General features: G+C 44.7%; 3 protein-coding genes across 4 annotated transcripts; 2 read left to right on the top strand and 1 right to left on the bottom strand.

Moving 5' to 3' along the window:
* The first annotated feature begins 18,259 nt into the window (after positions 1 to 18,259).
* Positions 18,260 to 37,793, top strand: KEL (Kell metallo-endopeptidase (Kell blood group)). The gene is given in 19 exon segments (XM_087434540.1): positions 18,260 to 18,283; positions 18,589 to 18,722; positions 18,952 to 19,005; positions 19,007 to 19,209; positions 20,890 to 21,014; positions 21,334 to 21,480; positions 25,063 to 25,122; positions 25,217 to 25,405; positions 25,649 to 25,797; positions 26,972 to 27,101; positions 33,254 to 33,364; positions 34,523 to 34,621; positions 34,869 to 34,946; positions 35,389 to 35,489; positions 35,668 to 35,778; positions 35,920 to 35,987; positions 36,209 to 36,378; positions 36,736 to 36,831; positions 37,547 to 37,793. Coding segments are annotated over 19 exon segments (2,211 nt in total). The 3' UTR covers positions 37,709 to 37,793.
* Positions 37,794 to 38,427: 634 nt separating this feature from the next.
* Positions 38,428 to 39,341, bottom strand: SOFU1 (sperm-oocyte fusion factor 1). Its single transcript, XM_004430809.3, has 2 exons — positions 39,188 to 39,341; positions 38,428 to 38,606 (listed from the first exon to the last, which is right to left on the bottom strand). The coding sequence occupies exons 1-2, from the start codon at positions 39,339 to 39,341 to the stop codon at positions 38,428 to 38,430; spliced, it is 333 nt and encodes a 110-aa protein (XP_004430866.1).
* A 3,375-nt stretch (positions 39,342 to 42,716) lies between these two features.
* Positions 42,717 to 65,367, top strand: TRPV5 (transient receptor potential cation channel subfamily V member 5). 2 transcript variants are annotated; one of them, XM_004430676.3, is made up of 15 exons: positions 42,717 to 42,943; positions 45,209 to 45,306; positions 45,475 to 45,597; positions 46,073 to 46,210; positions 46,475 to 46,573; positions 46,691 to 46,866; positions 47,258 to 47,404; positions 49,349 to 49,561; positions 57,791 to 57,877; positions 57,976 to 58,052; positions 58,322 to 58,487; positions 58,691 to 58,757; positions 60,774 to 61,042; positions 63,925 to 64,031; positions 65,020 to 65,367. In XM_004430676.3, exons 1-15 carry the CDS (start codon positions 42,816 to 42,818, stop codon positions 65,318 to 65,320), a joined length of 2,196 nt encoding a protein of 731 aa, XP_004430733.1. In that variant the 5' UTR covers positions 42,717 to 42,815; the 3' UTR covers positions 65,321 to 65,367. The 2 variants fall into 2 exon arrangements, with proteins under 2 accessions (XP_004430733.1, XP_087288119.1); XM_087431993.1 differs by having other exon boundaries at positions 46,073 to 46,245; positions 46,414 to 46,573.
* Positions 65,368 to 70,846: the final 5,479 nt, after the last annotated feature.

Raw genomic sequence — 70,846 nt, 5'->3', positions numbered from 1 at the left:
CTTAAATGCCCACTAAAAAGGGACTGATTTAACAAGTATATTTGTTCAATGGAACACTATGAAGTCATTAAATAGAATGAGGGAATACTACACATACTGATGTATAAAATTGAGTCCTTTAAAATAAATAAAAAAGGTAGTTGCAGGACATTCATGTAAAGCATTATATATTTTGTTTAAAAAAATGCTGTGTGTGTATGTGTGTGTGTATGCATGCACTTGTGTGTGAGGATGTGAATGGGGAAAGAGTTAGAAAAATATACACCAAGCTGTTATATCAGTTGATTGGGGATTTGGGGGATGGGCATCAGGACAGAAATTTTCATATTTTACTGTACACATAGCTGTATTACTTGATTTTTTTTGAAAAATGTTTTTTAAATGTTTAAACAGAAGAATATTGTTGTTAACCCCGAAAAGTCCAATAGATGGGATAGACTAGGAAAACAAACCCAAACTATAATTGGACTAAAATAAAGTAATAAAAATGACTGAACTTGAGATTGATGTACAATAATCTCTCTTGGGTTTAAAGGAAATTCCTAAATAATTGGTTTCAAATCAGTAAAATTTATTATAATGAATAAGGATTGTTTTGTCTGCCTAAAACTCCTCCCTCCTTTCTCTGGGGCAGCACCCCTTGCCCTTGGGAAAGAAATACTTCTTTCCCTTTTGCAAACATTTGCCTTAAAGAATATGCATTTTTTTTCGAAATCTATGCCCCTGACCACAAGTGATAGGCCGAAAGGCAAGCATCTAACCCAAACTGAGCCAACCATATAAACACCACCACGTCACCCCAGTTATAATCAACAATGTAGGTACCTAGCTGACCCAGGTAAGACCAATCACAGCTCTTTCTTGGCATTTTTCAAGCCAGACTTGGAGGAGAAGGAGAGTCACTCCTTCTTTGATGGCGAGAATTAAGGAAAGTACATCTCTGGAGCTGTAACCACCCACACAGAGGAGGCCAGGTTGCAGAAGATAATGGAGCCAATATTAGGAAGAAGCTGTGGTGAGAGATGGAGAGCAAAATAGCCCAAGTATGAGCACTGCCCTGCTCCCCTTCTGTGGTTACATGAGAAAACAATTCTCCTATGTGACTAGTTTAGCTCAGGTCGAGTTTCAGTCCTTCATAACCAGAAGTATGCTGGCTAATAATAGAAAAAAAAGGTGAGCAGGCTAACACATTTATTTGCCTCCACGTTCATTTCAATGACAGTTAATGATGATAAGTGAATCTAAAAAGGAACTGATAATATTCAAAAGATTACAGATTAGAATGACTACAACTTTCAGAACCTAAATTATAAAATCCTGTAATAGGGCAATATTTGTAAGTTCTTAAAGAAAACCTATGCCCCCAAAGACCATTTTTCTGTTTGAGTGATCAATCATTTGGGGAAAAAAAGTGGAATGATTTTTGAATGGTTGAAAGGCCAGAGAGAGATTTTCTGGTCACATATCTCATCTCTAAATAACCAAAAAGTTATTTTCAGCAGTTTACTGTGTGGGAAAATCATGTTGAAAAGATTTAATTGAAAACTCTAGCAGCTGCTAGGTGGTGCCATGATCAATAAAATGCTGGATTCAAAACCCTATATGAGATTAAAAAAAGAGAATGAATGAAACACACATTGAAACATGGAGCAACTAGTGCAAAATTTCACATCAGAGAAAGGAGTCCAAAGTTTCTATTTTCTGTATTTAATATAAACAGAAATAGTTTGTTAGTTAACCTTGTAGAATTTAGTTTAATAAAGCTATCTTCAACGCATTTTAGAAGATAGTACATGTAAATGCAGTTTATGTATCAAAAGGCATAATTGCTAAGGCAAAACAGAATAACAAGCATAGAAAGGATAAAAATAATTCAGTAGAGTGGATTTCAGAAACTGCTATTTCTCAAAAGGATAAAATTCACCTCTCAAAAAAAAAATCTTATTCTACATTTAAAAGCAAAGCCAGGGCCGGCCCGGTGGCGCCAGTGGTTAAGTGTGTGCGCTCCGCTGCGGCGGCCCGGAGTTCACTAGTTTGGATCCCAGGCGTGCACCGACGCACTGCTTGGCAAGCCATGCTGTGGTGGCATCCCATATAAAGTGAAGGAAGACGGGGACGGATGTTAGCCCATGGCCAGTCTTCCTCAGCAAAAAAAGAGGAGGATTGGCAGATGTTAGCATAGGGCTGATCTCCTCACAAAATAAATAAATAAATAAGTAAAAGCAAAGCCAATTTATAAAGTTTAAAAATAGAAGATGAGCTAAGATGCTACTAAACTAAAGGGAAAGTATAAATGATATTCAATATAATAGAAATCAGTGCATAAATTATTAATCATAGTAGTCGCTATATAAGATAAGGAAAAGGCACGATAAAAAAAGAACACTAACAATTTTACATTCAGTTAAACAATGTAGCATTAAAACATATTAGTGAAACTTGTTTCAAATGGAGGAGAGTGTGGCAGCCATCAGAATGCTCCTTGCAGACCTCCTTGCCCTTGCAGACATTGAAGAGAGCTCCAGCTGCTGGGCTGTGAAACCCACCACAGTGCCACCTGCAGGCTGCTCCCATGGGATCTAAGGCACACCCATTCCTGGAGACAAGGGCATTCCTCTGACTGAAACTTCACCTTGAGGATTCCTCAGTGATTTCCCAAGCCTCCTTAGACTGTGTGGCAGTCTAAAATGCTTCCACCCACCTTCTCTCTCTCTTTCCTTCACTCTGGATCAGACTTGCATTGTGCTTGATGACTCTCCCAGCCTTCTCTGCCTTCCTCCACATATTCTCTCGCAGACATTTCCCTAGAAAACACTTGCACAGTTAATCTGGTCTTGGCGTCTGGTTCTTTGATAACCCAGATTAACCCAGAGACAGTGACAAAATAATGCATATATCGTAAGAGCTACACAGTACTGGAGTGTGCGCTACCTCAGCAAGTCCCAATAGCAGGCATGCTAGAGCCTTAACATTTCAGACACAGCACGAGAAGGAAGTCGGAATTAGACTTAACAATGTGATGACTTCCCAAGGTGGGTAGAACCCAAGGGCAAACATGGATTTCTTTTTGGTGGAATTCAGAACTTTGAGAGGATCCCAAATAGTAGAGGGCCTCAAATTCAGGGAGCATTAGCACCAGGCAGTTACTGGGATGCATAATTTTGGTTGGCTCATCTATTCATCTAGTGCAGAGGACTCAGGGAGTAGAACCAAGCTTCCCAGGGAAGAGCGATGGTTGAGGTGGAGCTGAGATCCAGTCCTAGGGGAGATTACAACCAGAAATGGACACAGAAGTTCTATGACATCAGTCAATGTAGAGATCCTAGTAGCAAAGCAATGACCCAGGAGGCTCCTCCTGCCACCACAAATAATCTGTTAGGAGCACCAGCATTCATCACAAACTCCTCAGACTCATAGGACTAAGACCCATAATATGATTCTTATTGGTCAGGATTACCTCAAAAAGAGTGGTGCTTCTTAGGGGTGGGAAAGGCAGAGATTGACAACATCAACAAATAAAACAAATTTACGAAAATATCAAAGACTTGGACAGTCCAATTATTCAGGCAATTCTAACAAATTGTTGTAAAATTAGATGAGAAAAATGGAAAGCTGTCACCAAAAAAAAAAAAAAAATCATAAATAGGCCTTAGAGGTATTTTTAAAATACCAACCACCAACCTCCTAATAGCAGGAATTCTGCCCAATGCATTCTCTAACCGTAACACATTTGAAGAAGAAATGAATAATGAAAATACTAACAAACTGCTTAATTTCTTGGGATATTAAAAAATACTATTTATAAGTAAAAGTTGGCTTAGGAAAGAAATTAAGAAGGTGATAAAAATCTATTTTAAAGTAATAATAAACACAGCTCTGCATATCAAAATGTGTTGGGATATGGCCAAAACAGTGTTTAGAAGAAAATGTACTCATTTAAAGGTCTTATTTATTTATTTTTTTTGTGAGGAAGATCAGCCCTGAGTTAACATCCATGCTAATCCTCCTCTTTTTTTGCTGAGGAAGACTGGCCCTGAGCTAACATTTATTGCCAATCCTCCTCCTGTTTTTCCCTTTTTTTCCCCAAAGCCCCAGTAGATGGTTGTATGTGGTAGTTGCACATCCTTCTAGTTGCTGTATGTGGGACGCCGCCTCAGCATGGCCAGACAAGTGGTGCGTCAGTGCGCACCCGGGATCCGAACCCAGGCCGCCAGTAGCGGAGCTCATGCACTTAACCACTAAGCCACGGGGCCGGCCCCCCATTTAAAGGTCTTTAATAAGAAGAAATTTTAAAAAAGAGATATTAATGGAAAAACTATTATACTGTAAAATTCTAGAATAGAACCAAGTATTAATCTAAAGCCAAATAGGAAAATGATATAAAAGCATAAATTAATAACATGGAAAATATAAGTAGTATAAATCATACACAAAATTAAGAGCTAGTTATTTGAAGAGAAGAAGAAAATTGATAAACCTCTGAGGAATGTAATTAAAAAGACAGAACAATTCTAGTGCATAAAGGTATCTGTATGGATACCCATCTATCTCCCATCATATTTCTTAGATTTCTGTGACATCTACCAATTAAAAAACATCAATGTACACACACACATACACATACACACAGATGAAAAATCCTAACATTCCCCAAATTAACCTCCTTTGCTGGCTTCTTCTCTTTCTAGCCATCAAATGTTGGAGTGGCCCATGCTCTGACCTCTTGGATTCATTCCTAGCTGATCTCCTCTGGTCCCCTGACTTTAAAGATAATCTGCTTAAATTCAAACATCCAATTTGTTATCTCTAGCCTTGACCTTTCCCTTGAGCTCTAGACATTTACATTTAACTTCCTATTCAACATCTCTACTTCAATGTCTAATAAGCCTTCTTTAATTTAAACACCTAAAACAGAGCTCTCTACATACACCTACCCACAGCACATTCCTCACTCAATTTTCTTTCCCTTGGGAAATGGCACCACATTCATCCAGCTATTCAGGTATCAAACTTAGGCATTGTGCTTGATACGTCTCTCTCTCATCTCGTGTCACATGGAATCCATCAGCTACTCCTATTGGCATTATCTTTGAATATATCTACATTTCAGCTGCTTCTTACTGCCTCCATTACTATCACTTTAATCCATACCTTCATCATCTCTTGCCTGGATTTTGCAATGATTCTAATAGCTTCCTGACAAGCTTTGCTGCTCCTATTCAACACCACCTCCCTCAGGAGACCAGGTGATCCTTTAAAATCTGTCCAATGACTTCCCAGCAAACATAAAGGAAAGCTCAAAGTCTTTCCTCAGATCACTTGGCTGACTTCTTCACTCCTTTTGCTCAAATGCCAGATTACATTATCAAAAATGGTACTTCATTACCACTGCCCTCCATCTCTCTCCACCCCCTTATCCTGCTTTATTTTTCCTCATAGCAGTTATCACTACCTACAATTGCAGTATTTATTTGTGTACTTGTTTATTGTCTGCTTATCTCTCCCTCTGGGTGTCAGAACACTGCATACGCACTTGCCCTGCTTGATCTCTATTACTTTAAAAAATCTACTCAGAAATAGCAATTCCCAAAAATACCTAGGCAAGAAGGTGGAGTGAGGTCTGGAGAAGGTAGTGCATTGTCTGAGGCTGTGGGAGGCTCCCATATGTCACGGTCAGAGGCAGGTACAATGAGCACAGTAGTTTCAATTCATGCTAGGGATTAGAGTTTTCACACAAAGCTGAGAAGTTATGACATCAGTAGAGAAGAGCTGTACTAAGACTACCTGCTAGAAATATAGACAAGGCCTAGAAGTGCCACCTGCCATCTATAAATATGAGAATGGGAATTGAAGTTCACTTTTCATGGACTATCTTTCCAGTTCTGGAGTGGAGCTAGATGCATTCTCTATTTTTCTAAGTGAATCTCAAGGTAAAAACAAAGTATGCCAGCTCCAATCCACCTCTAGTCACAGGGGAGAATTTTAAATCAAAGAAAGGCTTAAAGAGTTATTTTCTGCATTCTCACTACTCCAGGCACAGTTTGTATGGAAGTGTTGGGAGAGAAGTTGGGGGATTGTCTCGATAGTCTGTGAACTCTCAAGGAAATTGGCTGTACTCTGCTCAGTCAGTGGAGGGAGGAACAGCACTTTTTTTTTTTTTTTTGTAAGGAAGATCAGCCCTGAGCTAACATCCATGCTAATCCTCCTCTTTTTGCTGAGGAAGACTGGCCCTGAGCTAACATCTATTGCCAATCCTCCTCTTTTTCTCCCCCTTTTCTCCCCAAAGCCCCAGTAGATAGTTGTATGTCATAGTTGCACATGCTTCTAGTTGCTGTATGTGGGACGCCGCCTCAGCATGGCCGGACAAGTAGTGCGTCAGTGCGCATCCGGGATCCGAACCCCGGGCCGCCATTAGCGGAGAGTGCGCACTTAACCACTAAGCCATGGGGCCGGCCCCAGGAACAGCACTTTTAAGTGGGTTTCAGTAGGATCAGGAGTTGTAGCCTGGACAGGGTTGCACGTCCTGTAACTTCAGACGCTCATAGACAGACAGCCTCTGGATCATCTCTTTTTTGGAGAACTATAGTGTGGTTCTGACCCTTATTGAGAGTGGTTGGGCATTCCAGGCTCAAGTAACCCACCAGACTTTTAAATATAGATGCTACAAATCCAATAACACTCTTATGTTTCAAACATAGCATTGGCACCAAAACTCAAACTGCTGTAATAAAATCAAGTTACATCCGCCAGTTCTATATTTATGGACCACATACTTTAGCAAATGTAGAGGACAATCTGGAAAGCAAAGTAAGAAAATTTCATTTCAAAATAGGATTTGCTTGGGAGACTCCAGTACCCAAAAGAGAATTGTCCTGGAGGCCCCCTATAAAGACAGCCACACAGGTAGATCCAGAGCAGGGATAGAGGCAAAAGACACATTTTCTTGTTGTCAATGATAAATCTGGAAATCTTGTCTCATTCAACTAAGAAGTGAAGACAACCTGGGACTGAACTTATGAGACTCTAGTATTAGAAACTCAACTGGTGGGGTGAGGACGTAGTTTCTCTCTCCATTTTAATTCCATGTTCTGAATATAAGCTCTGTTTCCACATGGGCTTCCAGCATCTCTGGGGCTAAATGCTTTCTCCACACTAGTCAGGCCTGGGTGGGGGTAGGGGGAAGAGACCGTCTCTTCTCCTAACAAACATGGGTCTTGGGCTTCTTTAAAACTGAACCAGCATAGATCATGAGCCCACTCTTGAATCAATCACTGTGGTCAGGAGGATGCCAGGCACTGATTGATAATATCTGAGCTAATCATGTTGGCGGGGCGGCGGGGTTGTGTGTGTGTTAAATCACTCTGATTGCCTTAGGTCAAATAGGTCCCACCCCAAGTGTGGTGGTGGAGTGCAATCTACCTAAACTGTGTTTACAGTGAGATATGACCGGATGGATATTGCGGGGCTCATTGGTGTTATTACTGCATCCTGGATTTCAAGTGATTTTTATTTTCTTTCTTACGCTTTTGTGATTTTCAAGTTTTCTGTAATGAACCTGTATTTTGTAATAAAAAAAGAAAATGGAATACAAAATAAAATAAAATTATAAAGAGGATGTATAGCACTGGAGAAAATGTTAAAACTAATTAAGTAATGTTAGGCACAGTTAATAAAATCAAAAAAGTAAGTGAAATGTATGACTTTTCTATAAAAATGCAATATATCAATTTTGAATCAAGACATCGAGAATAATAAGAACTGAAGAAGAAAATGGGTAAATTATCAAAGAAGCACACTCCCTTCCTCTACCTACCCTAATCACCAGAATCTGAAAATTTTCAAAAAGTAAATAATCTCTTTTTTGCAAAACATGGCATTATACCTGTAGTGGACATTTGTCATGTTTATGGCCGACTAATATCTTTTGAACACCTTCTCATGTTTGGGGGAATTTCCCGAATTATAAATGCCTCTTCTCCAGGGTAGAAGCCAGACCATGCTCTCCCAGACTCTCCTGCAGTCAGACACAGGCTATGATCTAGGTTTCAGTAATCAGAGACACCTGCACCAGACGTCAATTGCAGAGTGAAAAATGAGAGAAAGAGTACGTAGTATGGATCAATTTTGGACAAATGCAGTGCCAGACTTTCTGCTGTCTGTCCCCCAGCATCACTGACGGGAGCCACAGGTTCGGAAGGCGCAGAGATTTCCCATGTAGTCCGTACTCCTCGACATGTAGACCCTCCCCCATTTTCAATATCCCCTACCAGAGTGGTACATTTGTTACAATAGCTGAACCTATACTAATACATCATAATCACCCAAAATCTGTAGTTTACATGAGGGTTCACTCTTGTTGTTGTACATTCTATGGGTTTGGACAAAAGTCTAATGACACGTATCCATTATTATAGTATCATACAGAGTAGTTTCACTGCCCTATAATTCCTCTGTGCTCTACCTATTAATCCTCACCCTTCTCCCCCTCAAACCCTGGCAACCACTGGTCTTTTTCAGATTGGCTTCTTTCATTTAGCAATATGTATTTAAGGTTCCTCTATGTCTTTTCATATCGTGATAGTGCATTTCTTCTTGGACCTGGATAATATTCCATTGTCTGCATGTACCACAGTTTATTTATTCATTCTTCTACTGAAAGATATCTTGGTTGCTTTCAAGTTTGGGCACTTATGAATAAAGATGTTATAAATATCTGTGTGCAGGTTTCTATGTGGCCATATGTTTTCAATTCCTTTGGGCAAATACCAAGGAACATGATTGCTGGATCATATGGTAAGAGTATGTTTAGTTTTGTAAGAAACTGCCAAACTGTCTTCCAAGCTGGCTGCACCATTTTGCATTCCCACCAACAATGAATGAGAGTTCCCGTTGCTCCCCATCTCATCAGCATTTTGTGTTGTCAATGTTCTGGATATTGGCCATTCTAATAGGTATGTGGTGGTATTGCATTGTTATTTTAATTTGCATTGCCCTAATGACATATGATGTGGAACATCTTTTCATACACTTATTCGCCATCTGTATATCTTCTTTGGTGAGACATCTGTTAAGATCTTTGGGCCATTTTTTAATTGGATTTTTTGTTTTCTTTTTGTTCAGTTTCAAGAGTTCTTTGTATATTTTTGGATAACAGTCCTTTATCAGATGGATCTTTTGCAAATACTTTCTCCCAGTCTGTGACTTCCCATTCTCTTGGTATTGTCTTTCACAGAGCAGAAGTTTTTAATTTTAATGAAGTTCAACTTATCAAGTATTTCTTTCATGGATCATGTTTTTAGTGTTTTATCTAAAAAGTCATCACCATACCCAAAGTCATCTAGGCTTTCTCCTATGTTATCTTCTAGGAGTTCTATAGTTTTGAGTTTTATATTTAATTCTGTGATCCATTTGGGGTTAACTTTTGTGAAGAGTGTAAGGTCTGCGTCTAGATTCATTTTTTTGCATATGGATATCCCATTGTTCCAGCAGCCTTTGTTGAAAAGACTCTCTTTGCTCCATTGTATTGCCTTTACTCCTTTGTCAAAGACCAATTGACTATATTTATGTGGGTCTGTTTCTGGGCTCTTTATTCTATTCCACTGATTTATTTGTCTATTCTTTTGCCAGTACCACACTGTCTTGTTTACTATAGCTTTATAGTAAGTCAAGTAAGGAACTTGAAGTTGAGTAGTGTCAGTCCTCTAACTTTGTTCTTCTTCAATATTGCGTTGGCTTTCCTGGGTCTTTTGCCTCTCCATATAAACTTTAAAATCAGCTTGTCAATATCCAAAAAAAACTTGCTGGGATTTTGATTGGAATTGCATTGAATCCATAGATCAGTTGGAAAAACTGACATCCTGACAATATTGAGTGTTCCTATCCTTGAATATGGAATAGTTTTCCATTTATTTAGCTCTTTGATTTTGTTCATCAGAGCTTTGTAGTGTTCCTTATATAGATCTTATACATATTTTGTTAGATTTATACCCAGTATTTCATTTTGAGAGTGTTAATGTAAATGTCATTGTGTTTTTAATTCCAAATTCTACTGTTCATTGACAGAATACTGTTTTGATTACTATAGCTTTGTAATATATTTTGAAATCAGAAAGTATGATGCCTCCAGTTTAGTTCTTCTTTCTCAAGATTGCTTAGGCTATTCTGGGTCTTTTCTAGTTCCATATGAATTTTAAGATTGTTTTTCCTATTTCTGTAAAAAATGTCATTGGAATTTTGATAGAGACTGTATTGAATCTGTAGATTGCAGACTATCACGAGAGTAGCAATGTCTATTCCAAGGATGCTGTTACTAGATCACAAAAAACATTGAATTCTCAAGATACTGATGAGTTATACACAAGAGAAGATAGAGGTTTTTTCCCCAGCTTTGAGTCACCCTTGATCATCTGGGCCTTGAAGCAGTAGTTCATGTGCCCAGAACCTTACAAATGAGCCAAATACTCTTACAGTCATTTGTCTGTTTGCAGATCAATTACCTAACCTCTTCTGCCTTGCTCTGTATCACAAGAAACTAAGTTTCCCCAGGCCCCTTCCTCTCTGACTTCTTAGAAGATTCAGCTAGGGGGAAGAGGATGTAAGTAGAAACGAAACCAGGGTGTTTCTCCTTCTCTCTGTCTGCCTCAGGTGGCACTTCTAGTGGCAACTGTTTCTCCTCTGTGGCTCCAGCTTTCGCTGAACAGCTCTTTCTCCTAAGGTTCCAACTTGCTGAGCAGGTCCAATATGATTCCATCTTCAGCAGCTCCAAGGCTCTGTTAACACCCTCCTCCCCTTTGTCTCTTTAGCCCTAAGGGTTGTAGTAGCTTCTTGCTGCTGATAATTTTAGGGTTGTCTCGTTGTCCCTCCACCCATAAAGCTTCTTAATTCTTCCATTATCTGTGTATCCAATTACATGCATTAAATTTTCTCTGTTAGAGATACCCAGAGCGGTTTCTATCTTCCTGGGAGGACTCTAACTGTTAAAGACTCTCATATAAATAATACCAAGTTGAACAATTTGAATGAGGACATCCAGGTCTCTGGGTGAACCAGCAAGCATTATAGGAACAACATAGTAGTATGAGATCTACTTCCTCTTTTCACATCATATTAGTTGTTAGATATAGTGTTGCCATATGACACAAGCTGTAGAAAATCATTTACATTCTAGTTCATGTAATTGGCAATCCTTAGAGTTGTGCAGTTCACAACATGGTCGTCTGTATCTAACGACCTTGTGTGGGTAGACTTTGTCCAAATCTCATTAGGATAGTGGTAACTGTTCACTAGTAAGACTAGAGTCAACTCTGAGAAATAGAAAAAACTACAGTAGCCTAAGAAAACAGTAATTTTCTTACAGAAAAAAAGTCTGTAGGGATACAGTTCAGGGCTGGTGGGGCCACTCATCTCCACGAAGTCCACAGCCACCCAAACACTGGATTTCTTCCAGCTCATCAGTCTGCCATCCCTTGAGTATGAACCTCACCCTTATCTTCCATGAAACATATAGCATATGCCTTCCAGGCAGCAGAATGGAGGAAGGGACCAGGGGAAAAAAAAAAAAAAAAAAAAGGAGAGGCAATGGGAAAATGCCAAATATCACCTAAGAAAGATTCCAGATAGCTACTACATGACACTTCTGCTTACATCCCTTTGGCCAGAGCTTTCAGGAGTGGGGGAATGGGCTTAGGTTGTTCCTTCTGTGGTCTATGGTTATCTTTAAGGAGGAGAGAGAAGCAGTTCCCATACATTGATTCTGATGCTCTGATCTTAAACCTAAAGAAACTTCTAAGGCCCCCAGAGAAGAAAGAAACTGAGACTAAATCAGAAACCTAGAATCATAGGCTTTGAGTACTAGAATTTACAGATATCAAAAATTAGGTAAAAGTCATACTGCTGGTTATAAGCAATGTTGGATACAAAATAGGTTTCTGATTCCTAGTTCTGTGATCTCTTCATCACATGTTGCCTCACAGGAAGGACTGTTCTTCTCCCTGTGGCATGTGAAACATAGCTGCAAATTCTTTGCAATTCCTCTCCTCAAGTGCGGAAGTTCATTTTCCTATTCTTCTATATTTTTATATTTTCTGTACTTATATATATAAAATACACATTATATATCTATACAATATTTTCCAGATGAGGCTCTGTGTGTGTATATATGTTTAAATAGAAGTAAGGGAATTAAAGAACTGAATTTTGGGAGGAAAAATAGGAAGGAAAGAAGGAGTGAAGGGAATACCTTCCCAGGTTGGAGATATGACTGTGATTCTCAATTTCAAATCAGAATAAGCTTCTCCTGTTGCATGACAACACAATCAATTAGTAGCTAATAAATGCTCTTGGTAGTAGATGCTCTAACTTAAGAATTGGGGCATGAGGCCAGGCAAAGGTGTGAATCCCCGGACTCCAAAGAGACCAGACTTAGCTGATAGCTATCTATGCAAATTTCTCCACAATTCTCTAATATTAGATATCTTCTTCCTGAGCCTAGTTTCCTTGCCAACCCTGATAGCTTCATTCTCTATCTAGCTCTTGAACTCATCACATATTTTTGATGACTTAGTATCTAAACTCAGCCTTGATTTTTGAGTTTTTCTATTCATGGTGCCCAAAGGATATCCGCCTTCTGTAATCCTCATTTCTGGTCCAGCTGAGGTATTAGCCAGGTAGTGTTGGAGATTGAGAATAAAGGTCTGTGGGTATGGAGCTGTATTATAGGACCTTACTTAATCTGAAGGGAGTTGAAGATACAAGGCAAGAGTTTAAGCCAAAATCCTTAGAACATATATACGAGCCTAAATCTGTGTAAGCAAGCTCAGGCATCAACTCTGAAGGATAAGTGCTAGGCCTAAAAAAGTGTCCCGAGCCAAGAGTCAGAAGCAGAACCAAAAAGAAATTAAGTGGTCAAGGTCAATATTAAAATGATTAGGGTTTGGGAAATTTTTTCTGCAAAAGTAGGGTTGCATTGCGACCATTTGCATGAGTGGAAATGCTGGTTTAAAGGTTCACAGATGAGGGAATGCCACATTGCCACGTGGCCTGAGGTGCCCGCTATTATTGTGATATAAGTATTTGTGGGCACTCCTCATGTAGAAGGCTGACCCAGTTGAGTTCTTGCCATTTTTCTTGTTTTTTTCTGGGAAATATTTGCCCTGAGCTAACATCTGTTGCCAATCTTCCTCTCTCTCTTTCTTGTTTTTTCTTCCCACAGCCTGAGTACATAGTTGTATATTCTAGTTGTGAGTCCTTCTAGTTCTTCTATGTGAGCCACTGCCACAGCATGGCAACTGACATACAAGTGGTGTGGTTCTGCGCCCAGGAACCGAACTCAGGCTGCCGAACTTTAACCACTAGGCCATCAGGATTGGCCGCCTGCCATTTTTTTTCTGCGTAGGTTTCTGCTGGTCTCACATTGGGTGCCAATATTTCTGCTGCCACATAGGTGGACCAAACTCCTGGCTAGAAAGTATGTGAGGTTTTCGATAAACTGGGTGTTATGGTTTGGATTTATTACTTAACAAATATTCACTACCCATCCCTTCCCACTGTGAGCAAAACACTTCTCCTGGTCCATTGATATTTTGACTTACTTCAGCCAATGGAATATTAGTAAACATGATGAAAACTGAGTCTTAAAATTACTTGCAAGGTTTGGCTTGAATCTTGTACTCTGGGGATCCTTTATGAGAAAACATGACTTGCTTAGTCTCTGCCTCTTCAACCTGGGTCCCTGAACAAACGCACTTGTGGCAGACCTACATGAACCTACGTTCTAGATTCAAGTTCATCCAAATGCAGCCTGAAGCACAAATGAACACAGCCTATATCAGTTGAACAGCAGTCAACACACAGATCTTTGAACATGAGAATACGTGCTTGTTTTTGTAACCATTGAATTTTGAGCAGTTTGTTACAAAGCATTATTATGGCAGTAGTTGACTAAGACAGTGGGTTTAGCAAGACCTTTTGCAAATTGTTTTTGAGGACACATACATTGAATTGACATCTGTGTCAATTACAGTTTTCTGTGCCCAGAGTATTGCCCTGGACACTTGTTGGATTGAGAAGAAAGGAGTGGCATGGAAAAAATACCAAGAAAAATAAAGGATAGTAATCCTCCTTTTGAGACATGTCGACATGTGCACATTCAAACTTCAGTCTCTGGGACATTACCTTCAAGCTTTTACTATGTTCAAGTACCAATCCAAGTATTAGCTGTTTAATATATTTTTGATTGACTTAGTAATTTGGTTAAACAGGGATTATGTATTCTAGTCTTGTTCTAGTCTTATATCTATATAAGAAAAAGTTTATATGGAAATAAAAATATTAAAATAGTCCATCTACTTGTCACTTAAATTGTTTCAAAAACCGTAAATTCTTCTTTCCCAAAGGTGATCTCCAACTCTAAACATGGCTTCCTTTGAAAAAGCAATTAGAACATCCCCAGTGACCTGTTTATCTCTCCTCTTGTCAAACTCCCCAGCGTTGCCTGGGACATCAAGGCTTACTCTGGTTCATTCCGAATGGGGTCTACTGCTCTTTAAAAGGTAGCTTCTCAGTTGTTGTCACTGAAATTAGGTGATCTTAGAAATGAATTGCCAACGATGTACACACCTGAGATGCCACTATATGTAGACCAATGTCCCATCATTGATTTTGATACATTAACTACTGTAGATGGTAGGTGATTATGGATAGAAAACAAAGGCCACAGCCTTCAAAAGGTGGAATTAGATGTTTGAGTGTTTGGAGACCACCAGCCCCCAAGGCAGTAGAGTAGTGAAGGATAGCTTAAAGAGTTTAGACAAAAGACGATTCTGACTAGGAAGAGACTTCTAAAAACAGAATATTAATGACTGAGAGGCCCAGTGGTTAAGGCTTTGGTTCAATTCCCAGCTTTGATAATTGTTGACTTTATAACTTTGGGCAAGTTTATTGTATTTCCATGTATCTCAGTTTTCTCATCTGTAAAATGGGGAAAATAATAGCTCTTATCTCCCTCATAGAGTTACCTTGAAGACTGCAAGGAAAAATATATATAAACAAAGCATTTATTGTAAACCCGGTACATAGGAAGTGCTCAGTAAAAAGCAGATACTATCATTATTATTATTATTTTGATATTCTTATGGTATCACACAAAACATCCTGGAATTAGACTAGCCTAGACAGAACAATTAAAGCAACCAGAAGGCAGCGTCTGCAAAGATAAATGTGTGCCCGCTCCAGGAGCCTGTGGTTGTTAACTGGAGCTCTCTTTGCTGCTTGGAGCTGAATGAGGACTGCTGCACTGGAGGTGTGTGGTGTGACTGGGCGTGGCAGTGGTGATGACTCACTGCAAAGTAGGACATGGGAGATAAGGGGAGTCACACTCCTGAGGCAGCTCCCAGAACAGAGGTTGCTCTGCCTGGAGGAGGCAGCAGAGTAGGGAGGGGTGGACTGGCAGCCGTGTTGCCATATCTCCATGGTTGGCTCAACTTCTCTGGTAAGGAGAGAACATAAGCTCAGGTCACTGCGGCTGTTTACGGGGCTAATGTCACACAGCACACTTGTGCCTCAACTTGTTCTTATCTGGTCTGAATTGTCCCTATTATCATTTTTCTAGAGAAACATCAGTCCAGAGGATTTGATTAGTAGAAAAGGAGTGGGGAGGGGACTAGGTGTGAAGGAAGCTAGAAATTCATGAGTAGAATATGGGACTTTCTGGAAGGAGAAGTAGAAGAGGAGGCATAATCAATTTCTATCCAAACAGGCCCTGAATGTCTAAAATCCTGAATCATTATTTTGCTCTCAAGATGATCCCTATTCCACCCCTTAACCAAAATTCCACTTTTTTCTATCACTGGCATCACTATTATCCTGGTCATCCAGAAATGAATCCTAAAGCTCATCTGTGACTCTGTTGTACCCCTCTCCCCATTCCATCACTTTCCATGACTTTATTTTCTTCCATAAAATTTTTCTTTCCATGTGTTTCCCTCCCTCTGCCATCACTTTGGCCAGGCCCTCACTTCATCATTCCTGTACCCTTAAACTAGCCACTGTGTCTCTTGTCTTTTATCTAATCAATCCAGATCCCCGGGACTACATCAGTCTTTTAAAAAAAAAAATTTTTTTTTTGAAGATTAGCCCTGAGCTAACATCTGTTGCCAATCTTCTTCTTTTTCTTTTTTTCTCCCCAAAGCCCCAGTACATAGTTGTATATCCTAATTTTAGGTCCTTCTAGCTCTTCTATGTGGGACGCCGCCACAGCATAGCCCGATGAACAGTGCGTAGGTCCGCGCCCAGGATCTGAACCGGCGAACCCCGGGCTGCCGAAGCGGAACGCACAAACTTAACCACTACGCCACCAGGCTGGCCCCCACACCAGCGTTTTGTAGATACTATTTTCATCATATCAAACCCTTCCTCAAAAGCCTCAGTTCCTTCTTTCCTAATGTGTGAAGTCCTGACTTTTCTTCATGACTTTCATGATACTCTACAATATGGCCCCCATTGACATAGTAGCTTTATTCCACTTCTTCAACCATGGAGCTGTGCTCACATTCATCCCAACAAATGCACCATAACATGGTGCTGATGTGATCAAGAAATATTGCCAATGTATCATTAGCGTGACTATCCTAATAAATCCCATCTTGCTGGGGATGGGGAAACAAGGAACAGAGGTGAAATATCTTCTATCAGAAATGTGTTCCCTGGGGCCGGCCCCGTGGCTTAGCGGTTAAGTGCGTGCTCTCCGCTGCCGGCGGCCCGGGTTCGGATCCCGGGTGCGCACCGAGGCACCACTCCTCCAGCCATGCTGAGGCCGCATCCCACATACAGCAACTAGAAGGATGTGCAGCTATGACAGACAACTATGTACTGGGGCTTTGGGGGAAAAATAAATAAATAAAATCTTTAAAAAAAAAAAAAAAAAAAAACTCTTCAAAAAAAAAAAAAAGAAATGTGTTCCCTGAGACCTGAGGTAAGAGCTCAGTATGACGTGGGAAATAAAGTTTCTGGCTTGGAATGCAATTCATTCCTACATTTTATGAAGCACCTTAGGTGGATGTGAAAGGAAAAGGGACGCCATCCCTGATACTAAATAGTTTGCAATCAATAGGGAGATGAAGACACCAGCCGCCTGTGTAATAGAATACAGAATGAAAGAAAGAGAGGCTCAGTAATGCCTCATGCCTTTGTAGAAGGTATGAGACACTTTAAGGTAGGCAAAGGCAAGTAGTATTCTCATTTCCCAAATGACAAAACTTGCTCACCTGCCTGAGAGTTTAAGTGGATTTTTTAGTGTCATAGTGCTGATAATTAGCAGATTAGCATCTCCTAGTTTGTGGTCTTTTTCATGCACAGTTCTGTCTGCATCCGTCAGGGCTATGACATACCCAGAGAAATGATCGAGCATGCTGGGAGTTGGGGAATGGCCACGGAGCTGTGACACATCCTGGGTAAGGTGGCATTTGACCTAAGAAATGAAGGATCCAAGAGGTTTCAATCATAGAAAAAAGGAGAGAAAAAAGAATGTTCCAGAAATAAAAAAACCTCCATGAGCAAAGGCACAGAGCAGGGCAAGAGGAGCCACCCAAAGGCAAGATTGCTTGGGGAATGAAGACTCCCTCCCTCCCCTGAGAAGTGGAGATAAAGGAGGAGGGGAGGCCTGGTTGTCTCCTGACTGATAAACAGGCTCCACCCAGAAGCTAATAGCATGTGTATGGGGACAGGGGGGTCAAGTGGCAGAAGCACCCCTTCCCTAGGAAGAAGGAACTGGGGTGGGGGTAGAAAGGAGGCCGTTTCCTGATTCCCAGTCCTCAGACTCAGCACCTAGAGCAGAACCAGGAAGGATTCTGGGAGCCAGAGAGGACAGACAAAAGGCAAGTCCCCTGGAGAAAACCATCACTTTTTGGAATCAGATGCCTAGGGTTGGGGGTGGGGGTGACTGCTGTGTGCGAATGAATGCCCTGCCCCCCACCAGAAAGGAGGGAATGTGAGGCTTCAAGAGCAGAAATGGGAAAGAAGAGGGAGATGATGGGAGAGGGAGGGAGGTAGTGATACATTCAAGGGAGAGGTTCATTCTGAAGCCCGTCTGGGAACATGCCCTGGGATGAAAATATGTGTGTGTGGGGAGGGCGGGCAGGGGGAGGTGTCAAAATGACCTGATACAACTTTTTAATGGCCACCCCAGCTCCTGAACCAGCTTCTCTCTCCTCCCTCTTCACTCAGTTTAGGGGGGTGGAGAGGGGGACCAAGCCCAGCGTATGGAATGGGGACTCTCTGGAGCCAGGAGGTATGTGACCCCCTCGACCTGCGCGGGGCAGATTTATGACATCCTTTCCAGCTCTAACGTCCCACAAGCTCTCACCCCCTCACAGCCTGCTTGATCTTTACCCAAGACAGGTGATAGCCCCTGTTTTCTCATCTCCCAGGGGTCCAAAGAGGGCTGGGTTTAGAGAGAACCAAGAGAGTTATTTTTGTCCAAAGGAGCTCTAGCCCTAACTTATTCATTCTTTCTTCTCTCCCCTTCCCTTTTCCCCACCCCTCTCTCACGATCCCCTTCCTGTTGTGTTTTTTGCTTCCTGGTTTCCCTCACAGAGACCTCCAGAAGAGGGGCTGCCCACTGAAAGGAGCCCACTATGGACCATGGCCAGGCGGGTGCCGGTGGCTGTCCTGCTTCTCGGTCTGCTCCTTGGTTCTTCTGTGCTTTTTGTCTACGTTTTTGGGAGCTGTGGCCCTGGTAAGCAAGATCCTGGAATCCCCCAACCCTGTCAGCCTTCCCTCGGTCCTGGGTCCCATTTGTCTGTCCCTCATCCTGAGGCTCCATGCCCACTGACTTATTCACCACTCCTCCTGACCCTCCTGTTCCCCCACCCTCCTTCCCTACTCCTTCCTCCCTGAATTCCACTCCTGGCCACCAGTCAGATCATTTCCTTCTCATCAGGGTCTCTCTCCATTTTCCTCACCTCGTGTTCCTTTGCCTAGCCCCTTGGGGGTGCCCTTGTCTCTCTCTCTTTCCCAGCTCTGAGCTTTTCCCCACAGGTCCTTGTGAGATGCCTGTGTGTTGGAATCTCCTGGCTCGTTACATGGCCTCTGGGAACACCAGTGTGGCCCCCTGCACCGATTTCTTCAGCTTTGCCTGTGGAAAGGCCAAAGGGATCAATAATTCTTTTCAGGCTCTTGCAGAGGAGAACAAGAGCCGACTTCGGAGAATACTGGGTAAGGAACACAAGGCAGCAGTTTGTGTAAGTGGGTGACTCTGAGCCTAGAACTATCATGACTGTCCCAACCCTGTGTGGTTGCGGAACAACTGGTTTGCACCATCCTCAATGGGCTCTCAGGGAACTGCCTCGGTTTGCTGCTCTATCACCATACCTTTCACCCCTGGGCACTGCCTCTCATCCATTTCTTCTGGTCCCTCTCTTCATCTTTTCTTTACCTAACCCCTGTCCTCTTTCCTTTCACATTTATCCATAATTAGTCCATTCTTTCCAAGTTCTCATTTTTGCCAAGCTCCATCTTCTTTGTTATCTTTTCTAAATCTTCAATTTCTAGCCTATGCCTGATATCCTCCACCACTAGCACCTGTTGCACTTCAGTTCTTCTCTCCATCACACTCATTCTCTAGCCTTCAAATCCTTGCCTTCTAATGTCCCCTTGTCAGTGTTATCCTCTCCCTCCCATTACTTCCAGCTCTCCTCTCTCACCATTATCTCCTGTTCTCCACTGAAACCTTGGACCATGGCATGTAAGTAGAACTGGAAGGAGTGGTATAATGGGGATGGATGATTGGAGATGATGGTGGAAGGAAAGAAGTGGATTAGTAGGGTTAGAAGTGATAGAAGGGGCTTTATCTGGTTGTGTGTAAGGGAAAGAATATAGATAAGCACGAAACTACGCTGGAAGAAGAGGAGGGCCAAGTTAAAAACCCAAGTTAAAGAAGATTCCTGTAGATTGTGGCTGTGGGGAAGAGAAACGAACTGAGAAGAAAGCTATGAGGGAGGAACTGAGGTCATCTAGGGGAGTGGAAGGGGGTCCCAGAAAGTTGGTGAATGGCGGTGAGTATTTGGGAATAAGAACATATACGATGCGTGTGCATTTCCAGTGTAAGGGAACCCAGAGAACATGTCGACAGTATTAGTGGGAATTTGAGAGAAATAAATGTATCCCTCTACTCTCCTTCTGGTGATGGAGAAAGAGTAGAAGTGGGCTTTCCCTTGGTGGAGGGCCATGCTTTCAGTTAAGGCACAGAGATGAAAAGAAAGAATACGTTTAGGACAAGTTCTACTGCCCACAATAGAATGAAGAGACATCAGGGGAACTAAGGGAGAGGTGTTCAATCTTAGAGGGTGGATGAGCCCCGTGGATACATGTTTGGGTTATTGTCATGTGTCTGATTGTTTCCTGCGATCAAAGAGTGAGGAATCTGGGCTAAGGGAGCCCGCCACTGTTTCTTCTCTTTGCTAAACGTTTCCTTATGAGGTTTCCTCTCTCCAATCCCTCAAAGTTCTCTGGTTTCCTGAATTTTTCTAATTTCTTCATTCAGCTCCCTCCTGCCTTACATTTCTACCTGTTCTCCTTTACCCTTATCTTACTTATTCCCATCTCTTCCTTTCCTTCCCTGTCTTTTCCTCTTTATTTTCTTTCTCACATTTCCTTTATTTTCCTCATTGTCTTTTCCACACTCCCTTTCCCTCCTCTTATTCTTCCATCAAGTGGATCCAGGCCAAATTGGGCAGTCCTCCCATCTTCCCAATTTTCCTCATCCTTCTATTCCTCCCCTTCCTTCCATTTCCCAGAGAGTCTTCCCTTTCTTTCCTATAAGCTCCCTGTCTCCACCATCTCTGCTTGTCTCTGTGCCTGCCCCACTCCTTTCATTCTCCCATATTTCCTTTCTAGAGGCCCCAAGTTCCTGGCACCTGGGCTCTGGGGAGGAGAAAGCCTTCCAATTCTACAGCTTCTGCATGGACACAGATGCCATCGAGGCTTCAGGGGCTGGTCCCCTCAGACAAGTTATTGAGGAGGTGAGACCTGGGGCATCAACTTTTCTAGGTACATAACACAAAGGACCAATGTATGCTCAGGGCTGCCATGTTTTTCCCCTAAAGTATGGGTCTCTTTCTTAGGGATCCCCAAGTTCTAGAATCCCCAAGTACTAGGAAATGGCCGTGTCTTGTGGAAGTATTAAGACCTTGGGTGATGGTAGAGAAAGAAAGATAGAGGTGGAGCCCTAGAGGGATCAAAGGACTCAAGAGTAGAAGTCAACAAGTAGCAGCTATCTGAGGATTGGAGGATAGGTCTCAGAGACTATACCCCTATGCTGAGCCCTGTCTTTCTTCCCAGCTTGGAGGCTGGCGAATCTCTGGTAATTGGACTTCTTTGGACTTTAACCGAACTCTGAGACTTCTGATGAGTCAGTATAATCACTTCCCATTCTTCAGAGCCTATCTGCAACCTCATCCCACTCCTCCACACATGCCAGTCATCCAGGTGAGCGATGCACGGGCAAAAATGCAGTGAGACCTGGGCCTGCCTTGAATTCTAGCCTATCATCTCTTAGAAGAAGGTTGTGAGTTGGGGAGATAGGACAAACAGGCAATGTAGAGAAGAGATCTATCTTCAGGGAAAATTATTGATGTGAGAGTCAGGAACATTAGATGAGATTAGGGCAGGGAGCAACAGGGCCAGTTGTGGGAAGATGTATTTCTATAGTTGCATCTTCTTACTGCTTATCTAGATTACCTCCAGAGCCTTTTAACTAATCCCCTACCTCCAGTGTTGCGCTCCTCTTACTTTTCATTTTCGCCAGAGGGATCTTTCTAAACCAAGAGCTAATTATGTTATCATCTCTGTTTAAATGCCTTCAATGGCTCACTAGCTCATCAAGATCTAGTTCCTAATTCTTAGCAAAGCCTTGCAAGTCCTTTTGCATCTGACCCCTACATGCTTCTCCAGCCTTATTCCCCCTTCTACCCCAAGCCATGCTCACTCACTTACAGCTCCAAGAATATTCCTCCATTCTTTGCATATATGGCTCCCTTTGCCTGCCGCACTACTCCCCAAACCCCCACACTCAGCCTGGAAACCTTACGTATTTTTCAAAGTTTGGCTTTGCTTATAATCTCTTCCAGGAAATCTTCACTGACACCCTGTGAGTTAGGTGAACCCGTCTGTGCTCCCATTTCCCATGCTCTCAGCATTTAACACCGTATTGAAGACTGTGAGCCTTTTAAGAACAGGACCACACCTTATTCACCTTTGTTCCTCAGGACCTAGCACAGGGCCAGGCATCCAGAGGCCCACACCAGGTGTTTGTTGAGCGAGTAAATAAATAAAAACATTGGAGGCATCAGTATTATGGTAGGCAATGTGATGCTATATATTTGGCCCCTACTCTAAAAAAAAATTCCACAAAATTACAAAAGGATGAATATACAAGAGGAAGTGATAATCAGTATGAGACATTCTAAACTTCAGTTTTAAAGGGTGTGCTCAGGAGTTTAACTCATATGGCCTTTGGGGATTGGTTGAGAGCTGAAATGGTTAAGGAAAGGCTCAGAGAAGGGAGGATGTGAGCTGAGCCTTGAAGCATGGTTGACTCACACAGGTGAAGGTGAAGCTAAAAGGCACTAAAAGGGCTGTGGAGAAGTCCTGAGCTAAGAGAAGAGCCTGGCATGGTGTGACTCCTCTGTGGGGTCAGTGAGAGGTGGGTCTGTTGAAGAGAGGATTTGGGGGTAGGGATGGGGTGCAGTAGGAGGTAAAAATAAAACTGAAGACATGAAGTTGGGCCTGATTATTGCTGCCCTAAGATACCAAACAGAGGTGATAACTTTTGACATAATAGGAAACAAAAGAGCTCCTGAGGCCTTTCAAATATGATGGCTGTACTTTGAGCTTAAATAGAGTCAACGGTTTTGGAGATCAACCTGGAGGTGTTGAGGAATCTAGATGAGCAATTTTGAGGTTCTGAACTAAGATGATTGTGGTAGAAATGGAAAGGCCAGGCATGAGGATGTAGGCAAATTCATCCTGGTGGTAGTGGTCCATGGTGATTCTAGAGGACTTAATGACTGATTAAACATGAATAAAGGAGATGGAGGAATTGGAAAATGACCCCACAGTTTTGATTTGGTGTAAATGGGAGGAGGGTTGTTTCCATCAACTTGAGACTGGATGGACTCTGAGGGGAAGAATAGGTAGAGAGAATGGACTGCAGAGAGAGCACCTCAATGAAGGGTGTGGGAGCAGAGCAGAGTAAGAACAATTAGGGAGGTGGGAGTCAGACCAGTAAGGGTGATCCACAAAGGACAGGGGAGGAGCCAATTATAGGAAGGAGGGGTCATCATTGATTCCAGAGATTTCCAAAATAAGGAATGAGAATTCACCATTGGAAACCTTCTAAAAGACAGTATCAAAATGGTTATGGAAATGGACACAGACTGTTCGGAATTTAGGAGGAAGGTAAGGAAGTTGAAGCAGAGGCACAGATAACTTTCAGTTCTTTAAAGTTTGGACATAAAATGTGACAAAGGAGTCAAGCGAAAGTTTTTTCAAGATAGGGGAAAAGTATATAGCTCAAGATGGGAGTGGGATATTGAAGTTGGAGAAGAAAAAGGAAAATGTAAGAGCAAAGATCTTCAGAATAGAATCAAGGACACAACAGTGCCAGAACTAAAGTGAGGAAAGGGAGATGAGTGAGCCACTTGCCTGGGGTACAAAACTTAAGAGGGTACCCAAAACTCAATAATCAGGGGCCGGCCCCGTGGCTTAGCGGTTAGGTGCGTGCGCTCCGCTGCTGGCGGCCCGGGTTCGGATCCCGGGTGCGCACCGAGACACCACTCCTCCAGCCATGCTGAGGCCGCATCCCACATACAGCAACTAGAAGGATGTGCAGCTATGACAGACAACTACGTACTGGGGCTTTGGGGGAAAAATAAATAAATAAAATCTTTAAAAAAAAAAAAAAAACTCAATAATCAAGCTAAATAGTATTTTGATGAATATTTTTTAAAAAATCAAAGTCAATGCAAAGATATATGGTGCACAAAATATCAAATTTTTGTTCATTGTGGATTTTTTGAAAAAATAATGTTTTTTCAAAATGGATTAAACATACATTGTGTATAAAAAAGAATGAAATCTTGCCATCTGTGACAACATGGATGGATCTAGAGGGTATTATGTGAAGTGAAATAAGTAGGACAGAGAAAGACGAATACTGTATGATTTCACTTATGTGTGGAATCTAAAAAACAAAACCAGACAAACAAACAAAACAAAACAGAAACAAGCTCATAGATACAAAGAACAAACTGCTGGTCCCCAGAGGGAAGGGGATGAGGGATGAGCAAGATAGGGGAGGGAATGAAGTAGTACAAACTTTCAGTTATAAAATAAATTACTCATGAGGATGTAATGTACAGCATAGGGAATATAGTCAATAATACTATAATAACTTTGTATGGTGACAGATGGTTGTTACATTTGTCAGAGTGATCATTTCATAATGTGTATAAATGTCAAATCACTATGTTGTATATCTGAAATGAATAGAATATTGGATGTCAACTATACTTCAATTAAAAAAAATACATTTTGGGTTTTCAGAAAAAAATCCATGATAAGCCAAGTTTTGCTATTTTATTCTGCATGGGTTTTTAGCAATCATTTTGATTTTTAAAACCATCAATTAAGATGCTATTTACCTTGATTACTGAGTTTTTAGTACCTCTTGAATTTTGCACCTGAGATAGGTGTCTCACTTCCGTTACCCTACAGCTGGCCCTAGCACAGGGAATGATTCCCTTCAGGACACGGGTTATTATGCTTCTCTCTCACTGAGCACCACCAAATTGGTTGAAATACCCACCTTCTCTCCACATTTCCATGTCTAGACTCTTCCCCCATGTCCCTTACCCCCATCCCTCCCTCTCTTTTCACCCTCACTCCTTCTCTGATTCTTCTTTATTCCTTCTCCTGAGGCCATCTTCCATGGTACACTCCCCATCTCCCCACACCTGTTGTCTCCTTCCTCCACACTCCCCACTTCTCTCCAGTCTCTCTTGTGTCCAGATAGACCAGCCAGAGTTTGACCTTCCTGTCGAGCAAGAGCAGGAACAGAACTATGCTCAGGTAAGATGGCACTGTGGACAAAGATCCTGACCTCTGATTCTAGGAGAAAGGTAGGGGCCACTGGTGGCTGTAACTGAGGTTGCCCCTCCCCCAGATCGTGCGGGAATACCTGACTTACCTGAATCAGCTGGGAACCTTGCTGGGAGGAGACCCAAGCAAGGTGCAAGAACATGCCTCCATCTCCATCTCCATTACCTCGCGGCTACTTCAGTTTCTGAGGCCCTTGGAACAGCGACAGGCACAGGGAAAGCTCTTCCAGATGGTCACTATTGACCAACTGCAGGTGCCCTAAATGAGGGACTTGAGGAGGATGGGCATGGGGTTCTCCCTCCCAAACTTTCTTGATTTCCTTGTCTTCTTTCTCCTCATTCCCATAATTCCTTCCCATCCATAATTTTCTGGCTCCATTCTTTGCCCAAACATCCTCCTCCCCACTCCCTCTCAAACTCTGAGGGAGGAGAAGCCCTCTCTCCTGCCTCCACTCCTTCTTCTTGTCCCCCTTCAGCCTTTGTGTCTCTCCTCTAAGGAAATGGCCCCTGCCATTGACTGGTTGTCCTGCTTGCAAGCGATATTCACACCGATGTCCCTGAGCCCCTCCCAGCCCCTTGTGGTCCATGACCTGGAGTATTTGCAAAACATGTCACGACTGGTGGAAGAGCAGCTGTCGAAGCACAGGTTTGCCCCAGGTGGGATTGGGGAAGTACGAGGGCAATGGAGAGACAGTCTGAAGGTCCAGAGGTCTTAGGGACAAAGGAGACTTTGGAGAATGCAGGCTGGTAAGGGCCATGCAGGAAGATGGGAGGGATCCAGGGACATGTGGGGGCAGAGAAGGGGGTAGGGTGGAGGGCCCAAGAGGGAATGGAGGAAACAGGAGGTATGAGAGGCTTGGGGGCATGGGAAATGGAAAACACGTGTGAAATGAGGGATATGAAATGAGGGATGTGGCATGAGGTTCCAGCAAGACACAGGTTTTGCTGGGAATAGAACCAAGCCTGTGAAGAGCCTCTGAGCTATAGGAGATGCTGGAAGGCTAGTCACTGAGGACAGCTCCAGCATATATGTCTTGTCAGCAGCTGAGGGGTATGAGAGGGAAGAGGAGACACATTAGATGAGTGGATAGAGGAGGTGAAGGCTGGGGTTGCCCTGGGGGACAAACTGAGGGAAAGGCCATTTCAGCTGTGGTGAGAGGATTCCAGGGCCCATGCGGGAAAGATCAGGAAGCTGAAGACAGTGGGGGACATTAGAGTGAGGCTCTGTGTTGGGATCTCTGCCATCCTTGATACCTGTGTCGCCACCACCTGAAGACAGTGGCTTCCTTCCAGGGGCTTGGGCTCAAGGCCCTTCTTCATAGCAATTCAGAGGCAGCAACACCTAGAAATTGTTTTTGAGGGAAGCAAACAACCATTCATACAGGCGTGAGCAGGTTTACATGAGGGTGCATATCAAATCTGGTAAGAGAGTTACCCACAGGGCAGAGAAAGGTATTGGATTCCAGCTTTGTTGTGCTTAGAAGACGCATCTTAAGATGAGCTGAGATTTCTTGGTTGTGCAAGTAGATGAATTTGTTTGGTTAAATCTTTTAAGTCCAGTCTTCATCTAGCCCAGATCCTTCTCTCCCTGTGACTTGAGAAGTCTGCCTCTGTATCTAGTTTCTTCTTCTATCATTGCCCAATCCACACCAAGAAAAGCTCTTCTTGACTTGTTGACATGTTAAACAGTTATTTTCCATAACTACAGAGGAAAAGGGGCATCCCCCATGAGTATCAAGGTAACTTATACAATGGGAGGCTTTTCTTGAGGGATCCCCAGAGCCCTAGGGTGTATGTGTGGGTCTCTTTTCTCTCCACAGGGACTTTCTGCAGAGCCACATGATCTTGGGGCTGGTGGGGAGCCTTTCTCCAGCCCTGGACAGTAAATTCCAGGAGGCACGCAGATTGCTGAACCAGAAACTACGGGAATTGACAGAACGCCCACCCATGGTGAGAAGAGTAGGGGATGAATTCCGTCAGATTGGGGGCTAAAAGAGTATCTGCCATGTTGAGGGATAAATGTTGGCATATTTCTCTCAGGGAGGAAACATGAGGGCAGATGCCCCTCAATGTCTGGGCTTTCCATGGAAGCAGATAGGTTGGGCATACAATACTTAGGTTGAGAACTGAGGTACCAGGTACCAGACTTTTAAACACACATATGGCCTTTTTCTGAGAATTCAAGTTTAAATATAAAGCTCTAAAATTATCAAGAACTGCCGTTTCTTTGTCATGACCCCTCAACTATTTGCCTAGTTATCCTGAGCTCTGTGATTTGAGGACCTGGACCCAAAGCTTAGGATTCACTGGGATGAGAGACAGGTGTTGCAAGCAGTCACCTGCCTCTGTCTAGGTGATTCCAGTGTTTGATGTTCAAATGTCCTTCACAAAGAGCTCATCTCTGACATCCAGTGGGATCCATTGGGCCAGACTGTGGGCTTCCTGGTGCAGATCCTGCTATGTCTAAGGAGGGGACTGTGTAGCAAATGCATTTAATTCACCAAAGCCTACTGTGTTACAGAAGATGTGGAGACATTTCTTTACTGAGAATTTGGAAATCTTAGGTTGAACACATCCAAATGCAAATGGAGGCATCTGGAAGCTAGATATGCCCCAACCTCAATGAAGGCCTCAGTGTAGTCTTGAAAGTCACTGAGTTTTTTGTGGTTTTTTTGTTTTTTTTTTTTAGTAATTTGTGGACCATTTCTCTGCCTTGGAGAAACTCACTGCTTTGCAAACCTGAAATACCTGTGGAATTTAAAGAGGGAAAATGTATGCACAGGGACTGGAATGTAGTTATTGCTTACTAAGAGTTTATAATGTGCTAGACATTTTTCTAAGCCCTTTTGACATATGAGCTAACTTAATCCTCACAACAATTCCATGAGGTAGGCACACCATTTTGTCCCTGTTTTGTAGATGGGGAAGTTGAGGCAAACAAGTTAAGAAACTTAATCAAGGTAATATAGCTAGTGAGTTGGTAGAGCTGGGATTTGAACTCTGGCAGTCTGGCTCTAGGGTCTGTGTGCTTAATCATTGTAGGCACTCTTCCTTAGGACTGTCATTCAGGTGGGCTAGTCCCCAAGAAGCTTCTGTCCAGCCTTTCTCTTGACTCAGATGAAGCAGAACAAAGCCTCAACTCCTTTTAGTTGGGCTTGTGGCAAAATCTCTTGGTTGCTACAAAATCCCTGCCAACAAACAACTTCCTGTAAATCCCAGAACTGTGGCCTGATGGCACATTGAAATGCACACTTAAAGAACTTAGAAGGCTTACAAATTGCTAAAGTCACTATCCTTTATATACTTATAGATATCCTTTATATATATTATATACATCCTTATATATCTATCAGGATATATAATTGTCCTGGGGCTTAAAAACTGAATCAAGTTCTGCCAAAAAATAGTTGTGTGACTTTGGGGAAGCCACTTCATCTTTCTGGAACAACAGTACCAAATATGACACATAATAATAATAGCATTATACATTGAGTGGTTACTGTATATCAGGCATTGCATGGAACATTTAGCGTAAATGATTTTATTTCATCCTCCAAGAAACACTCTGAGGTCCTCAGAAAAGACAAGTAAGACCTTTCATAAGACCACACGGCTCATAAGTGAAGGAATAGACTCCAAAACATATCTGTGTGGCTCGTGAGGCCATGTTTTTAACCACCTATTATGCAGGATTGAGAAATAAGTGGGTGGTACAGACAATGAGTTGGCAAATTCTATAAAGGTCAAGATAATAAATATTTTTGTCTTTGTGGTCCATACAATCTGTGTTGCAACTACTCAACTCTGTCCTTGTAACACAAAAGCAGCTGTACACCAAGTAAAATGAAAGGGTGTAGCTGCATTCCAAGAAAACTCTGGTTTAGACAATAGATGCTCTTAAAGTTCCTAAGAGGGAACGATCAGAGTGAGTTTGAATAACCAGTGAGATGTCTGTGCAGGAGGTAGGATGGAAGCAATGTCTAGAGAGTTGAAGGGATTTTCTGGCAATAATAAGGACATCATTTCATTGGGAAAATGCCTGGAGCAGGCTGGCTAAAACTTGGTGCAGTATGAAGAACCCTCCTGGTGGCTCTGGTCGAGAAGAGAGAACTAGGCTTGCATGCAAGGCTGTGTCTCCTGCTGCTGGAGCATGCTCCAGGTGTTGAGAATCAGCAAGGAAGCCAGTACAACTGGAACAGAGAAAGCAAATAGGATAACACTAGGGAAGAAAACAGAGAAGGAAGGAAGGGACAATACAGGGCCTGGGAAGGGAGTGTAAGGACTTTGGTTTTTCTCTGCATGAAATGGGATCCCATAGGATTTATCTATTTTATGTTTTAAAGAATGTATTTTCAAAGTAAGACATAGGATTTCTGACAGATGTATGGTGTGAGAGGGAGAGTGGAGTCAAAGACACCACCAAAGTTTTGGCCTTGATTTGACCAAAATTTGTGATTCCATCCAATGGTTATCAATTACAGATTTCTAACCATAGTCTTCTGGGTGAATTCTACTTTATGGTGTCCTTATTCAGAGAGACTGCTAGGTCTCATCATCTGACTATATTTTATTGATTAATTTTCAATATATAGTCAATGAAAATGGCTGATAAGCCAGGTCTTTCTCTTATTAAACTTGAGAAGCTGAGTTTTAGGAAGTAAAAACAGGACTTCACATTGTGCTTGTTAAATGTGAACTATTTATATTCAGACCAATAGTCCAACTTGTTCAGGTAATTTTAACATTTGTTTCAATCATCCATTATATTACCTTTCCTTTTCTACCTGGGGTCATTTGCAGTTTTATTTAGTATATTTTCATCTAGATCACTGTTAAGATCCTGAAGAAGGAAGAGCATCAGGTCAGGTTATTAAAAACCTAGCTATAGATTCATCCATTCATTTATGCAACAAAGATTAATTGAGCACCTACTGTACGCCAGACACTTCTCCAGGGAAAGTTAACAAAATAGACAAAAATCTCTGCCCTCAGACACTTATGTTCTATGGAGGAAGAAAGACAATAAACTAAATAAATACAGTATGTTAGGTGGTGATAAGTCTTATGGAGAAATAAAACAGTAAAGGGAGAGAGGGTGTGCTAGGCAGGGAATGTGTTACAATTTTTCAGTAGAATGGTCAGGGCAGCTTGTACTAACCTGGTACCCTTAATCTTTGATGTTCCATTATGGTTCAGCCAGCTGAGAATCCACTCAAGTTACACTATCACCCAACATAGATTTCCCTATCTAATTCACAAACACTTCATCTGTGGTTTTATCAAATACCTTCTTGAAGTCAAAATAATGCCAACATAGTGGGCTAGTACTTTTTTAAGAATTTACAGAGTACTTGCAATGTATTGTTTCACCTGATCTTCCAAGCAACTCTGTGAGGAAGCTGGAACAGGAATTATTCTCATTTTTATAGCTTGTGTAACTGAAGTATGGAGGTTTAAATTAATAATCTGCATTTAGTAAATGCTGAATTCTCTGTTCAGAAATAGGATTGAGGTGGTCCTTGAGGGTGAGTCTGGCCTGTGGATGTGTTTTGTTGGCTTTTACAGCCTTTACAAACTTTTAATTAATTGTTGACATTCAAACTTTACGAGACAGCATGTCAATAGTCAGATGTGAGGCTTGGGTAGCACTGGGCTAGCCTTCTCCAGGGCAGCAACTGACTGGAGCTGAGTGATGCACCTGGGTTCAGACGGGGTGCACGCTCTCGTTTGCCATGGCCCCTTCACATCCTGTGGCTCTGATTTTGGGCTGCTTCTCTTAGTTAGGTTACCTCATGGCCCCCATCGGAGTTTGTGACTTCTGGTCTGTGGTATGTCCTAGTGTGGTAAACCGTTTAACCAGAGAAATTGTTATTATTTTGGCATTATTTGTGCTCAGTGATCCTACACTGACCCGTAGTAGTTACAGGTTATTTTCCAAGTATTCAAAAACAATTAGTTTAATGACTCATTCTAGAGTTTTGCTTAGAAATTCACATTAAGGATTCTTGGCTGGCTTGTAATCTCTAAAATCTACTTTCCCCCTACTGAAAATTAGGCAAATTTTTGCTTCTCTCCAGACTCTTAGAATTTTCCCTGACTTCTATCATTTCTCAAATATTGTTATTCATAGTTCTAAGGTTATATCTACTACTTTTTTTCTGTGCCCTAAAATTAATCTACTGAGCCTCATTATCTTGAGTTTGAAGTATTTCTTCCATCTTCTATATTTTGGAGATGATTTTTTTCCTCTCCCTCTATTTCTTTCTCTCTTTTCAATATGTATGGTATACTCTATCACTCTGTGTCTTGAGAGACAGCACAGATACAACTCCAAGCAGACGAATATATAACCTGTCAACCTCCACCCTTGAAGCCCACATTTATTTATAGATACTGGAAATTTTTTTCCTGCTCATGGAATGTGTGACCCAGCACAACCGTTACCAAAAATCCCCAGAATTGCACAGGGGTGAGCAACGGGTGGTCTGAGGTGGCATCTATGCTCTTCAGTAACCAGTTCAGGGCCTGCCATGGCCCAGACTATGGGGTCAGACATGGAGGAGGCAAAGGCTGTTGGAGAAATGGGCAGGCACCAGTGAAAGGGATCAGGAAACAACTCAAGAACCACGAGGTGTGGAAAGGGCAGGCAGATCCACACTGCCAAGCTCAAGGCTGATGCTGTTGGCTGCTGCACCAGGTGAAGCCCCAAAGCGAAGCTCATGGGGAGGCCTGTGGGGGATAGACACCGAAGATGGCCAGCAGAACCTGCACTTGACCCAGTCATTGCTGTCAGACCCAGGTTTCCTTTCAATTCATGTTTGCTTTTCACATCTGTGTTTCAGAGCTCCAAATAGTATACTATAGAAAGTATCTGAGTCCCTTCTCCTCATAAGAGGAGAAAGTCCTTAACAGGCCTCATGGTGAGGGGACAAGAACACACAAATTTGGCAAACAGGTCTGGAGCAACCTCTAAAACGATAGACGTCCTGATAGTAAGGCCTGAGAGTTTCCTCAACGACGACAATCCTAGCCTTCCCTGTCTAGTTCCTCTTTGGTGGGAAGCCCCATAAACTCTCTCTCCAATCTTAGGACCACAGAGCATAGTGGCAGCCTAACTACCTCTCTGTGAGGAGATCCGTGGGAGTAAATAACTTACAGGAATGAAGTCTTGTGACTTCATTCACTTAACCCAAATTAGCATATGAGCTGGTTTTTCATAAGTCCCAGCTCAGCTTTCCCTTAGGGCAGCTCTCCTCTTCCTTACTCCTGGCATCTTGAATGTGTTTCTCCATCTGCTCTGTGTCATCTCTCTGCCAACCCCTTGGTCAACTCTTCAAAGCCATCTACTCCCAGCTGGGAAAGCTCTCCAGCATCTCCCTCTGATGTTTCTTATTCTTTCCATCCTGCTGTTAAAAAACACCCCAGTTGCCAAGGCCCTCTCGGGTTTTTGTCTAACTGTCTCTCTGCCTTTGAAGTTGAAGGGGTCCATTGTCACATCCTACTTTTTCTTCCCTGATTTGGCTGAAAGTTTCTAAGCTGTCTGGTAGCTGATAATTTTCTCCTTTATAAGACAAGATCCTACCATATGATCCACAATAACCATTTAGAGAGTGAAGGCAGGTGGTGGAGGAAAGGGGGAATTACCTTCTCCAATTTCCATTTTAAGCAAAGAAGTATGGGAGTGTGGGAGTCATTGCTGGGCTCCCAGAGCTGTATGTGTGGTTGGTGGGGATGAGGTGGGCAACAGACCTGCTAAGGTAAGAGGTGTGGCATCTTGTCCTCTCCTTCCCAGGAGCCTTTCAGTTCTCCAAAAGGATGCCTCCCAGAGGCCTTGCTTTCAAATTTAATAGGCAATAAACAAGGATGATTTTCCCAACTCAGTCTCACAAGACTAATCCTGGAGGACAATGTAAGCCCCATGTTGCTGAGCAGCAATAACTATGTGTATCACCAGAGGGGATAATAGTGTCAAGTGAGACAAACCCAGAAAGTCCAGAAAGGAGAGCCTTCTCTGGAGGTGAGGTCTAGACAAGACTGGCTTGGGAAAACAGAGAAGGAAAACCCTTGACAGGAGCCACTCATTCCAGCTTTTGTCTCTATAGCCCACCCACCCTCGATGGATGAAGTGCGTGAAGGAGACAGGAGACTACTTCCAACCTACCCTGGCAGCCTTGTTTGTTCGTGAGGCCTTCAGCCCGAGCACCCAAAGTGCTGTATGTGAGGGCTCTTCTCAGCCCATGTCCCTTCACTCCCCTCCCACCTAACCATCCACTCCTACTTCTATTGACTTTGCCCTTCTTGATGATATGTGTGGTCGGGGAATCAGGCGGTCATAGAGAGAGGGTTCACTATGAGAGAGAACCCAAAGAAGGACATGCTGCATCCCAAGTGTCTGCACAGTTTAGCTATGGCACAAAGCGTACACAACATGCACTAACTTGGACAAGTCACCCAACTTTCCTGCTTTGTGTTCCTTCAACTATAAAATGAGAAAATTGAACTCCATGACCTCTAAGCCTACTTCCTGTTTATCTATGATTTTTTAAGAACACATGAAACAATGTGAGAATGGAATGATATAATCTTAAGAAGTGCAAATAAATAACTACTGAGTACTTTTTTGAGTGCCTACCATGTGCCTGGTACTCTTGTAAGCACTTTGCATGAACTACTTTAAATCCTAGTATCATCCTCATTTTACAGAAGAGAGAACTGAAGCACAAAGAGGTCAAATAACTTGCCCAAGGTCACACAGCTACCAAATAGCAGAGTTGGGATTTGAACTCAGGCTTCTGATATTGTCATCCCTTTTTCTCCATCGAAAAAAGATATACACAAGATGGTAGATGTCTGGGAAAGCAGTAACTACACAGTCATGTTGTGAAGGTGGGAAGACTGCAGATTGTTGAAAAGCTGAAGAGCCCAGGAAGATGAATAGAGGAAATGCAAGCCTTAAGAAAGAGGGTGTGAGGACAAGGGCCCTCAAGAACAGAGAAGGGAATAATGGTTCTCTTCCTCCCTCTGCCTTCTGAGCTGATTGCCTGGACAAGAGTTGGGACAATGTCTCCCTCCCTCAGGAGGTAGAGATCTCTTCATGGAAAGAAACAGTCTCCCCTGTCTGCCCTCATGAATGATCAGCTCCTACCTTCTCTTTCTGTGCTTGGCACTTCCTTTCTGTCTCTACAGATCTTTGTACTCTGGGTTTTTGGTCACTTAGTAAATATTACTTTCTACTTTCTCTTTCTGAGATCTTCCCCTTCTCTACCAACTCCTCGGGGTCAAGGCCTCTTCCTAGAGGCCCAGTGGGCAGGACCCAAGACTGAGGCTGGCCTTGGTCCTCTTTCTCTATCCCCATCCCCTTACACCCACAGGCCATGGAATTATTCACTGCAATCAAGGATGAGCTCATCACTCACCTCAGAAGGCTTCCGTGGATGGATGAGAAGACCCAGAAAGAGGCCCAGGACAAGGTAAGGCCAGGAGAAAGAGACTATGAGAATAAGTAGGGGGTGGAATTGAGTATGAGATCAAGAGACTACAGTGACTGGAAGAGAGTACAAAAGGCACAAGGGCACACAGCAATTATAGACACCACTGTGTGGTACACACATCTTGGGGACAATATAAAAGGTGGGGACAAGGGCAATGATCAGTAGAAATTCCCTCTGATAAACTCGAGGTAGCTAAGTTCCTTCTACTTTTTGTGTCTTTCCCTAGGTCATCCAACTGCAAGTGAAAATGGGGGCCCCAGAACCGGCCCTGGAGCCAACGCTGGCCGGACAGGAATACAACGATGTGGGTCCTTGCCCTTGCCAGCTCCTCCTTAGTCCTCAACTTCCTCATACCCCTGACCCACCTGAGTTGCAGACAATCCATTTCCCTGGGTGATCCTAACCAACTGCTTCCTTGCCCTGGGGCTGGCTGGGCTTTATGGGTGAAGATCCACACTGTGCATCTTACCGGCAGAAAAATGGAACCTTTTAGGTCACCATGAGTGTGTGTGCACACAGGCGTACATGCATTCTTGTGACTTGCCTGAGTGTGTTTACCTATGTGCTGACATGTGTGAAGGCTGTCTGTACCAATGTGTGGTGTTGTCATTGTGCTAGTTTCCTCTGTACTGGGGATGTCTCTGTGTCATGGCTTATCTGTTTGGGTTCAAATGTACCCCTCAGGGTATGTCAGTGTGCATTGCTATTTGTCTCTGTGTATCCGAGTCGCCCCCTGCCTCCTCCAGATACAAATTGGACCCAGCTACCTGCAGTCCACTCTGAGCTGTGTCCGATCACTCCGAGCTCGAGTTATACAGAGCTTCTTGCAGCCTTCCCCCCACCACAGGTATGAGAGTGAGGGAGACACAGACACTGCATCCCACAGATATCCATCCAAAATTCACAGGAAAGCGAATGGGATCTCAGGGAAACAGAAACAGTGATAGTGGTTGGGAGGGACTGCATATGTCTGGTGAGGGGGGGCAATAAATGATGGAGTTGGTGTTCATATGCCCTTCCCCCAGGTGGCAGGTGCTCCCCTGGGAGATCAATGCTTACTACTCAATATCTGACCATGTGGTGGTCTTCCCTGCTGGACTGCTCCAACCCCCGTTCTTTCACCCTGCCTACCCCAGGTATGGGCCATTCTATGAGGGTGGGAGGAATTTTTGCAAGAGTGATCGACAAATGTTATGATGGATGGGACTTGTGGTTGGAGAATTAGAGTAAAAAACTCTGAAGCATTCTGGGGGTAAGAAACACTCTTGTCTCCCTAGAGCCGTGAACTTTGGTGCTGCTGGCAGCATTATGGCCCATGAGTTGTTGCACATCTTCTACCAGCTCTGTGGGTAACAATGGGCCATTGGGAGTGGGGCCATTGGGAACCCAGGTGAAGGCCCCAAAGGAGGCCTAGAGGAGGAGAAAGGGAGGTTATGTGAGGGCTCATGTGGGACAGTCCTGAAACCTTTGCAATGCTGCTGGGATCCAGTTCTGTCTGTGGTACCCCCATGCCCTCACCCCTGCACCACACGTCACCATCTCATTCCCTTGTCCCATTTTCAACAGTACAACCTGGGGGTTGCCCAGCCTGTGACACCCGTGCCCTACGGGGAGCGCTGCTGTGCCTGGAGCACCTCTATGCTGCCTTTCCATTACCCAGAGGAATCTCCCTCAATGCCTCCTACACCCTCCTGGAGAATGCCATGGACATTGGGGGGCTGGCCATTGCACTGCAGGTAACTCATATCCTATGTGTTAGGATCTATTTTTACCTGCAGAATAGACACCCTGTCCCCAATTTTTCCTTCTACCACCCCTCATGCAAACATCGCAAAGCTTTCTGCCTTTCACATTGCCACTGAACAGATGGCAACTTGGGGATCCCCCTCCTACCCCATAGATCTCTCTATTCTAGGATATCCCTAGTTCTTCTGGCAAGTGCATTTTCACCTGGCTCAGACCCGTGTGTCAGTACAGAACTTGGGGAAAAGGGCCATGAGCTGGTTTTGGGTATTGTGTGTAGGGCATCAGACTTGCAAATGGCCATGGGTCTGGAGCCTAAGGACTACTCTCCATCACACCCCCGTATCCAGGCGTATAGTGAGAGGCTATTATGGCACCGCGGGGAGACCGTCCTGCCCAACCTGAACCTCAGCCCCCAGCAACTCTTCTTCCGAAGCTATGCCCAGGTAGGCAGCCACTACCTCCCACGGCTTGCTCCATGTGAGATAAACATCCCATTGTTAATTCTCATAGAGTCTCTCCTCTCTGAAACATCTTCCTCTAGATGCCCCTAGCTCTCTGCTGCAGATGTCCCGACTGTCATCCTTTCACACATGGCCCCTTGGGACTTTCATACTACTACAAATTCTCCTACCAAATTCAGCACCCCCTTCAAAAAAAAAGAAAACACTACTTCCAAATCCCTCCCTGAGATGAGGCCAACTTTTTTCTTCTCTCATTTCTTCTTCTAGAAATACAGACTGGTTAAAAATGAGCCTTAACAGGCTGTGTGGAGACCACATTCCTCCTCAGAGACCTTGCCCCCAGGTGTGGGCCCCACCTGACATAACCCTCTAAGTGCCATGTGTCCCTCAACAGACATTGCCCCCAATTCCTCAGTGCACTTAAAGACCCCCTTACAGAGTTCTTTCAGCAGACTCCACCTCTCGGTTACTTACAAATGATCTGATTACACGGCCAAGCTCTCCTCCAGACCCTACTGTGAGATTAAATGACCTACAAAGGGCAAATACTCTTTCTCTCTCTGCATGGCCCTTTGTTCCTATCCCTGCTGTCCTCTTTGTTGTCCGTAGTCACCACCTAGTCACCAGGTCTGCCTTGTCCTACTGACTCTAATCTACTCTGCTATTCTTACTTGTATGGACCTCTCTTCCTCCCCAGGTGATGTGTAGGGATCCCAGCACCCAGGATTCTCAAGACACTCACAGCCCTCCCACCCTTCGAGTCAATGGGCCCCTCAGCAACACGCCATCCTTCGCCAGATATTTCCGCTGTCCACATGGTGCCCTCATGAACCCCTCCAGCCGCTGCCAACTCTGGTAACCTGGCTACAAAAGAGACCTCAGTATAGATATATCAACATCGCGCTGCCCCTCCATGGAATCAGGGCGATATCTCCTCTCCCCTTCTGTTCCAAAAATAAAAGCTAGCTCTTGGCTTCTGCCTATCTCTTAATGACTCTTTCCTGCTACATTCTATGTCTAGAAGTCAGAAAAGATAAGAGGAGAAAATGTCACGCAGAGTTTCAGAGATACAAGAAAAAAACCAATGATTGGTGAACTGGTGAGTCTAAAGGTCAGTGGGCCAAAGGTTGGGCTATTAAACAGACTAGTTAGAGACAAGAGGGCTTTGGTTAAGTCTAGGAAAGCTGCCCCCAATTGTTTTCAAGATTTTATTGCTATTACTTTTACTGTTGCTGGCTCCTCCCCCTAATCTGCTGTCCTGAGCAAAGCCAGGAGAAGCGTGGGAGAGAGAAGCGCAGGAGTCTGGTGTCTTTGTCCCTGGGAGATGGAGCTCAGAGCGTGGGGAGGCGGTCAGGTGATGACGATGGGCAATTGAAAGGCCAGATCCAGGATCTCTCTGATGCCGCATCCTGAGATAAAGGGCCACTTGCAAGGGGCAGTTAGCTGTGTGTACGTCTCCGTTGGGAATAGTCACCTGGAGCCCAGTTGGGAGAGAGGATCAGTAAGCTAACATGAAGCGGAGGTAGATATCTAGGTTCTCCTCCAGGAACCAGGCCACCACCTCAGCCTCAATGTCCCTCATAAAAAAACCATGATGCTGGCCAGATTAAAGCAGAAGGCTAGGTCAAATAGGTGGTCACGAACAGTTGCCGTCTCTGATGTCCTGTCCTCCTCTTGCTGGGCCATGTCCACCACCTGCCACATCTCACCCACTGAGGAGGCCACAAAGTGCTCTTCGAACTGCTCTTGAACCTGGTCTGGAACGGGGAGAGGGGAAGGCGCTGAAAGGACTGAGCCTACCCTGCCCTCACCCCTCCCTTGGCCTGCACCAGTAAGGGGAAGAAGTTGGAGAATATGGGGAGAGTTAGGGCCTGGGGCTTTTAGCTCAGCTACCTATATCCTTGTCCTTGACCAGAGAGGTGATGGTCCACCTGGAGGTCTTTTCTGGTCTGTGTGCAACCACCGCCCCAACTCAAGCACACACACACCCCATTTCCAACTCCGACTGCCTCCTCCAAAGTGTTACACCATCTGGGGAGTGAGGGACCACCTTAAAGAAGGATGAAAACCAAAGACTCTCTGCCCAGACAAATGCACCTGTGCCCATACACAGGAAAGCCACATGCAATTTCAACTAGCCCCTGATATGCCCCTGAATGTGGCCCTGGCTAAGAATCCCTGTTCTAGACTCTTTACATGACCCTTTCACACTATAATAATAGGGGACTGGAGTTATCTTAGATCTTAGATTTCACTCTGACCTCATAAGTGATCTGGGCCTAACTGAAAAGAGGTCTGATCCCTAGCCCCACACATTGTCTCCCTCTTCTCTACCTACCTGTAGACGATGTTTTCTCTTTCTGACTCCTCTCGTTGGGGCTTGGGCTCCCTTTCTGAGGCTTCACCTCCTTCACCCGCAGTAGCAGCAGGATGGCTGCCAGGAATGCTGCCCTGCAGAGCTGGGGGCCCAGGGAAGTCATGGGCTTGCCCATCTGCTGCCTCAGTCTTCCCTACTCCCCAGTGCACAGCAGGCTCCCCCCTCCTCCCTCTCCTGTCCCTATCCTGGCCCTTACCCCTTCCCAGCACCCTTCCATTTTCTTCCCTTCCCTTCCACAAGACCTGTGACTTCATGAGCTCTGTGACATCACAACCATGGGACTGACTCTCATTCCAGCTCACTAGAGAGTTCTGTTGCCAGGAAAGGGAGTGGAGAGTAGCCAGCAGGGGACAACAGAGGCTTCTAGGATGACCATAGTGGGTCATCCCTTGGAGAGCAGCAAAAACGACTTGAGTTTGTGAAGTACTTGTGCATCCATTATATCATTAGATCCACACAGCAACCAGGACTCAAAGTAGCAGTTTTATCACACCCATTACATAGATGAGGAAACTGAGGTTCACAGAGGAAATGACTCACCTACTCAAGATCACATAGAATATAATAGACAGAGCATGACTCTTGATTAACTCTCATGATTCTAAATATCATGTCTTCCTACTCTTCCATGCAGCCTTCCTCGGGGAAAGTGGCTTGCAGAGGATGAGGTCCAGACCAGATGTAGAAATGAGGATCCTCAAGTCCTGGGATGTGCATGATCCAAGCAGCTGACAGAGTGACTGAGGAGTGGTACAGGAGGTCACTTGGCAGTAGGGGAGGGAAGAATCAAGTAAGCAGATGACCCTGCTCATCCCCACCTTGCTCTCATTGACCTGCAGGTCCAGGGATTGATGCTTGGGTGGAAAAAATCACTAACCTCCTCCTTGCTCTTTTAGGGGAGGAGCCTCTTGGCTCCCAGCTAAAAGGGAAGCAAGTCATCTCTAGCTCTGGGGTTATGGATGGGGAGGGTGCCTGGCGGTGGGGAGTGTCTTACCAGGCAGGTTGGAATGGAAAGAACCGGGTTGTACTGAACACCATTACTTCCATTTCCACACCACCCACCTGCCCGACTCCCCGTGTTGAAAAAGACAAATCCTTGCAGGAAACCAAGAATCCGTTTAAATTTTTTTTCTTATTACAAATGTATAAAAAAAGTATGAAAAACAAAAAGGGCTAATAATCCCACCACCCAATGAAAATCACTGTTAATGTTTTAAAGTATAGTATTCAAATCCTTTCCCTTTACGGCTGTGGGCATGCGGGGTGGGAGTGTACTTCCTAAAAAGTGATATGCAGCTACTATGTGTGTTCCTCCTCCTTATCACATCAGAATAAGAAGTCTGGCTGCTTTGGCACCAAGGGGCTCTGGGACCTGACAGTGCAGTGAGGTGCTCCCGACCGCTCCTCCTGGACACCTGGGAGGCATTACTGACTCACGCTGGACTTGGAGGCATCATCGGGCTGGCAAGCTGCTACCTGAGGGAGAGAGGTTGTAGGTGTCCTTGCCTGCAGAAAGCTGAAGGAGGATGGAGAAGAATGAGAGGAGAGAAGGGAAAAATAAGTGGTGATGCACAATATGACAAAGATGAAGGAGTGTGAAAAAGAAAGAGAAAAATAAAAGCCAGAGGAGAGAAGAGAAGGGAACTCTTCAAAGACTAAGAAGTAGCTTGTAAATCTCCAGTCGACCAGCTGGGATGGGTGGGACAACTGGGTCCCCCTTGGGCAACTCCTACGTGCCCCTCCCATTGGAGAGGACAGTGCAGGCAGAGAAGGGCAAGTGAGAGTGAGAAGGGCTGAAGACCCAGAGGTGGGGGCCTGCACACTGGGCCCTGCTTTCCTCCTCTGGGACCAGGGACTGTGCCCTTGGTGGCGGAGCCCCTGTGTACCTGCTCTGTGCGGCTCTGACCGGGCCAGCCCCTCCCCGCCCCCACTCCCTCCAGGATTAGCTTTATGGGTTGAGTGTTTCCTCTGCCAGCCCCTGCTTATCAGCGCATCTACAACCCCCACCTCAACCTTATCGCTCTCTCCATCTCCTTATACTGGAAGTCCCAAGGTTTCAGAGGCCATTACCACCCCACACTGCCCCACCCCCCAGCAACACAGAAAAATGTCTCACAAGGTGACCCCCTCCCCCTTCCTAGCTGGCATCTCCCCACACCCTGGGTGAGAGCATGCTTCCTTCTTGTCTAGGCATCTACTCTTCCTTTCCTTACTTATTTTCCTTTCAATTCTTTTCCTTCACTAAAGGTTATTTTGTAAATCCTTCAGTCTCTAGAGAAGCACTCTCATTCTTACAGTAAAAGAAGGGGAAGTTCCCCTCTCCTGAAGACCCCAAGGGGAAGGGTCCCCAGCCCATCTCCACCCATGTCTCTCACATCTTTATAGGCAGGAGTTTCCCAAGAAGCAACAAGGTCTGGCAGGTGTTTTGGAGCTAAGATTCCAACTTGAAAGCCAGTCCCAGTTTTGCCTCTAGGTGGGTAATCACTCTCCCTCCCTGTGCTCCGTTTTCTTATTTGGAAAACAGAGACCCCTCAGCCTGTTCCCATCTACCTCACAGGTCTATTGAATGACTACAATTAATCATATGTGTATATACATCTTTGGAAACAATCAGGAAGAGGAGTAGAAACTATTTTATCATTAACTAACAAAGCGCTGTCTTGGCTGTACTCATCCCTCCTGCTGTCTCATTCCTGAGAGAGTCCCAAACATGTAATCAAGATTTCTTCATTAGCCACCTCCACTCAGTTCCTGCTGTTCAACCTCTGTGGAAAGGCAGGGCCCACTGGGGGTCACCTCTGACCCGGGGCTCCAAGAAGCTGGAGGGGGAAGAGAAGTCACCACTGGGCTTCTTGTGGAGGAGGGGTGGCCTGGAAATCTCCTGTGAGGCAGGGCTGGAGGGTCTAGGACGAAATTTAACACAGCTTGGAGAAGCAGCTCTGGGGGATTCTGAGCCCATCTCTGGAGGGAGAGTCAACAGTGGCTGAGCTCTTCATGCTTTACCGATGCTTCCATGAGAGTATAGCATTACCCTGATTTTACAGATTAGCAGATAATCTGTAAGGTCACCTTACAGCAAGATGACCACAGCAAGGTCACCTAACTGACTATAAGGGCCGACAGTCAGGATTCGAACCAGGACCTGCCTGACTGAGAGCTGGAGGGCTTTCTTCCCTCTCTCCTGTGTCCCACTGACTGCTCACCTTGCTTGACTCACCTTCCAGGTTCTATCCTTGCTCCCTGTCCAGATTCCTCTGCCCCACCCCTCTGTCTCAGCGCCCTCAGCCCACTGCCTGGAGCTAAGTTCCCTCCCTCTTCCCTTGGGCTCCAGGGCAGGCTCTGTACCCCAGGGCCTTGCTCCAGAAAGGGCTCCTCCCCCTCCAGATAAAGCTCCCTTCTCCTGGTAGGGCCTCCAGTCCCCTCAGTGCAGACACACACACACCACACCCACACACACAAGTCACACAGGAAAAATACTCACTCTCAGTCCCAGCTCCAAACAGACCCCGCCTCCTCCTCAGTCACTGCAGAGTCCTAGACCTGCTTCTTTTACGTTCCCATAACCTGCCAGTGCCTGAAAGGAGAAGACATGGGGGCTCTTCCACCAGAGGCAAAAGGACCCTGGGTCCAACTCCAAACATTTCTGACCTCCTGGCTGGTCAGAGAGCAAGACTGGGATCAGCAGGTGGACGAGGCCCATATGCTGCAGCAGAAGAGGTATGTCGTGCCACATCCCACCCCTCACTGATCCTCAAATCCTCTGACCCACACAGGTCTGTCTCCCTGATAGAGTGCCCCAGAATCCAGTGCCAAGTACTTGGATGTACCCTTCCCCCCAACCCACTTGTTACAAAAACCCAGCTTCCCCTCTGAGTGGTGGTGGGGCTGTGATGTTAGACCACACACGGGGACCTTGAATGTAGATTCAGAGGCAGGGACAGAATGATGACTAAGGCTCTAACCTGCCTGGCTGGTGGAAGAATGGGGTGGACGACTGAAAGTGACCAGAGAGAAGAAGCCAGGGTGTTGTGTTTGGGGGGACAGGCAGATGTAGGCTGGTGGGGAACAGATTGTTGGGGAAGAGATGAGCTCCTGTGAGCTTTAGAAGACTTGTTGGTTGAAGAAAGAGTGAGGAATTACCATTAGTGTGAATGAAAGTTGATAGCATGGGAAAGGGGAGGGGAGCTTTGTTTTGTAAAACTCCTGGATCTGACCAGCTGAGGAGGGAAACTCAGGTGACATTGGAGAGTCCTTAGTTCAGTTCATCTACCCTTTATGAGTCTACTGTGTGCAGCAGTGTGCTAGGAACTGAGGATTCAGAGACTGAATAAGGCTGTGCCTGCTCCTGGGATGCTTTCAGTTCGGGTGGGGCTGGTATGCCTGTGGGCAGATCATTTCATGGCTAGCCCTGAGGTCCAGACCCTGGAAGAGCTGTCAGGGCAGGGACCCATCCTGTAGGCAGGCCTCTGCCTCAGAGTGTTTGGGGGACTTGTCTCCCATCCTAGAGCTGCCTGGGGGATAGAGTGAGCAGATATTAGCATATCTGGGCCTCCACCAGGGCTGGTTTCATGCACAGGTGGACTCCATAGTTGCACAGGGTTCCACGCTTCAGAGGAGCTCTGCACTCTGTTTAATGCACTGCTGTCATCATCTTGAAATTCTTAATAATTTTTGAACTAGGGGTCCTACATTTTCATTTTGCCCTGGGCCTCGCAAGTTGTGTAGGCCCCTGGGTGCAGACTGAGCCCTCATTCAGGAAAGGTTCTCTACTTGCTCACCAACCCCCATCCCAGGCCCTGCAATGAAACCTTTGGCCTCCCTACTTCCCTCCCTGCTTTAGGGTGGGACTAGGGCAGTATCAGAGAGAGACCTAGGTCCCAGACCTCCTCTCTGGAGGGCGGTGGGCTAGAGGCCCAGAGTGCTGGGGCTGTGTGCAGTTCCCTCTGCACAGGGGTGCATTCTGGAATCCTAGCTCTGGCTGCCCTGAGCTAGGTGCATGCAGACTGAGAGTCCAGGTGAGATGGGCAGGGGGCTGGCCCTCACTCTACTGGTCCCTCCTGAGAGTGCTTCTCTAATGGGCAGACCTGAGCTCCGCCTTGAGATAAAAAGCTTCTTCTTTAGATAAAAAACTTCTTCCCCTGCTCATGGCTCACGGGGACATTGGAAGAGAGGAGTTTGGGGCTGGGAGACATCGTGGGAACTACCGGCCAGTCTATTTGTCTGCCTTTCATCTCTCCCACACCATCCTCAACCTGCCAGATCCTGTGTTCACCTTCAGAGCCAAAGTGTACTTACCCAGCGGGATCCGTTTTAGCTTTATCTCATGTTTGGTTCATCCAGGCAGGGGAGAGAAAAAGATTAACCGACAGAGGTACCATAAGGTGGGTATCTCCGTAGGGCTTCTCCTGCTCTGAGTAACACTGTTCTCAGAGAAGCCCAAGGCTATGCTTCTCCTCAGTTATAAACATAGTGTTTGACCCTTGAATCTAAGGATAAAACACAGAAGGAATAGATCCTCCATACCCCATCTCAAAACTCCTCCATGTTCCCCGGCAGAGATGGGTATCTAAACAGCCTTGGGGGGGTAGTCAGAACTTTCATTGGCAACTCCCAAGTCTCTAACAACCTGTCCATCTCTCCCTTTCTGCCCAGTTCTGGTATTTCAAACTCCCCTTGGCTAAAGAGAGCCGGTTCAGCAGGCCTGGGAGCAGGGGTGAAAACCCAGGTAGAAATTCTGTCTCCTCCACTAGGTTCCCGAAATATTTACTCAGCCAGGCCTGATGTCCTCATCTCAGGGCCACCAGGACCACCCATTCCATAGCCTAGGCCCTCCTACCTCAGGCACTGCACCCCTCTGTCGAGTTTCTCACCCATCTAGGCTAGGAGGCCCCCCACATGGGAGGAGCTAGCATGATGTAACCACTCTGCTTTTGGCCTTTCTGTGATTCTGTCTCATCCTGACTTATGTTCATCTTCTCCCAGGATTCGAGAGTCTCCACTGCTTCAGGCAGCCAAGGAAAATGACCTGTGTGTCCTGAAGAATCTTCTTCTGGACCGAGCCTGTGACTTTCGACAAAGAGGTGGGATCAGAGTTTAATGTGATGGAGATGAGGGCAGTAGCACCTGCCCCTCCACCCCAGAACTCTGAGGATTTCTGCAAAGAGGACTGGAGAACGTCTCTGGAGCCTGGAATCCCCTCCTCAAAGGGCTCTGGGAAGTGTTTGACTCCCCTGTCTTCTCTGCTACAGGAGCTCTGGGGGAAACAGCGCTACATATAGCAGCCCTCTATGACAATCTGGAAGCTGCCATGGTGCTGATGGAGGCTTCCCCAGAGTTAGTCAAGGAGCCCGTCATGTGTGAGCCATTTGTAGGTGAGAAGCCTGCACAATTTTTCAAAGTGGAAACATGTAGAGGAGGGTCTGATGTTATCTCTTAAAATGGGCCTCCGAGAGTAGGTTGGGGAACGGGTGACATAGGGTTCAGGAAGCATGACTCACTTGAGTTGGGAAGAATGCAAAGTTCCTGGTCTTGGCTTTGAGCATCCGTAACTTCCTTGAGCCATTTATTATTTCCTTTCAACTCCTTTTGCGTTTCCTGAGGATAAAACTCTATTGCTTTCATAGCAACACTAGAGTGATTACATTTACACCCCATTCCCAGTAGCCAACAGGTAAGTATAATGGACAGCCTGAGGGACTAATTGCCCTCAGTCTAAGGCCACTTTGCTGAACCAAGGGCAGAAATCTATGCAAGCATCTGTCAGGAACCTCCTGCAAGCTAGGAGGATGTTGCGTCCCTGAGAGAATTGGGGACAGACCCGCTGACTGAGGACTCTCTCTGGCCCAGGTCAGACTGCACTGCATATAGCCATCATGAACCAGAACGTGAACTTGGTGAGAGCCCTGCTTGCCCATGGGGCCAGTGTCTCTGCCAGGGCTACAGGCACAGCTTTCCACCACAGCCCCTACAACCTCATCTACTTTGGTGAGAGCCATGGCCAGGGCTGGGAGGAAGGGGAGGTGGAGAGGTGGGCAGGAGCAGAGAGAGGGTGGGCTGAGGAGGGATCCATTCTGGGGAAGATGGGAGGGGTTAGCCCATTCCCTCCATGGCCCTCTGCACCATCACTGCCTCTGGTTCTGCTGACAAATGTCACCAAGCCCAGATATGAGAGGGGGGGAAGGAGGCAGTCACTTGGGGAGACTGCCCATCCCATCCTGCACTCTTGCTATGGTTCCTCTGTGTCCCCAGGGGAGCACCCTTTGTCCTTTGCTGCCTGTGTGGGCAGTGAGGAGATTGTGCGACTGCTCATTGAGCATGGAGCTGACATCCGGGCCCAGGACTCCCTGGGTAAGAGTTGGGGTGGTGAGGGGAGCTGGGGTGCTAGGGGTGTGAGGGGAGGGGTGAGCATGGGGAACATCAGGGACTTTGCTCCAGTGGTCATGTGACACCCGTGTCCTCTCCCAGGAAACACAGTGTTGCACATCCTCGTCCTCCAGCCCAACAAAACATTTGCCTGCCAGATGTACAACCTGCTGCTGTCCTACGATGGGCATGGGGACCACCTGCAGTCCCTGGACCTCGTGCCCAATCACCAGGGCCTCACCCCATTCAAGCTGGCTGGAGTGGAAGGCAACACTGTGGTGACAGATGCTCCCCAACCCCATATGTTCTTCTCATGGCCCTTCTTCCCAACTCCCCAAAAGGGTGGTGGTCCTTTACTTCCAACTCAATCACTAAAATCCTCAGCCTCAGGAATCTCTGACTCAGGAGGATTGGAGAATCTTACTTTAGAACGTCTGCACAATATCCAAAGCTCTGCTCCCTTTGCCTCTTTTCTTTTAGATCTTTACGGGGTTTGTGGGAAGGAAAGACAAACGGAAAGTAAAAAGGAGGTTCATATAAACAGAGTCTTGCCAATTCCCAACTGTCCGTCAGTCCCAAGGAGTGGGCAACAGCCCTCTTCAATGGTCTTGTTCCCCTTGACCAGCTTCTCACACATTAACCCTCCGACTCACTGCTGTGCTCTCTCAGATGTTCCAGCACCTGATGCAGAAGCGGAAGCATATCCAATGGACATATGGGCCACTGACCTCCACTCTCTATGACCTCACGGAGATCGACTCCTGGGGAGAGGAGGTGTCCTTTCTGGAGCTTGTGGTCTCCTCCAAGAAGCGGGAGGTATGAATGCCATGGGGGATCAGGGAGTGTCTTGTGCCCGTGCAGAGCCTGTCCATTTGCTAAGATCCTGGGCTCCAGACACTTCCCTGCCTTATAATAGGTGGAGATGAGACTCCTGGGACCTTTGGGAGAAGAGTCTAATCAATACCCCTTTCCTGACTGCACTCTCCCTCTGCTTAGCTCCAGCCCCTTCTGCTTTCCTTTCTCATACTAATATTTCAGAAGAGGAACTCTCCAAATGGAAATTGCTTCCTATCATTCATTCATTAATTTATTCAGCATATTAAGCACCTTTTGTGTCCCAGATGTTGTGCAAGGAACTGAGAATATAGAAATAAATAAAACGCAGTTTCTGTTAGTCAACTTGCCCAATTTCCAGTCTCTGTCCTCAATAATTGCAATTCAGTACAATGTGTACCATCATAAAGGTCTGTACTAAGCACAGTGGTGGAAAAATTGATGTTGGGTTAACTTGGCTTGGGTGGGCAAGAGGATAAGTCACAGAGGAAGTGCTTGATCTGGGTCTTCAAGGAGGAATTGGGAGTCATCAGGAAGATGAGGAAAAAGAGAGCTTTCCAGAGAGGAGAAAACACATAGATAATTCAGACAGTACTGAATTGAGTGATTTGAGGGAAAGGAAAATTTGTGGAAGGATGGTAGAGAGGAGAAAACACTTTGGGCTTTCAGGAACCTCCAAGATAGCAGCAAGATATAGTTTTCATTGTTTATCTGCCACTTGAGAATTTCCTAGGAACTCTTTCAGAACCATAAAACTTGGAGGATTGTTGGTACTAGTAAATAGAAGAAAAGTTGAGTGGCCAATTGGTATGAACTTCCTCAGAGAATATTTCTGGGAACAGATAAGCTTCGAGCAGGGTTTCTTAGGAATTGGAACCTTTATCTCTCCTGTGGATTGTGCCACCACAAATCCTTGGTCTCTTATTTCAGCTAGCTCTCAATGTTTTCCTCAGATTTTAGTCTTGTCTTGGTCAGCTACTTTTCTATTCCCTTAAAATTCCTTTATAGTCCCTTTTATGTCTCTCACTGCCTTCACCCTTAGTCCCATCAGAAGATCCAGACTCTTACATCATGGGAAAAATATAGGCTTTCTGGCTGGAGGTCCTTCAACTTCCTGCCCTGTCCTGCCAAGCATATCTGGACACTCCCCACTGTCTCTCTCCTTCCCTCTGGGTTCAATGGAAAAGATATTCTTTCTGCTAATGGTTGATCCTTCCAGCGATGCTTCGAATTTGCATTTCCTACTTTCTCAGACGCCTCATGCCCTCCATTACCCTCTCTCATTCGCATCTTTAACCTCTCACTGTCTACTTACATTAGAGCACCAACCCGTCTGGCTTAGATTATTGCCACATCCTACTACCTGTACCTTCTATTGCTCCTCTTCAGTCCACAATACTTCTAGAACAAATCTGACTACTTCCTTATTTGAACCCCTAATTGATTCCCATTGCATTCAGAAAAAAATTCATACTCCCTCCCTTGGCACTCATGATGTAGGATGATCTGGCCCTAATCTACTTCTCCCATTGTAACTCCTGCCCAACACTCCCAACAGGGTCTCTCTTATACCCAACCACACCTCGTCTGCAAACGTCTTCTCATACCTTCCTGCCTTGGCAACTGCTGCTACTCTATGGAATGGTCTTCCCTAACTCTTCCTTCACTCAACTATCTACTGCTCGTCCTTCAAATCCCCATAAGTGCTATAGTGCTTGTGTTTACTTCTGTAATAGTTTATCTGCAGCACTAGCATGAGGCCTAGCATATAGTAGAAATGTACTAGTTGTCTATAAAAGAAATGACTGACTAGATGGATGAATGATGGTAGTGCTGATTACCACCCTGCCCATCTGGGACCCACTGGGAAACCCAGTACTCCTCATGATGTAGGTTAAACCAAGCTACACTCTTCTTCCGTGGCAGGCTCGCCAGATCCTGGAACAGACCCCAGTGAGGCAGCTGGTGAGCTTCAAGTGGAAGAAATATGGGCGGCGGTACTTCTGCATGCTAGGTGCCTTGTATGTGCTCTACATGATCTGCTTCACCATGTGCTGCATCCATCGCCCTCTCAAGTTCCGTAGTGACAACCGCACAAACTCCCGAGATAACACTATCCTCCAACAGAAACTACTACAGGTGACTCTCTTGGGAGGGGATGAAAGGCAATGGTGGCATGGGGCGATGATGCTGGAGACTAGAGTGATACTACTCAAGAAAGACACCACCCACTGGGCTCAAGCAACTGCAGGCTCCTAATCCCCTAGACAGATATCAGACACGATATAAGGGGACCAGAGAGGGGCCTTAATGAGTAGAAGCACACTTGTCAATGGAGCTGTGGCCTTTCTCGTTAACTCTGAAAGAATGCTTGGTATTACTAGCACTGTGCGTTTGTAAAATCCCTTATAATTTAGGAAGAGGACCACTTTTTTGTGATGAGAATTTTAAGGAAGTTGTTCTAAAGGGAGGAAAATTGTGCTCCAAGTGCATTTCTGAGTCTGTTTCTGGTCTGTTAAGGCAACACTGACAGCTTTCTGGCCTGCATTCTCTTCTGTGTACTGTCAATATGACCACCTGTCGGATATGCTGCAGAAGGATGCCTGGATTGCATAAGAGGTTGAAGTAATCAATCTCTGAGGTCCCTTTACTCTTGTGGGCTTGCCATTCTGTGGTGTCCTTCACACACCTGGGTGGTGAGGATTGCTGATGAGAGATGTAGGGTAAATGAAGAGTCTGCCGTGGAAGGGAGCAAATCCTCCTCTGTGTATAACAGAATGAGTAGACTCTAATAAGAACTTCTGAGCATATCGGTTCAACAAATACAGTTATATTGGGTTGGCTTATTGTTCATAGGTAACCAAAATTTTTGTCCTGGTGACCTGAAAATAGCCAAAAGGGGGTGCAGGCATGAGGGCAGAAAACAAAAGAAAGAGTAAGAAGAATTTTTCCAGGCAAGTAAGAGCTAGGTGACTGGAGATTTATGTTGTATGCAGGGTGGGCAAGCCATGGGAATAGCTCAGCCCAGACGAGAAAGAAGGGTAGTTTGAGTCAGAAAGAGAACATCAACTACCTGCCTAGTCAAGGAGCAAAAACCTAGTCAAGTCAAATAAGACCAAAGCGAGTGGTATGCACAGAGAAAGAACAAAGAGCCTCAATAACCCCAAAGTAGGACAAAACACTCCATCTCTCCTGCTTCTATAATTGCCTCTCAATATATATACAGTGTGCTCATGTACCCAGAGCCACTGTCTCCCCCAAAGAAGGGTTTGCTGCCTGGAGACCACAAGCCTGAATGTGATGGAGCTGCCTTGTCAGAGGTGGGCACAGGGGCACTGGGGGCAAGTTGTGTTCCACGCATCTCAAACTGGGCATGAAGGTTGCCCCTGGTGTGGAGACCATACAAGGAGAAAGGACATTTAGGAGATGGCCAGCTGGGGTGGGGGAGTGATTAGAAATGGGGAAATTGTATAAATATGAACGAATTGGGGGTTGTTGGATTTTTACAACATTCTTGGCCTGATTTCCTCTGATGCCTTCTTTCCCAACCTTCCTTTGTCTCAAACTTACTTGGGGATTTTCTGGATTTAGAATGTAGATAGCATCCTGGCCTATGAGTTAGGTACACTGAGCAATTGATTACCACTGAGTCTCCTCCCTATGTGTTTCTTTCTCTTTGGGACAGGACTAGTTATGTACAAACATTTCCTTTGACCCAGATAGTCTAGATTATGTTTAAAAGATCCTCTCTCCTTGCCTCAGGTCTAGGTGAAGCGTAATTCTAGCTGAGTGCACCTCCTCATTCTTCTGTTTTTTCTCCTATTCCTTCCTTCTTTCTGGTTAGCATTTTTACCCTTTTGCCTTTCACTTAGGAAAAGCTGCTTTGGCCCAAATAGAAGACTCTTGACTTTCAGATATTCTTTTCTTAGTGGAGGAGGGGATTTAAGAATGCTGCTGTAAGGGGTTTGGGTAGCGAAGAACACCAATGAAAGGTCCCTATTTTGTGTGTGCGTGTGTGTGAGGAAGATCAGCCCTGAGCTAACACCCATGCCAATCCTCCTCTTTTTGCTGAGGAAGACTGGCCCTGAGCTAACATCTGTGCTGATCTTCCTCCACTTTATGTGGGACGCCGCCACAGCATGACTTGACAAGCTGTGCATTGGTGCGCGCCTGGGATCCGAACCCAGGCCATCAGCAGTGGAGCATGTGCACTTAACCACTACACCATGGGCCCAGCCCCAAAATGTCCCTATTTTTACAGAGAATGCATATACAAAGGCCCCTCAGCCTTGATCTTGAGTTTATGGATTGTATGTGTTCCTCTTATTCAGTAGTAAGTCAATTTGGATTAAATCAGGGGCTTTCAAACATATCACCATCAATGATAGAGTGAAAGATTCACCATGAGTGAAAGATTCTGCTTTCACGATACACCAGATATGTTAAATATAGGAAATTCTCTGTTTTCTACTTTTTTATTACTTCAAAGTCTTCGAAAAATGAAAATGCATCAATACAGTGTCTTGACTTGATTAATGCAATTGTTGACATATTATTTAGCCTTTGGATCTTTTTCTTGGATAATGAATACTTTAATATCCAATTATATTCATAAATCTGCACGCTCAGGGCTTTCAGTCACTATAGGATTTCCTCTGTGGATCTCATGAGATCTGAAGAAGTCCCTGGGCTCAATGAGAGCAGCCCAGGGGCACTATCTCCAGACAGTTGAAGTGAAAGAAAAAACTCATCTGTTTACATGAAGTGGCACAAACTACACAAAAGCAGATATACATGAGGATGGAGTTAGTTTATCTCTGTCCAGTTTTGGAGATATCTAATGGATGTTTTCACTCTAATATGTCTCATTGTTCAGCCATAAAAGTTATGCTTTTTCAGTGCTTCCCCAAAACTCTATTAATTAATTAGAGTTAATTTCCTACCTCCATTTAACGTATACTTGGTTTAGGCAGAACAACATGTGCTACAGTACTAGTTCTCTTAGCTCAAAGTGTGGGAGTCAGGCGGCTTGGGTTTTATTCTAACTCTAAAACTAAATAGCTGTTTGACCTTGGGACGATCCTATCTCTCGCTAAATCAGTGGTTTGTAACCAAGACTGCACATTAGAAACATGAGAAGGCAGTGAAAATACTGGTTCCTAAGCTTCACTACACCTAATAAATCAGAATGTCTGAAGCTGAGGCCCTGGCAACGGTATTTTTAAGAAACTCTTTGAGAGATTCTAATATTCAGTTAGGGCTGAGAACTACTGGCTTCCACTTTTGAGATCTACTCAGCTCCAACTTTCCAGTCTTAAGTCAATCACTCTGATCATTTAGATTCCTGATCCATTGTTCAGCAAGAGGGCATTGATCTCCCATAATCAGATTTTCTTTCTGTGTCTTGAAGATTTCCTCAATCTCTCCTCTGCCCTTTTCTCAAAAACATTTCACTGATTCATTCATTAAACAGATAATCTTCAAGAGCCTAGTTGGGCCTAAACCTTGTTCTAAGTGTTGGAAATTCAACACCATCTGAGCAACCCCCACATGATCTCTGCCCTTTTGGAGTTTACAGACAGGTTTACATTAATTAAGTGAATTGATATTTCATTACAATCTGTGATTGTTACAATTCACATTATTTTTTCCTATGATAAGAAAAAGGACACGATGCTAGGGGAGCTTATAACAGGGGCCTGAGTACTCTGAGAGGCCAGAGAAGGCTTCCCTGAGGAAGATAACTCAGATGAGATCTGGGTATGAGTTAAAGGTGAAAAATGAGTCCTGGGCAAAAAGAATGTGTACGCAAAGGCCCTGAGGCAGGAAGAACCTCACCAACATCTAGGAACTGAAAGAAGCCTGGCTAGGGAGCTGGGGCAGGGGCCTCCAGATGAGGTTGTCCAGGCAGATCCTTCCTGAATAATGCAGGGCCTTGCAGGCCATATTGAGGACTTTGTTCTTTATCTCAAAGGTAGTGGGAAGCTCAGAAGGATTTTAAACAGAGGAGGGACTTGGCAAGACTTTATTTTAGGAAAATGTCTCTGCTTGTAGGGTGGAGGACAGATTTGATGGGGCCAGGGAGGATGTGGGGAGACCACTTAAGAGGCTATTACAGTTCAGCAAGCAAGAGATAATGGTAGATTGGCCTAGGTGTGATGGGGAGACGGAGAGAAGGGGTTGGCATCAGGAGACTTCTTGAAGGTAAAATCATCCCTGCGGTGCAATGGATGGATGCAGAGTCAGGAAGAGGACCGTGGCAGGAATGACTCATAGATTTCCATTCATTTTAAATGATCCTCTACCTGTCACAGTCGGTGGGGTTGATTTGTCTATACATCATTATCCCCCATAAGCTCTGAACAACCCAAAATACTACAGCTATTTGAAAACCAGCTGATCTCTAGCTCTACACGGCTTTGTCCAGGGGTCATAACCAACTTGTCGTGGAAGAAGCACAGCAAATGAAAGATAGCGAAAGAGATGAGGAGAAGCAGGGAGCCCAGGAGGTAAAAATAACATCTCCTGAGTGCTTGCTTTGTGCACTTTACATGCATTTACCTGTGCTTCTGAGATCTTATTAAAATGCAGACTCTGCCAGCAAGGCTGGGGTAGGACCTGGGTCTCTGCATTTCTAACTCACTGCTGAGTGATTCTGCTGTGGTGATCCTGTGGATCACAAAGCATTTTATCATTTATTCCTCATAGATATCCTAATAAGTAAATAAAATTATTATCGCTATTTTAAAAATGGTGAATTGGGTGGGAAGAGGTTAAGTACTTTGGCAAAGACACTCAGCTAGGAAGAGCAGTGCTGGGATTGAGCTTCTGGTCTGCTTCACTTCAGAATCTTCACCTTTAAATACCAAGCCAGGCCATGTCTCCCTCCAGAGTGATGTGCTAGACTCTAGTCTCCTTTCTTAGAGGACCCATTGCATAAGAGCTAGCCAAGGCCTGCCACACTCGCCATTATCTGGCCACATTAATTTTCCCTGTCAAGATGAGGGATAGAAGGTCAGTGGGCAGGGGGTCAGATATGGAAGTTCCTCCCACCCCTGGCAACAGAGCCACTATCTAGTCTCTAGTTTTGATAATAGGTACCATTTTCTGATGTGGTTAACCTAATGGTGTATAGGGTAAGTCAGGAATGGGTGATGACTCCTCTGTAGAGAGTAGAAATTTCCCAAGTTAATCCTCCTGAGAAAATGCAGAGACTAAGACTGAAATAACCCTTGGAAGGTAGCCTTATGTGGGAACCAGGAGACCTTCTCTTTTTGGCCCAGTGGTTCTCAACTTGGGGTACATAGCAGAAACATCTATATCTAAAAAAGAAGATGCCAGGTCTCAGCTCCAAACTAATTGAACCAGAGTCCCCAGGGTGCGCCTAGGCATGTGTGTTGTGACAAAAACTTCCTAGCTGATTCTCATGGGCAGCCTGGTAAGGAACCCCTGCACAGTTTAGAGGATTGGAGTAATTCTTCATTACGAACCAGCAAGACTTTTTCCAGGAGCTTCATTCCTTTGCAAGCCTGGGATCTTGGGGGGGGAAAAGAGGGATTTGACAACTGTTTCTGGTGTCCTCCCACTTCCTCTGGGTAGCCCATGCTCCCCCTCTTCCCCACAGTAGTACACAGGGCTCTGCTATGCCCATCTCTTCTGGGCATTTCCTTCAAGGACATGAGTTCAGCCAGCTGGTAAGTGAGAGCAATCTCATTAGGCCAATTCTCAATGAAGTATGAATGGTCAGCCTCTGCAGGGGATTTGGCTGTTCACAACTCCTGAAATTCCAAGCCATGTGATGATGTAAAGAACTCTAGTCATCTACTTTTAAAGGGGTAGGGCGGAGTATTTTCTCAGTGCATATTAGCCAGGCCTGCTTAGGTGACCTTGAGCTAAATGCCCAGTTTGTTGTCATCCTTTTCCCCATTTGCCTCCCCAGTCCCATTTCCCGATACCCCCTTTCCCTCCTTCTGCAACTCTCAGAGGATGCTCAGCTTGCACCTGCCTGCTTACCCCCTCCTTTCTCTCCTTCCTTCTTTCTTTTCTTATTAATGGAGCACCTATTGCTGTGTATTGTGGATAAAAAGCAGGAGTAAGACATGTCTACTCTCAGAGACCTCTCAGATTACTGGGGAGACTTGGAGTACCAGATGATTGTGGTGTGCTGGGTGAGGCTGTAAGCAGAGAGCAGGACCATGTACCTACAGGAGAGACACCTGATCTGGGCGTGGGGGCGGAGCCAGGAAAGGAGACCCAAGAGGAGTGCTGTGACCTGAATCTTGAGGGTTAAGTAAGGGTGAGCCAGGCAAACGTGGTAGAGGAAGGCATTCTAAGAAAAGGGCACAAAGTTCTTGAGAAGGCCTGGCTTAACCCAGAACCCTAGTAGTTCAATGTGGGTGGAGCTCACACAGAGTATGGGGCACAGGGCAGGGGCCACACCAGTGAGGGTTCTGTACAACATGTTTGGTAGTCTGGGTCTTATTTTTTATTCTTATCTCACAATGAGCACTTCTAGTTAACAGAATACATGCACAAAATTTAAAAATCAAATGGTAGGTGTAATGAAGAGTGAGAGTGTCCTGCCTGCCCCTCCTCATCCTTGTCTTATTCCCTGAAGCAACCAGTTTTTACCTCTTCTAGTTCTTCATCTTTGTTGTTATCTCCACATTGCTGAATAATAGCCTTCTATCTCTGTTCCTTAATTAAATTTAGACATTATCTATTGAAATTCTACTATGATAAGGATTTAGAAAACACCCATTATATGATAAAGTAAGATTTACCAGTTTCTCAAGAAAGATAAACGTCAGAGAAGTTTACAGAACATCAATTCTTTAAACAACAACAGCAAAGTAATTGAAGTCTAGCCACAAGTTCTTAGATCTCATTGTTCACCAAGTAGATAGACACCAGCTCTTTTCCTGGTCTGTCCTGCTCTCATATTATTTACCTGAAACATTTCCACCATCTCTTGGTAAGTCTGGTCCTAGTCTTCCATAAAGGCTATATCCTTGCTTCTTCTGAGCTGACACACTCTGAGAAGCCATGGGGCTCCTGGTAGGTAGGTGCCTTCTTTATACCACAGATCACCTCCTACCACATAGCATCTCTTCCCGTTTCAAAAGCTGTGCCTCTCACCGGACCTGTAAGTTCACTGCTGAAATAGCCTGCAGAGAGATGCTTAGAGGTTTCAGTATATCAGCAGAGCAGAGATGATTAGTGTTCTTTATGCCTAATGAGCGGTCACATCCTACCCAGCTTAGATCCTCAACATTCTCACTGGCCCCAGGGCCTCTCAACTCCTTTCTTTGGTGTGCTATTCAGAGATGTGACTTTGGAGAACAGAGTTTCCAAAAGCCGAAAGGGTACTTGAGTGAGTTGAAATTATTTATACCATTTCATGTGGGAATTAATGGATATATGAACACACTTTCCTGGAAAGAAGGTCCATAACATTTATGATATTCTCAGATGGGCTTATAACTTCAAAAAAGTTAAGGATCATTATTATAGAGCTGTATCACTATATCTGTGTGATGTTGCCAGCCTTTCCCCGCAAAGTAATTTGTACAGAAGGAGGATGGGCTTCTTTCCATCTTGGCCTTACCTGGACCTATACCTTCTACACTTACCACTCAGGATGAGGCAGGAGTCCTTCCTCAGAACTAAAATGCATTGTGTCTGTAGCCCATTTTCTGCCCTTTTCTGCATTGCCGAATCATAAGAAAACCACAGCGAATATATCTATAGTGCTTTATGGTTTATAAAGTACATCCAAAGACGTCATCTAATTTGATCTTCACAATAACCTCAGGAGCTAAGCATTATAGTTTCCATTTCACAGATGAAAAACCTCAAGCTCAGGGAGGTTTAGTGACTAATTCAAAGTTTCTCTAGAGCTAGGAGGTTCTGGGTCCGTACCGGAACCTGAATTCTGTGATAGCTTTGTAGTCTATTCTACCTGCCGGGAACAACAGTGATATTGGGAAAGCTGGACTCTCAGCATAGCTGAAACTGCCCCAAGCCACTAATACCTCTTCCTGTTGGTTTACTTTGTGCTGTAAAATGTGATCTCAGCCCCCGGTATACATGTCATAAATTATTGCTCACAACGTAAGGTGACTTGCTAGGTGATAGCTCAAGTATTAGCATGTGCAACATATATTAAGCCTTGGATACGTAGATCCATGTCCTGGTCACAGAGTTGGCCACAGTGGCAAATACAATGATGGGGGCACTGTGATGGTGGTGGTAAGGGGAGTTTTTCTTCATCTTGAATAGACTTCAGTTACTTTAGATCACTTGCTCAAACGGATTTGACTCTCAATCTATCAGAAAGCACTTCTTATCCTGAATTTCCCTCCATAGGAGGCCTATGAGACTCACCAGGATAAAATTCGGCTGATAGGGGAGCTGGTGACCATCGTCGGGGCAGTGATCATCCTGCTCCTGGAGGTGAGGTGCAGGGGGAGTCCAAACTGCGGCCATCTACCTGAGGCCCCAAACTGAACTGCAGTCTACATTGTCTTTTTGTTTTACTGGCCTCTTTCCAGATCCCGGACATCTTCAGGGTTGGTGCCTCTCACTATTTTGGACAGACTGTCCTTGGGGGGCCATTCCATGTCATCATGTGAGTGTCCTTTCCTTCCAGCCCCTGCCTGACCTTGCCAGAATTGTTACAGATCCCCCCTTCACTCTCTGGGACCTATACCTCAGCTGACTCTCACCTCCAGGGATTTCACTCCAGTGGGCTTGTTCGTGCGACTGTATGTGTGTTTTAAGTGCAAAGTTTAACCCTGAGTGTGTGGGTACCACCCAAGTCACCGCTATGCTGGAGGGGACCTAGAATATTTCCAGCCCTCCCGGCTCACAGCTCCAAGCTCCTTGCTCTCCCCCCAGCATCACCTATGCCTCCCTGGTGCTAGTGACCATGGCGATGCGGCTTTGCAACATGAATGGGGAGGTGGTGCCCATGTCCATCGCCCTGGTGCTGGGCTGGTGCAGTATTATGTACTTTGCTCGAGGATTCCAGATGCTGGGTCCCTTCACCATCATGATCCAGAAGGTTAGTGCTTTCCCCAAATTTTCCTCTGGCTTCAGCCATAGGACATTCCCAGACAGAGGGAGGAAGTGGGAGAAAAAAGAAAAATGCTGCTCAGAGTGGATCTGGTGGAACTATGTGGACCTCTGATCTGTTAGTGATATGGGCTGAGAGACAGGTGGAGAAAGGATCGCGCCACCCTCCCTCTACTTCTCTGTTTCCTATAGATGATTTTTGGAGACCTAATGCGTTTCTGCTGGCTGATGGCTGTGGTTATTGTGGGATTTGCCTCAGGTAAGAACACTAATCCCTCCTCCACTAGATCACTGGATCCAGTGTTCCAGAAAGTTCACTCTCACTCTTGCTCTCAGTTCTCATTTGCACTCCCTTTTGCTTTTTTGTTTGTTTTCCTAGTGGAAAGTGAGTCAAAAAGCACACTCACATCCATAGGATCAGGGTCACACAGGTTGGCCTAGGAGGTAGACCCAAATGCTCTGAATTTCTGGACCAATAACATTCATTTGACTGACTGCCCTGCAAGATCTTTAGAGATCTTGGAGAGAGATAAAAAGGGCTTTGAAGAGAGAAGGACACCAAACAGGAAAGACTGGCCGGTCATGGATCTCAGAAACTATGCAGGCAAACAGGGACGGTGCAATATTTAACTCCCCTATGTTTACTCTTCAGATGAAGAAACATAAAGCATTCAATAACACACAACATGCTTTTCTTTTATATGTGTGGTCAAAGTTGAGAGAAAAGGAAAGAATTCAAAAAGGGAGGTACAGAAAAAGAGTTTGGAGAGTTTGAAGAACGAGAGAGGAAAACAGAAGAAGAGTTGTGAAGAGAGACTGGGAAAGAGAGGCCAGTAGAGACTCAATCAAGGCCCAAGGCACAGTGGAAGAGTGCCAGGGAAGAGAGGAAAGGACAAGGCAAGAAAGTCACAGGCAGACCTGAGCCAAAGCCAGAGGGAGGGAGAGGGAAAGTGAGTGAGTAGAAGAAAGTTCTTAGGGAAAGGCAGAAAGAGGAAGAGAGAGTGCAAGGCAGCAACTCTAATCCAGCCCTCAGTGTCTGCAGCTGAATATCCATAAGATGAGCAGATGTACTACACGGTATTTGAAGACCCCTCCACTCTAAAAGACCATGGCTCAGTACAAAGGATGCTGCTCCTGTCCTGAGAATCCCTCTGTTTAACAAGGGTCTCCACAAAACAGTAGACCAAAAACCATACCAAGATCTGAACTACGAAAGGGTGAAACGGTGGTGGTCCCCTTGTTTGGAGTATTCCCCATGTACTCTTTCCCCCAACACTCTACCCTATCTGAGTCTACATGTATACAAAATGAGGGAATGCCAACAGTCATTTTCTGTTATAGATGTACATGTCCCATACCCAGAATCTCCTAAACTATCTCTTCTTGGTTGTTACACTTACTTTTTTTTTTACATAAATAAAAAGCAATGCTTTGTCATAGACCCTATTTCTGCTCTGGGGATTGCCTTGTTTATACTTCAATTCCCTTTACCGAGAGGAGTCTTTTAAAAGTTCTAATGCCATAATAAGTTTCTGAGATGCCTAGCACCATCCATTAGGCTACACTTGGAGCAGGGAAAACTTTTCTATGATGGTCCAAGCTCACCCAGGGAATCTCAGGGTGATGGATGGGTATCTGGAGGCCATCAAGATTTTTTTAAAAGGTGCTTTTCTTTTAGCCTTTTCACGTCTCAGTTCTTTAAAATTGTTGGAGATTCTGTATATTTTTGTAACAACTTGTCTTTTTTTTTTTTAAAGATTTTATTTATTTATTTTCCCCCCAAAGCCCCAGTAGATAGTTGTATGTCATAGCTGCACATCCTTCTAGTTGCTGTATGCGGGACGCGGCCTCAGCATGGCTGGAGAAGCGGTGCGTCGGTGCGCGCCTGGGATCCGAACCCGGGCCACCAACAGCAGAGCGCGTGCACTTAACCACTAAGCCACGGGGCCAGCCACAAGTTGTCTTTTAAATATTTGTTTTTTTAAAATGTAAAAACCAGTTCAGTGACTTACTATAGATATAATTTTTTGCTAACTGGCTGAGTATCACCATTAACCCAAGTGATGAACTTGGTCATAGGACATCTGAGGGTAGCCCGATCCACAGGTAAACTGTGACTTACATTCACACATCTACATTGATGGGTAAGTGTGTGTGCATATGTATGAATGTATGGGGATCTATACTGGAGTTAAAATAAATGCTGACCATGCCCATGCTTATCGTGATAACTCCCCATTTCCCCATCTCCCTGCCCTCTTCCTGGGCGGAGCAGCGTTCTTTGTCATTTTCCAGACAGAAGACCCAAACAATCTGGGGCATTTCTATGATTACCCCATGGCACTGTTCAGCACCTTTGAACTTTTCCTCACCATCATTGATGGGCCTGCCAACTACGACGTGAACTTGCCCTTCATGTTTAGCATTGTCTACTTTGCCTTCGCCATCATCGCCACACTACTGATGCTGAACCTGTTCATTGCCATGATGGGTGACACACACTGGCGGGTGGCTCATGAGCGGGATGAGCTCTGGAGAGCCCAGGTGAGTTTATTAGTGTTAGTCTTACAAAGGGGCAGGGCATGGAGAGAAAAATCAAAGTGGAATATGTTATAGTAGATGACTCTTAAGAGAGTCACAGAACAACTGAGTGGGGCTGTCACCTCAATGGAGGTACATTTGGATATGTGGAGGGGACAAAAGGAAGCAAAATGGTAGAACAGGGCTAGGATCAACACCCAAGAACCAGGGGTGTTGATCACAGGGGGAAAGTAGATCCAGGAGTCATCCTTGAATCCAATGAGAACTAAGAACTGTCTTGTTCTGAAATATTCTGTTTTTCATTTGAACCTTATCTTTTATTTGCTTCTATAACTCCCTGTTTCTCTGTGATCTTTTCTTTACATCATCACAGGCTAATAAAATGTTAGCATTGGAAGTACCTTTAGTGGTCTTCTAGTTGAGTGCCTGTCCCACAAATAATCATTTATTGGTCAGAGGTCATTCAATATCTTCTTTAATGCTGATTAGGACCTTACTATGTGGATTTTGATAGTGGTTGGGAGGAGAAGAGCTTTTTCATATTCCAGAAGTTTTTGTTATTAGAAAGGACCATGTTGCATTGAGCTGAAACCTGTCTTTCTACAATTTTATTCTTTGGTTCCAGTGTTTTCTTCTTGTATAACACAGAACACGCTCTTCCATATTAGGACAATTCACATATTTAAATACAACCGTTATATATCCCCTGGGCTTTTCATTCACTTAACAATAATTGTTTAGAGCCTGCTATGTGTTGGGAAATGTCTAGGATCTGGGATCACAAGCTTGAACACGTGGAGCTTACGGTCTCGTTGGGAAGACAGACAAACAAATGACTTCACAGACAGCTGTACAATTACAGTCATGAAAGTGTCATAGAGAAGTAGAAGATGCTAAAAGCAGGATTCAACAGAAAAGACTGACTGGAAAGTTAGGAAATGCTTTCCTGATGGAGTGACATTTAGGATGAGCTCCTAGACGTAGGTAAGAATTAGCCAGTTAAGAGGAAAAAGGGAAAGGGATGGAGGTTAGAGTTTGTATCAGTCAGGACTCTTTACTACAGATACAGAAAACCAAACCCAAATAGACTTTAAAAAAAGGCAGTGGGAGGATGATGTGTTGCTCCTCATAACTAGAAAGTTTAAAGCATTAAACTAGCTTTAGGCATGTCTGGCAAGTGCCCAGATCTCCATTTCACACATTTCATCAGTTTCTCTGTTCTGTTCTCTTTCGTATTTACTCTCTTCGAAGTCAGTCTCTCCCATCATGTTGGTGAGATAGCTTATAGAAGTTCTAAACTCCCAAAGAAAGGAGCAGGTATTCTGCATTATTACACAATTCTAAGGGCCCCACTCACATTGTATTCTGTATTCTGATGTTGTGGAATACATAGCCTTTAAAAGAGTGTCTTTCCCCCAATGAACCGAGTCTAAATTTCACCTCATTGCAGTAAGTTTGAGTCATAGACGCATCCTGGAATTTAAGGTTCAGGCCAAGGACTGGATGGTGGTGGTGGTGGTAGCCATGAATTCCGGGGAAGAGTAGACTAATTAACTATGTGCAGTCTAGTCTACTCTAACCGATGGACTGTGAGGAGTGAAGGAGTCATTCTCTAAATGAAAGATGGGTTCTGTTACCGGAAGAAGGTGGGGGCTGAATAAAGGTGCCAGGAGAAATAGTAATGTCCTTTTTAAGATGAAGAAGAGCTATCCAGGGAAAGGGAATAGAATGGTTGAAAGTCCTGAGGTTGGAGGGAGTTTGGTGTAAGTAGGAAGCTGAGAGAAGGCCGAGAGAAGTGTGGAGCACAGAGAAAGACGGGGAATAGAAGGATAGGAAGTGGAGAATTAGGCTATATTAAGGATTGCTAGTTCCTTCAATTAATAAAGCTTCCTGGCCCCAATCCATCCTGACTGCATCCTTCTGTTCTTGGCCTAAGAGAGCATGGCCCTTCCAAAACTAAAATGGTCCCTGATATGATTGGAGGAATGCATTATAAAGAGGGGCATGCCTTTCCTTGCTTTGGACACTATACTATGAATAGCACCCAAAACTGAGTCAGGTCTTTTAGCAATTGTACAATGGCCCTTCTTAAGCTTAGGATCAACTAGAATCTCCACATCTTCGTTACATGACTTACTTAGCTAACCTCCTTTACCATTTGCCTGTACTTACACAGACACTTTAGTCTTAAACATAAATGTAGGACCTTACATTTGGTTTTCTTAAATTTTGTGTGATTGGTTTTTGACCAGCATTCCAGTTTGGTGAGATCATTTTTTAATGCTTCGGTCACCTCACATATTACATATTCCTCCTAGTTTTGTGTCAAAGGCATATTTGATAAGCTTATCTTCTGTTTCACCTAAATAATTAATGAGAGCAGGGCAAAGGACAGAACATATGATGTGTCATTAGAATTTTCCCTGCCAAGCTTGCAGTCTTTAACCCATCCTTTTCCTTTTTAGGATATAGATATTTAATTTGCTGCAAATTCCCTGAACACCGGCAGAATCATTTCACTTGCAAGATCATAGAGATTCTATTTAATCATTTTATTTAAATCAAGATAATTGGCCTATGGCTTTCCTATGAAAAAGAAAATGAGATTAGTTTGGAGCAACTCATTTTCCATGAATCTGAATAGTAATATAGAGGGCACTGTTTTATTCACAACACTCATAAAATATTCTCTCTCCTTTTATGATGAATGGTGAGTAAAGCAAGCAGCATGGTGCCTGGCACAGGCTGGATAATGGATAAGTGGCTATCATCTCTGGTGTCCTCATCCCACAGGTTCCTTTTGATTCCCTCTGTTGGTGGCCTCAGTGTTCTCTGAACCTCATGGCTCCTTCTGAGTTCTCCTTCTATCTCTTGCCTCCTTCCAGGTCGTGGCCACCACAGTGATGCTGGAGCGGAAGCTGCCTCGCTTCCTGTGGCCTCGCTCTGGGATTTGTGGGTGCAAGTACGGGCTTGGGGACCGCTGGTTCCTGCGGTGAGTGACAGTGTGTATCCGTCAACTGCAAACGTGTGTGAGGCCATGGAGCAAGGGTGACCAGTTCCACATTTACCACCCTCCTCTCCATTCTTGAGTTCTCGCTTTTTTTTTTTTTTTCTTTTGGTGAGGAAGTTTCACCCTGAGCTAACATCTGTGGCCAGTCTTCCTCCTTTTTTTGTATGTGGGGTGCCATCACAGCATGGCCACTAACAGATGAATGCTGTAGCTCCACGACGGGGAACTGAACCCAGGCTGCCAAAGTGGAGCATGCCAAATTTAACCACTAGGCCACCGGGGCTGGCCCCTTCTTGAGTTCCCAAATTGGACCCAAAGGAGATGTTATCACTCCATAAAGTGAGACTGCATTAGCCTGTTTACAGGTGGAGGGTGAAGCCAAAGTGGAGGGATAAAAAGAATGCTCACAGCCAATGCCAGGCTGTGAGTACATCAGGGCAGTAACACGTGAAAGGCTACAGATATGTGTTCTTGCTCCTCGGATTTGGGTATGGGTTACCCAAAGTGTTCTAGTCTTGTTCCCACCTCACCCCCATTTCTAATATATTCTTGCCTTGAGACTAACATCTTCCTTCATAGTCTACCTTCAGCTCCTGACCTGGCTCTCTTCTCTCATTTATTTCCTTAATTGCATCTCCTCATTCTTGTGACACATTTATCTTTCAATTGGCTTTGTTTCCTCTTTCATATTCACCCATATCCACCCCCACCCCAATCACACACACACACACAAGCCTACCACCCTCCAAATCTTGATTGCTTACCTCTTTGGCCTCCATCCCAGTTTATCCTCCATTCCACTGCACTTCCCTTCACTTGATCCTACATGATCTTCTTGCTTCAATTCTGGTCCCTTCCTTCCCCTTTTCTCTTGATACTGTTTCCTACATATACCTCATTCACCTCTACTTCTCCCCATAGCCCATCTCTCCCCACCTCAGTTGAGTCCTTTCCCATTTCCCCTCCTTAGAGTTGAGAACCACCATGATCAAAATCCTTTGCGAGTGCTTCGCTATGTGGAAGCTTTCAAGAGCTCAGACAAGGAGGATGGACAAGAGAACCTTTCTGAGAAACAGCCCTCTGTGGTTGAAAGTGGGACCCAAGCCAGAGCCTCCCTGTTTCTCCCAACTCCCTCCCTGTCCCGGAATACATCCCGCAGCAGCAGCAGTCACCGGGGCTGGGAGCTCCTTCGTCGTAACACCCTTGGACACTTGAACCTTGGACTGGACCTTGGAGAGGAGGATGAAGAGGAAAATGTCTATCATTTATGATTAGGATCCCTATTATTTTTCACCTGACTCCAGGGGGACCTTGGGTGGGGGGCAGAGAGAGAGACTCTTGCCTATGTGCAAGTTTCTAACTTTCATACCTATTGATCATGGGAGGGAGTAGACAGAATAATTCTTAATAGCCAAATCTCACCTTTCACATCAGCATTTCTGGAGATGAGAAAAGGGCATCTGTTGTCCCACACATCTCCTGGGTTCTTGGAAGTCCCATAGCTTGGGAAAAGAAGGTGTCTTTTTGATCAAAGTTGTACTTGGCAACTAAAGACCCAAGGTAGGAATGCTAGATTAGTGTCTGGATCATCTCTCTTTCTGCCCCATGTGGGCACTAGGAAGTAGTAATCTGTGAAGCCTGCCTGGTTCCACAGGGCTTAATGTGGGAACAGCCAGGCACAGCATTGTGGCTTTTCCCTTTTCCCTACACCCCTGTAGGACTCTGTCGCCACCTAGCAACCAAACCCCAACTAGAAAACCACAAGAAGAAAGGTTCTTTATCTTTGCTTTATTTAAAAAAACATTATTGTGATAAGATACACATAACATAAAATTACCATTTTAACCGTTATTAGGTATACAATTCAGTGGCATTAAGTACATTCACATTGTTGTGCATCCATCACTACTATAGATCTATAGAACTTTTTCATCATCCTAAATTGAAACTCTGTACCCATTAAACATTAACTCCTCACCTTCCCCTTTCCACAGCCCTTGATCACCAATATTCTACTTTCTGCCTATGAATTTGACTACTCTAGGTACCTCACATAAGTGAAATCATACAATATTAGTCCTATTGTGTCTGGCTTATTTCACCTAGCATAATGTTTTCAAGATTCGTCCATGTTTATTTAGCATGTATCAGAATTTCATTCCTTTTAAGGGCCAAATAATATTTCATTGAATGTATGTACTACACTTTGTTTATCCATTCATCCACTGATGTACATTTGGGTGTTTCCACCTTTTGGCTATTGTTAGTAATACTGCTATGAACATTGGTGTACAATTATCTGTTCAAGTCCCTGCTTTGAATTCCTTTGGGTATATACCTAGACGTGGAATTGCTGGATCTTATGGCAAGTCTATGTTTAATTTTTTCAGGAACTGCCATACTGTTTTCCACGGTGGCTGTACTATTTTATAACGCACAAGCGTTCCAATTTCTCTACATCCTCACCAACACTTGTTACTTTCTGTTTTTTTTGATAATAGCCATCCTAATAGGTAAGAAGTGGTATCTCATTGTGATTTTGATTTGCGTTTCCCTGATGACTAATGACATTGAACATCTTTTCATGTGCTTATTGGCCATTTGTATGTCTTTCTTTTTTTTTTTGGAGAAATGTCTATTCATGTCCTTTGCCCATTTTTGAATTGTGTTGGGTTTTTTATTGTTATTTTTGAGTTGTCTTATCCTTGCTTTTTGAGGCTTAGAGTCTAAGGTGTTTGTATCTTATTGCATTCTGGTATGTTTTTAAGTATGCGTGGTAAATTGTGCCTTTCTGTGCTTGAATGGTCCGATCATTTCTTTCTTTTTTTTTTTTTTTTTCTGTGAGGAAGATCAGCCCTGAGCTAACATCCATGCTAATCCTCCTCCTTTTGCTGAGAAAGACTGGCTCTGAGCTAACATCTATTGTCAATCCTCCTCCTTTTTTTCCCCCAAAGCCCCAGTAGATAGCAGTATGTCATAGTTGCACATCCCTCTAGTTGCTGTATGTGGGACTCGGCCTCAGCATGGCTGCAGAAGTGGTGCGTTGGTGCGCACCCGGGAACCGAACTCAGGCCGCCAGTAGCAGACCACGTGCACTTAATTGTTAAGCCACGGGGCCGGCCCCCAATCATTTCTTTTATGGGACTGTCCCTGGTCTGTCCCTCAGGTGGCTCATTGGCAGCTAATCATCCTTGTGTCTGGAGGTAGCAAGCTCCCAGCTATGTCTCCAGCAACAGCCATCCTTCACCCCCATCTCTCTTTGCCCCTGTGCTGAGTTATGGGGTGAACAGCAAGAATAGAGGACGGGCCATGCCTCTCTAGGAAGGAAACTGGGATCTAGGTGTTCAGAACACCCATTCCAGGGGCTCTTGTATAGCCTCCCTCTTGTCTCCAGCCCTCTACTTCTCATCCCAGCCTTATTATCACCCTCACCAAAAAGCCATAAATTTTTTTTAAGAGGACTGTGGTCTGGAATAGCAAAGAGGTTAAGTGGGATTTGTGAAACCACAGACAGGTTCATCCAGATACTCATGGAAAGCACAGCTGAGTGTGGAACAGTAAGGGACTACACAAATGTGCATGCACACACTCACATGCTGGTACACAGATCGTATGGTTTCTAAAAGTGCTCAGTCCCTGTGATTCCTCTTATTTGCTCAGTCACCATAATTCCTCTTATTTTCTTTTGGAATGGAAGCACTTCATCTCCTGTGTAAAGCTAAACTCCTGTCTGTGTTCGAGATCCAGTTTTCTTTCTGTCTCTTCAGACAGCTGTGTCCATCACTGTCTCCTCTAACTCTTCTCGTTTGTGTATCTTCAACCTCCTCTCTACTAGCTCTAAGGGTCAGCAAATAACCATGCTCTAATCTTTTCCACCTTCAAAGAAATTGCAGACACCATCCCTCAACCCCGTCTCTCCTTTCAGCTACTGCCTTAGGGTTCTTATTCCCTCTTCAGGGCCAGACTTCTTAAGAGAAGACTCCATTGTCTGCTGACCTCACACAGCGTTCTCAGCCCATTGTGGTTTGACCTTGCCTCTTCGTGCTACTGACAGCATTCTCACAAGGTTATCTACCTGTGGCTAAACCCACGGAGCAGTCTCAGTCTTGCTTGAATTCTTTACAGCATTCAGATTATAGTCGACCACTCATCACCTCTCAGCATGTCTAGTGACATGCACTCCCACCACTCTATCGTCTTCTCTTCTACTGATCTCTTAAATATTTTTGGTCCACAAGGCTCTCTGTTTTCCTCACCACCTGGGCAGTCCCACCTGCTTCCATAGATTGAATTAACACACACATGTTCATGATTCCCAACTCACTATCTCAGTTTAAATCTGTCTCCTGAGCTCCAGGCATGAAAAGCTTGGATGCCTAGCTGTTGGACAGCTCTACCAGGATAATTTACAGACACCTCAAACTCAATGTGTCCCAAACCGCACAGCTTTTCTTCCTCACCAAACTTGTTCTTCCACCGGTCTTCCCAACCAAATAATAGGCCAAGTTGCCTAAGCCAGAATCCTAGGCATTGTCCTCAACACTTCTGTCTTAATTCTCATATCCAGTAAATCTCAAGTCTTGTGGATTCTATTCCCTAAAACATCTCCTTTGAAAAATAATTAATTTTGATTAGATAATATAGCAAATGGTGCAAAATTCAAAGAGCACACCAGATACATAGGGAAAAAAGCCTTCCTACCTCTGTCCCAGCCCTGCAGGTGTCCTCCCCAGGGACATCATGAATAAAAGTTTGTTCTTCATCCTTCCAAAAATAATCTATGCATATCCTAGCATATGTACGTATGTATATACACCTCCAAAAACACATGGAAGAGTATATTAGAAAACCAGTCCTTGCTTTTTTCACTTAATATGTTTTGAAGACAATGCCATACCAATATAACATAAGAAAAAACTTTCACTGTCTCTGCCTCTCCAAGTCCTGCTGCCGTTATTCTAAAATGGGCCACCGTCACCTCCTGCCTGCATTACAGGAGTAGGTTCATAACTGTTCTCCTTGCATGCAGTCTTGGTCTTCTCTAGTCCACAGTCCACCCTACAGCCAAGCTGATGTTGTAAGATGCAACTCCTGTCTCAAACTGTGATCTTCTAGAAGCTCTTCCATGAGGCGACCCCTGGCAACCCCTCCAGCCTCCTCACACCCCTCTCCTTTTGTACTCTAGTTCACCAAGCTGAATTATTGCTAGTTCCTGGATAGTGCTATATTCTCCTTCTTCTTGGCCTTCTTAATTTCTTGGCCTTTCTACCTCTCTGCACCCACTCTCCCTTCCATCTTTGTAACTTCTATTAATCCTGTTGGTCTCGGCTTAACGATCATACATACGTTTGTGTGTGTGTTTGGGGGAGGTCCCTGACTCATAGCCTAGGTTAGAGTCTATCTGCTCTGTGTTTCAGGCCATCTATATATTTTTTTTTATTACACATCCTGCACTTTCTTGTACATATTTGTTTAATAAGTTAATAATCTGTCTTCCTTAGTAGACTGTAGCTCCACAAAGGCAAAGATGCTATCCATCTTATTCACCATTGTGTTCTCAGCGCCTGGCATAATTCCTGGTACAATGTAGCGTGTAACAAACTGAATCTATGAATGATTGATCTGTTTTTATTCTAAGTTCCCCTACTGGCCATACTTCAGTTATTTTCACCTGTCAAGTATGTGTGGAATTTTTCCACCTACATAGTGTGTGTGGAAACACTTTGAGAAGGCTAAACGCCAATGCAAATGTAAGTGATTATAGGCAAATTTTCTCAGCTTAAATATACTTCTCTGTGTGTGAGAAAGACACAGAGAGGCAGAGAGACGAGGAGAGAGGAAAGAAGGAGGAGGAGGAGGAAGAGGAAAAGATGTGGACTATTATGAAGAAAAGGAAAAGGAGGGAAGAAATCCAGCAGCAAGGCCTTGGGACAGAGCCTGCTGAACCATTTGGCATGTGGTATCCTCTGAAAGAAGTAATATACAAAATTCTACATCTGCCCTGTGGAGCCCAAATGGGAAAGGATGAGAAGCACGCACAGATGTTGCTGTACCCTGCGGCAGATGGGGTAAGTGAACCATGTGCTGAAGGGTTCTAGTAGCTGGCAGATGTTCTTGTCCTGCTAGGCAGCTGCCAGGCTTATTTACAAGGCTCCAGAGACAGGGATGGGGAATAGAATAAGAGAAAGTCTGCTGTTCCTGCCTCAGGAATTCTTCAGGTACCCCCAAATTGTTACTGTTCTCTCCTCCTTCCTCTCCCCTCCCTGGTCACTTCAGAATACAGAACGTAGAAAATTCTTGCTCCTGCGGGCCTCACAGGCCAGAGGCAAGGAGGCCATGGAAGGTCTTGTTCTCACAGGTGTCGCTGGACTTTACAAATATGTCCCCTCCCAGCTGTTTGCAAAGTATTTTATTGACACGGTTCTGGGTTCTGGGAAGAGTAGTTGTGTAGCCTCTGAGGAATGGCTCTGCCTGCAGCCTTGGGAACGAAGGGCAGAGGTCAACTGCCCTCCCTTGTGCTGCGCTGAAGAAACGCAAGATAAGGGCTGAGGAACTGAAGCTGAGGGAGGGGAGAGGGGAAAGAGAGATGAGTGAAGACAGGGCTGACCTATAGGTCCCTGGGGTGGGACGGCAGGGCAAAGACAGGGCAGAGAAATGGAGTTGGAGAGAGGGCAAACTGTGGTGTCCGGAAGACTCCTTCACACACTCAAGGACACTCAATGAAAAGCTGAGAAAGTGCCTTGATGTGGGAACAAGGGTCATCTACTTCTCTGGGCCAGGCCCACTCAGAGAAGTAG

This window comes from Ceratotherium simum, chromosome 1 (genome assembly GCF_057802395.1).
Source record: "Ceratotherium simum simum isolate JZ-2026a chromosome 1, ASM5780239v1, whole genome shotgun sequence".
In the NCBI taxonomy this organism is placed as follows: Eukaryota; Metazoa; Chordata; class Mammalia; order Perissodactyla; family Rhinocerotidae; genus Ceratotherium; species Ceratotherium simum.
The sequence above is the reverse complement of the archived record's forward strand: the minus strand, read 5'-3'. Positions and strand labels throughout refer to the sequence as shown.

Excerpts from the sequence above, each read along its gene's own strand:
- SOFU1 (XM_004430809.3), bottom strand. The coding sequence starts at position 39,341 with ATGGGCAAGCCCATGACTTCCCTGGGCCCCCAGCTCTGCAGGGCAGCA. Across the intron at positions 38,607-39,187 it reads AGAGAAAACATCGTCTACAG|ACCAGGTTCAAGAGCAGTTC; the intron begins GTAGGTAGAGAA and ends TCCCCGTTCCAG.
- TRPV5 (XM_087431993.1), top strand. The coding sequence starts at position 42,816 with ATGGGGGCTCTTCCACCAGAGGCAAAAGGACCCTGGGTCCAACTCCAA. Across the intron at positions 45,598-46,072 it reads CATGTGTGAGCCATTTGTAG|GTCAGACTGCACTGCATATA; the intron begins GTGAGAAGCCTG and ends TCTCTGGCCCAG. Across the intron at positions 46,246-46,413 it reads AGGGCTGGGAGGAAGGGGAG|TCACTTGGGGAGACTGCCCA; the intron begins GTGGAGAGGTGG and ends GGAAGGAGGCAG.